Raw genomic sequence first — 70,503 nt, 5'->3', positions numbered from 1 at the left:
GGATCGGCTCGGTTTTTTAGTATGTTGTTTCCCTCCTCAAGGCGCTCATCCTAACCGTTTGGATTGTCCAAAGAAGACCCCGACCACCGGTAAGGCTCCGACCGAATGTAAATATTCTTCTTTCTTTTCGATTTCTTTTTTTTTTTTGCCTCTGTTTTGCTTAACTGTGAAACAAAAAAAATATAAAAAAAGGCTATGGTTTCATGTTAGTTTAGAAACCTAAAGAATATAACTGCTGGAAAAAATTTCTTTTATTGCTTTCAAATTTCAAAGACCCTTGTATATGGTTTGCTTTGAGGTTTTATACCCATTACAGAGAAAAATGAAATGATACAATTTTGTTGTCTTCTTGTTGTTTGCTGCTGCATGTTGTGTGGTGTGCTGGAGTTGCCTTTTTTCGGTATTGGGGTAGAGGGAGGTTGTTGTTGATTGGGGGGTTGGGCAACTACCCTAGAGCTTAGGGTTAGATCGAGTTGGGTTTTATTCTTTTGGGCTTCGAGTCGGGATTTAGATTTAGGTTAGGTTTTTGGGTCTGGTTGGGTTTTATTTTGGATTTTTAATGGGGTGTGGTTTTATTTTAGTTTGGGCTTGGGGATCGATAATGTAGGGCCGGTTGTGAATAGAAAAAACGGTGCTCACAGCTTCCCTTTTTTGCTATTGTTGTGAAACGAGAATGAAGCAAAGATAACAGAGTGTCATTTTTTACTCAATCTCTACTCTTCAAGCTGCAATTTCTTATTATCATGATCTTTCTACTGGAAACATTGGTCCCTCGAGTGAGGCGTTGCTGATTTGAAATGTTGTGAATCGAGCAAAGGTTGAACAAGTTATTCATTAAAATTTTCTACTGGAAATGTTGGTCCCTCATGTGAGGCGTTGCTGACTCAAAATGCCGTGAATCGAGCCAAGGTTGAAAAATTTATTCTCAAAAATTCTCTATTGGAAATGTTGGTCCCTCATGTGAGGCATCGGTGATTCAAAATGCCGTGAATCGAGCAAAGGAAATATTAATCCCTCGAGTGAGGCATCGCTGATTCGAAATATCGTGAATCGAGCAAAGGTTGAACAAGTTCTTCATTACGAACTTCTTTTCCATTGGAAATGTTGATTGGTTTATCTTCTCTTTGGGGAGTTTCATGCAGTCGTGAAATGAAATCTTCGCTAACTTTTTGAATTTCTGTCAAATATTCAACATTTGTGAATAAAAAGAAATATATTTGAAGATGAACTATCTCAGGTGTGAGAGAAAACTGTCTCAAGTGAGACGAAGTTTGTTTTAAGAAAAACAATCTCAAGTGAAATAAACTTCTTGTTTCAAGTGAAACAATTTCAAATTTTATATTTCAAGGGAAACTTTCTCAAGTGAGATGAATCTTGTTTTAAAAAACAATCTTGAGTGAAATGAAATTCCTTGTTTCGAGTAAAAACTGTCTCAAGCGAGACAAAGTTTGTTTTAAGAAAAACAATCTCAAGTGAGATAAAAATTTTATTTCGAGTGAAAAATATCTCAAGCGAGATGAATCTTGTTTTAAGAAAAATAATCTCAAGTGAGATAAAATTTCTGTTTCGAGTGAAATTATCTTAAGCGAGATGAATCTTGCTTTAAGAAAAACAATCTTAAGTAAGATAAAATTTCTGTTTCGAGTGAAACTACCTAAAGTGAGATGAATCTTGTTTTAAGAAAAACAATATCAAGTGAGATAAATTTTATGTTTTTAGTGAAACTATCTCAAGCGAGATAAAATTTGTTTTAAGAAAAATGATCTCAAGTGAGATAAATCTTATGTTTCGAGTGAAACTATCTCAAGCGAGATAAAATTTGTTTTAAGAAAAACAATCTCAAGTGAGATAAAATTTCTGTTTCGAGTGAAACTATCTCAAGTGAGATGAATCTTGTTTTAAAAAACAATCTCAAGTGAGATAAAATTTTCTGTTTCGAGTGAAACTATCTCACGCGAGATGAATATTGTTTTAAGAAAATCAATTTGAAGTGAGATAAATTTTTGTATTAAGTGAAACTGTCTCAAGCGAGACAATTTTTTGTTTGAACATGTTGAATTTGAAGATGATTGCTCCCTATTGCTGAGGACGTCTTGTTGTCTTTTAATCTCATTCTTTCCTGAAAGATATGTAAAAATGTATCTGAATGCAACTATGCTGAATGTACTCATGAGAAGATAAAATGTCCTTTGAAAAGACAAGATTTTAATAGAAATTTTAAGGGTACCCTCGTGAGAGGGGAAATTAAAGTTTTTATTGCATAAGATGATGGATGTTTGATGTAATGATGCAAAATCATGTATGTGTATGCCAATGCATGGTTTCTCGACTAAGGACATCAAAGAGGTGCTCAAGCAATCTTGGTTCTTTTCTTGATCTGTTTGCCTTCATTCTCCTCGCACACCAAGGTGTACCATTGCATTTCTTTGCAAAAATATGTTTTTCTCGCTCCCTAACATTCAAATTATTTGCCCCAATTTATGATTCTGAGCTTCTAGGTCTGAGGGACCTTTGCCAATTTCCAATCTAAACTATCCAGAGAGATTGGCCTGTTTGAAAATATTTTATTTCTTTTTATTTTCAAAATATGGAAAGTTCGTTTAAGAAAAATGTCCTTTTTTAGGCTCACAATTGGAGCAAATCACAGAACATGAGTTCACTAAATATAAAAAGAATCAACAACTCTTTTAATATTTTCAAAGTTATAGCTCTTTGATAAGTGTCAAAATTGATGGGTTGATTTCAAGTTAGCTCCTTTAAGTTTCTAAGGTTTCAGTCATCAAGATGTCATTTCTTTTTTGGTCCTTGTGAACCTTACAACATGCCCCTCTTCTTTGGCTTGACATTTTAATCAAATGCGGACAAAATGACGCAACCATCACAATCAATTACTAGACTTCTAGAACACTTCTATTTCGGTTCTTTGAAATCTTTCATTTGTCCAAGCTTCATATACTTCCTTTAGAAGAGGTAGTATAGGGACATTAGTCTAAATATAGAATTCTTGAGTGCTTGTGTAAAGTCGACTATAACAGGTGTTCCTCAACTCTTTTAGTCCATTTTCATTAAGACTCATTATTAGATCAAGCTTAGGCATTATAACCTTTATTTATTGGAATTTATTTAATTTGCCTTTGTTCAAGCATAGCTGAAGGATTCATCTCATCACAAATTCTTCGACACAATCGCAGTGAAGTAAACATTGAAGCGCCAGGTATCCGATCAATGTCATGGTTTGAGTGTAATCTATTCATAAAGACAGGGCTTTTGAGTTGCCTCTATAACCAAATGCTTTAGTGGAATAGCTCATATTTATTGTATAATAATAATTTATTAACCTTTTGAGTATTCAGATTTAGAATTTCTTAAACTCATCGAGAAGAACCTGTTATAGTCTAGGTATCTTTGATGGTCAGGAAATCTCACATTTAGAGTTCAGCTTCCAAACAACTGACCTAAACTAAATTCGTCTACTCCACTATTCCATTTGCGACGATTATGATCATCACTGAACGTCTTCAACAGAAGTGTACTCTAGACAGTTTTGTAATGTCAAACACAAGATATGCCACATGTTGTCTGCTCCTATTCATACCTGAATGTCAAGCCTCTTGATCATTTCCTCATGAGATGATAAGGCTATATTGGTCTCTGCAAGAGAAGAGTATGATGTTTGAATGTATCATCTGGGGTAAGGTCAAGGGTCCTTGTTTTATCAATTTTCAATCTTGCCATTTTGTCAAAGATCTGTAATTCTGATTTTTTGAAAGAGTTTTTAATCCAGTTGATACTTAAAGAATTCTAAGTTTGAAATTTACTCATTGATCATAACCTCAGAAAGTAGCATTTTATTTAATATATTCGATTGTCAAGTGACTTATAAACTTTTTAACGAAAAGAGAAAGAAAAGAAATTCAAACAACACAATATACGAGTGCATCAAAAGTTCCTAGTGGCTACAATGATTTTCTCAGTTTGCATCATAATGCCCCATTATTCATCAAATGTCCATGCCCCTAGATCGATTAAATTCTGAACCTTGTGCTTTAATGCCCCACAATTCTTAGTGATACACCTTGAACTTCAGACGATGATAACATCATATCCATAGCTCTCAATCCTTTTTTTTGTACGAATGGGGTGACTTCATATCACCTCAAAACTTTTATAATAAGATTCTCCACGAGTTATTCTCGGGATCTATGATTAATGCACGTTGAGATGCAATGTACCATGTAATGTACAATGTATATATACTAATGCAAAAAAGCAAAGATGCAAAAATATGAGTGTAAAATGTAAGATGCAACAAGGAATTAATCAAAAAAATAACTGTTCATTAAACAATTCTTGAAAAATCGACAATGTCTCGGTACACTGGGGAAATGAAAATCTGGTCCATCTGTAAGTTGTACAGCTTCTATGAGCATATGGGTACTGCATCGTCTTCAAAGCTTCTAGTTCATCTCCTACTTTCAGAAATCTTTCGAGCTGGTTCGTGATTTTCAACTGTTGGCTTCAGCATCAAATCTTATTGAGTCCACCCTGCTATCTTAGTAGGTAGATATCTGGCTTGTCTCCTTAGTAGGTAGACTCTATCTTGATGCTACTCGATCTACATAGAGCATCTTTGAAATTCTATTGATCCCAGTGAAAGGCATCGTTGTGGGCATTGTTTTTCAAGAACCTTTTAAAAGATCAGTTATTTCAGGGATCAATACCTTTGAAGGATATGTCATGTTCATGCAAAAATACAACAAGACCAGACAAAAGGAAATCAATGTTAATAGAAACAAAAAGAATCAATTCAATTAAAATGATTAGTCAGAGAAATGTAATCTTAGCAATAATAATTAAATTCAGATCAAAGTTGAGACTGAAAAATAAGCATACAAAGGAAATTAATAGTCCTAACCTCATGCGTTCTAGGTCTCTTAGGTTATCCACATGGCTCTAGCGGGGTAGGTTTACTAAATTCTCTATATGAGGTTGTGTTCTAACAAAGGGTTCCCTAGCCATCTTCACAACCTGCTAAGGTTGACTCCGATTCTGGCCCATTACAGACTTGTGAATCAGATTCTGCTTAGGGGGATCACAACACTAAAAGTGTACCTCAGATCTGATATCCGGATAGGCAACTTAGGATGCTTTCCAGAGATACCTTATTAGACCCACACAAGGAAGCCCAATGCTCTTCGTGAGGAGTGACATTTCTCCCTACTTAGGTAAATCGGGTTGGAGTTTGGGTTTAGAGCTATGATTTGCAACAATCTTAAATAAATTAACAGAAGTGTTGACATTAACCAGAGAGAATCTTTTTTATTTGAAATAACATAACAAGCTGTAAATTAAAAAAGATCAAACTCGTAATTTCCGTAATCATAAATAGAGGGTAACCAACTCGTGGTTGACTCTCAAGCTGTTTTAAAAACAAAAACATCCCCAGCAGAGTCTCTAAGTTGTCGACACCATTTTTCACCATGACAGGGAAAGACAGATACCGACACCATGAAAACTAGTGATTTTAATAAAACATTTCATTTTTATCAAAATACTAAGTTTTAAGGTCTGCGAAAATTCATAAATTAGGTTCGGGAGTCAGTTACGCGTGGGGATGAATTAGCACCCCCACAAGCGCCCACAAATTGGTACCTAGTTGATTACCCTATATTTAAAATTGAAAACTTTAAGTTCGATCTTTCTTAATTTAAAAACCATTACGGATGCGAAAAGTTGAAAAGATTATTCGTTTATTAATGCCAATAGCATTCGGCATAAATTTGGGAGATCAACTATTGTGCCTAATAACCGGGCATTGCCTTAATTTCAGAAAATATTATGTGGTTTGGAAAAGAATGTTGACATATTTCAAGAATCACCAGTAGTCACCCCTGAGCATACTCGTGGGAGATATACCATTAATTCCCTAATAAGTGAACATTGCCATAGGTTTAAAAATAAAATGCAATCAAACAAATTTTTATTGATCCTAATTAAGCTAAGGTAAATTAAAGGCTTTTTCTAGCTTAAGGTGACAAATTATGAAATTAAAGGACATAGAGGTATAAACCTAAAACTGTAGGCTCTAATATTATTCTTATCTTATTTTTAAACCAATTATTGAATTGAATAACCGAGATAGTCCCTTAAGCATTTAGGCGAGGGCCAACTCGAATTATTCCCTAAATTAAAAGATTAGATTGAAATTTAACTAAAATATGGGCTTTAATATTAATCTAAATTAATTTTAAAATTCAAATAATTAAATTGGAACCTCGAGCAAGAGCAAGGACCAAATTAAGAATTTTCCTAATTTAGGGACTAAACCTAAAATAAAATTGATATAGAGGAGACTAAAATATAAGAAAATAAAAAATAGTAGCTAAATCGAAAACATGCAGTGACCAAAATGCATAAAATAAAATAACAGTAGCTAAATCAGAAGTAAACAGTGACTAAATTAAAATAAAATAAAACCGAATTATAAAAGGTGAAATAAATTAAAAAAGGGAGGTCCAGTGAACAAAATACAAAAGCACGACTAACTTTAATTTTTCCTAAAAATATATAATATGCACAAAAAGGGGTAAATCACAAAAAAGTCTATACATGTGACTAACTTGCAAAAACATGCGTAAAGTAGGGGGCTAAACAGTAATTATACTAAAATTACAAAGCACAAATGGAAATGGGTAAATTATGAAACATGTCCTTGCACAATACCTTTTTGTAAAAAAAGCGAAATCTCGGGGACCTCTACGTGATTTCCCCCAATATTTTTCTTTAAATTACATTTTTTATTTATTTCATTTTTTTATTTAAAGTAGGGGCCGTCGAAGGTCGTTGGCCACCAAAATTTACATGGAGACTTGACTCGAGTTCGCACAAAACGATCTCTAATGCCGTGAAAATTACCGAGATCCCTTAGCTTTCCCGGGCTTCGATCTCCATTCTCCGTTGTTGGATCGGCCCGATTTTTTAGTATGTTTCTCCCCTCCTCAAGGCGCTCCTCCTCACCGTTCAAATTGGTCGAAGAAGACCCCGATCGTCAGTGAAGCTCCGACCGAATGTAAGTACTCTCATTTTTTGATTTCTTTTTTTGCTTTGTTTTGCTCAACTGTCGAACCGAAAAAAAATATAAAAGAAGTTATGGTTTCATGTTAGTTTAGAAACCTAAAGAATATGGCTACTGAATTTTTTTTTCTTTTATTGCTTTCAAATTTCGGGGACCCTTGTACATGGTTTGCTTTAGGGTTTTATACCCATTACAGAGAAAAATGAAATGATACTATTTTGTTGTCTTCTTGTTGTTTGCTGCTGCATGTTGCGTGGAGTGCTGGTGGAAGTGGCGTGTTAGAGCTGCCTTTTGGCTGTATTGGGGCAGAATGAGGTGGCTGTTGATTGGGGAGTTGGGCAGCTACTCTAGGGCCTAGGGTTAGACCGGGCCAGGTTCTGTTCTTTTGGGCTCCGGGTCGGGTTTTAGATTTAGGTTAGGTTTTATTTTGGGTTTTGTAATGAGGTGTGGTTTTATTTTGGTTTGGGCTTGGGGCTCGGTGATGTTGGGTCGGTTGTGAATAGAAAAAAATGATGCTCACACAAATATAATCCTAATAAATTAAAATTTTAATATATATATATATATATATATATATATATATATATAATAATCGAATCACTTATTATTATTTCTCAAGGTTCTGAATTCGACCATCACGTATACAAAAATATAAACATTTTTTGTTAAATAATCAAAAATATTTAAAAATATATTATCTTAAATTCATGTAAGATTTATCATATATATAATAGTTGTCATTATTTTAATTTCGTTTGTAAAAATTCTTTTTATATTTATACACATATAATAATCTTTAAAAGCTTTAAAAAAATATAAATGATTAATTTGTTGAATTGATCCAAATCATTATCAATATTAGAAAAAACTGGTAGCCAACTAATTTGGAAATGCCACGCGAAAATATTAACTATTAAATAATTAATACAATTTTGAAAATGCAAAGTGAAAGTATTTTCTTTACATGTGGTATTATTTACTCCAAAAAATTAATATATTTAACAATCAACATCGAAAATGTAATCTCTAGAAATTTAAATTAATAGAAACAGATAAAATTGGATAATTAGTTTAGTTTGGTCCTTAATTTTCAAGAAATTAAGGGTCCGTTTTGTTCTAGAAAATATTTTATATTTTATTTTTAAAAAATAATTTTCTTTTTAATTTTTTTAAAATTACAAAACTTGTTAGGTTAATAATATAAATGAAAACTTGAATTAAAGGCTAAAATACTAAAAATATATTTGGCATCTAAGTTAGATTATAATTATTAAAAAATCATTACATAAATTTAAGATATGAGTTATATAAATATAAAACAATAAAATTAATAAGAAATTTTCATAAAATAAAATTTATTTTAGTTTATAATAATAATTTAATGTTAACACGTATTCTACCTTAATTAAATTTTAAAGACATGCTATTTTAATTTTTATAAATTATACATTTAATTTTAATCTATGGTCCATCGAATAAGATATGAATGTAAAATAATTAAAATAGCAAATCTATTTATTAAAAAATAGACATTTACAATATTTTTTTAGAAAATATTAAAAATAATTCACTGAATTTAAAAATAATGTAATCACCGTTAAAAATGCGAAATATAAAGGAAAATGGGAAAAAAATCAAAGCCCAACATAACCGGGCCAATAAATTATTTTAAGCTCCAATTTTAGATAATCGGCCTTTTAAAAATTATTTGGATTCATAAGTTGGGTTGGAAACTTGAGTGTGCATTAGTATATATTATATATATTCGAGATTAGTGGTGAGCAAAACTTAACTCGACTCGATTTGAAAAATCATTTTTTATAATAAAATTATATTTTTATCTCAGGTTGGGTTAGATATTTTTGTAATAAATCGGAACCTAGCTCGACTCTGTTTTTTAAAAACTCGGTATTATAATACTAGATTGACTCGAAATTCAACAGAGTCAAATTAAATTATAAACTCTGCATACATCACTGATAACTAGGAATGGGCATGAGACCCGAACATACATCAGATTCAAAATAAGCAACTAAAGCATGGGTCGGGTTTTTTTAAAAAAAAATTTAGGTTCGGGTCGTGTCGAGTTTTTTAAAGGTGATGTTCGGCCCGGGTCAGATTTGGGTTTAGGGTAAAAAATACCCGACCCAGAAAAAATATATAATTTTACCTTATATTTAGGAATAATACAATAATACCCCTCTATATATTATTATTTTCAATTAAATCACAATTTTAATTGAATAAAATTAATTTTTTTTATTATTTTGGGTCAGTTTGGATTGGTTCGAACTTTATCTCAAAATATCGAGTCGAGTTCGAGTCGGGTGGAGGGTATATATTTTTCGGGTCGGGTTGGGTGAAGGATGTAAATTTTTCGATTCGATTCGGGTTGGCCGAAACCCGACGCATGCTCATCCCTACTGATAACTTATGTGAAATTTTAAAAACTCAACTAATAGATAGATGTGTATGATTAAAATATTTATTTAATTCGATTGATTTAATTTCAATAAAATTTAAATATTATTCTTGTCATCCACATGAAATTAATTCGAATAAAATGATTATTTAAATTATACATAAAAAAAGTCGTCTGCATGTATTTAGGGAATTAGGGCACATCTTCGTATTTTGCGTGAATTAGGGGGGGGGGGGACCCCTCAAATACTTCACCTAGGAACCCTAAACATCACAAAGACATTGAATAGTGTCTTAGAAACCCTAAATCAAACCTTTAAGGATGAAGATAAAAGATGAGAATTCCACAAATTTCCCACACGCAAAAAAGCTTCAATCAACATGGAAAACCCTAAAATTCTACAAGCCGATGAAGTGATCATCCATGGATTGGCACTCTATTGGCTGAAATTTGCACTCGGATACTTCACCGAGGATTTGAATCACTCTCCGATGACATCGTTCTTCATTATTCTTAATGCCATTTTAGAATATTTCACTCTTCGCTTCGTCGACGATGTTTCCCGAGATATTCTCAATGAGTTTCAGTATCTTTCTGGAAAAAAAAACACAATAAATGAACATAAATGAACGTAAACGAACATAAATGAAAATAGTTTTTTTTATTTCTTAAAAATTTAGGATTATATTTTATTTAATTGTTTTGAGTTTTTTTTATTTGTATTTAAAATTAATTGAATTTTAAAATATTTATGGGTATCGGATTAAAATTTATTGGGCTTTAATATTTTAAATGGGTGTAGACACTCATTTTCGCCCGGAGTTATTTTTCTTTTCTTTTTTATTTTATCATATATATATATATATAGTATATAGTTTGAAAATATTTTAAAAATATATATAATATATGGTTTTGAAAACATGTTTGAAAACATTTATATATTATATAGTTTTTAAAAACATTTTGAAAATAAATATAATATATAGTTTTTAAAATATTTTTGAAAATATATATTATATAGTTTTTAAAACATTTTGAAAATATATATAGTTTTTAAAAACATTTTGAAATCATATATATTATATAATTTTGAAATCATTTTGAAAAATTATATAGTATATAGTTTTTAAAACATTTTTGAAAACTATATAATTTTGAAAACATTTTTAAAAAAATATATAATATATAATTTTAAAACACTTTTGAAAATATATATTATATAGGTTTTTGAAAAATATTTTTTATATATAATAATAATATTATTATTATTATTAACTTTGTTATTTATTTTTAGTTTATTATTATTTTTCTTCTTTTATTAATTTTATTTTCGTTTTTTGCAGGGTCCAATGGGTCCAGTCAAATTTGGGCCTGACCCAACCCGGTATAGCATAGGGTTCCAAAGTATATTAGCGTTGTAATAGGGGATTAGGGTTTACAAACCATAAGATATCATTTGTCCAGCCAGATCTAAACCGTTGGATCTGACCCAATCCAACGGCCAGAAACAATCTCAAACATCATCGAGAGATCAACGCACCAACAACCAACAGAACCAGTCCTCCAAACGACCGGCCGAGATCCCGAGACTTAACCATCCCAGGATTTAGGGTAATGTACAATGTATATATACTAATGCAAAAAAGCAAAGATGCACATGCAAATGCAAAGATGCAAAAATATGAGTGCAAAATGCAAGATGCAACAAGGAATTAATCTAAAAAATAACTGTTCATTAAACAATTCTTGAAAAATCGACAATATCTCGATACACTGGGGAAATGAAAATCTGGTTCATCTGTAAGTTGTATAGCTTCTACGAGCATATGGGTACTGCATCGTCTTCAAAGCTTCTAGTTCATCTCCTACTTTCAGAAATCTTTCGAGCTGGTTCGTGATTTTTAACTGTTGGCTTCAGCGTCGAATCTTCTTGAGTCCAACCTGCTAAAATAGCAGGATAGATGTCTGGCTTGTCTCCTTAATAGGTAGACTCTATCTTGATGCTACTCGATCTACTTAGAGCATATTCGAAATTCTACTGATCCCAGTGAAAGGCATCGCTGTGGGCATTGTTTTTCAAGAACCTTTTAAAAGATCAGTTATTTCAGGGATCAATACCTTTGAAGGATATGTCATGTTCATGAAAAAATGCAACAAGACCAGAAAAAAGGAAATCAATGTTAGTAGAAACAAAAAGAATCAAGTCAATTAAAATGATTAGTCAGAGAAATGTAATCTTAGCAATAATAATTAAATTCATATCAAAGTTGAGACTGAAAAATAAGCATACAAAGGAAATTAATAGTCCTAACCTCATGCGTTCTAGTTCTCCTAGGTTATCCACATGGCTCTAGCGGGGTAGGTTTACTAAATTCTCTATATGAGGTTGTGTTCTAATAAAGGGTTCCCTAGCCATCTTCACAACCTGCTAAGGTTGACTCCGATTCTGGCCCATTACAGACTTGAGAATCAGATTCTGCTTAGGGGATCACAACACTAAAAGTGTACCTCATATCTGATATCCGGATAGGCAACTTAGGATGCTTTCCAGAGATACCTTATTAGACCCACACAAGGAAGCCCAATGATCCTCGTGAGGAGTGACATTTCTCCCTACTTAGGTAAATCGGGTTGGAGCTTGGGTTTAGAGCTATGATTTGCAACAATCTTAAATAAATTAACAGAAGTGTTGACATTAACCAAAGAGAATCTTTTTTATTTGAAATAACATAACAAACTGTAAATTAAATAAGATCAAACTCGTAATTTCCGTAATCATAAATAGAGGGTAACCAACTCGTGGCTGACTCACAAGCTATTTTAAAAACAAAAACGTCCCCAGCAGAGTCTCTAAGTTGTCGGCACCATTTTTCACCATGACAGGGAAAGACAGATACCGGCACCGTGAAAACTGGGTGATTTTAATAAAACATTTCATTTGTATCAAAATACTAAGTTTTAAGGTCTACGAAAATTTAGAAATTAGGTTCGGGAGTCAGTTACGCGTGGGGATAAATTAGCACCCCCACAAGCGCCCAAAAATTGGTACCTAGTTGATTACCCTATATTTAAAATTGAAAACTTTAAGTTCGATCTTTCTTAATTTAAAAACCATTACGGATGCGAAAAGTTGAAAAGATTATTCGTTTATTAATGCCAATAACATTCGACATAAATTCGGGAGATCAACTATTGTGCCTAATAACCGGGCATTGCCTTAATTTCAGAAAATATTATGTGGCTTGGAAAAGAATGTTGACATATTTCAAGAATCACCAGTAGTCACCCCCTGAGCATACTCGTAGGAGATATACCATTAATTTCCTAATAAGTGAACATTGCCTTAGGTTTAAAAATAAAATGCAATCAAACAAATTTTTATTGATCCTAATTAAGCTAAGGTAAATTGAAGGCTTTTTCTAGCTTAAGGTGACAAATTATGAAATTAAAGGACATAGAGGTATAAACCTAAAACTGTAGGCTCTAATATTATTCTTATCTTATTTTTAAACCAATTATTGAATTGAATAACCGAGATAGTCCCTTAAGCATTTAGGCGAGGGCCAACTCGAATTATTCCCTAAATTAAAAGACTAGATTGAAATTTAACTAAAATAGGGGCTTTAATATTAATCTAAATTATTTTTAAAATTCAAATAATTAAATTGGAACCTCGAGCAAGAGCGAGGACCAAATTAAGAATTTTCCTAATTTAAGGACTAAACCTAAAATAAAATTGATATATAGGAGACTAAAATATAACAAAATAAAAAATAGTAGCTAAATCGAAAACATGCAGTGACCAAAATGCATAAAATAAAATAACAGTAGCTAAATCAGAAGTAAACAGTGACTAAATTAAAATAAAATAAAACCGAATTATAAAAGGTGAAATAAATTAAAAAAGGGAGGTCCAATGACCAAAATGCGAAAGCACGACTAACTTTAATTTTTCCTAAAAATATATAATATGCACAAAAAAGGGTAAATCACAAAAAAGTCTATACATGTGACTAACTTGCAAAAACATGCGTAAAGTAGGGGGCTAAACAGTAATTATACTAAAATTATAAAGCACAAATGAAAATGGGTAAATTATGAAACATATCCCTGCACAAGACCTTTTTTGTAAAAAAAGCAAAAACTCGGGGACCTCTGCGTGATTTCCCCTAATTTTTTCTTTAAATTACATCTTTTTTTTATTTATTTCATTTTTTATTTTTTTAAATTTCTCTCTAGGATCCCGACCATAGCGCCGCCGGTCGCCGCTCTGCCGTCGAAGGCCGTTGGCCACCAAAATTTACATGGAGACTTGACTCGGGTTCGCACGAAACGATCTCTAATGCCGTGAAAATTACCGAGATCCCTTAGCTTTCCCGGGCTCCGATCTCCATTCTCCGCTGTTGGATCGACCCGATTTTTTAGTATGTTTCTCCCCTCCTCAAGACGCTCCTCCTCACCGTTCAAATTGGCCGAAGAAGACCCCGATTGTCAGTGAAGCTCCGACCGAATGTAAGTACTCTCATTTTTTGATTTCTTTTTTTGCTTTGTTTTGCTCAACTGTCGAACCGAAAAAAATATAAAATAAGTTATGGTTTCATGTTAGTTTAGAAACCTAAAGAATATGGCTACTGAAAAATTTTCTTTTATTGCTTTCAAATTTTGAGGACCCTTGTACATGGTTTGCTTTAGGGTTTTATACCCATTACAGAGAAAAATGAAATGATACTATTTTGTTGTCTTCTTGTTGTTTGCTGCTGCATGTTGCGTGGAGTGCTGGTGGAAGTGGCGTGTTAGAGCTGCCTTTTGCCTGTATTGGGGCAGAAGGAGGTGGCTGTTGATTGGGGGGTTGGGCAGCTACTCTAGGGCCTAGGGTTAGACCGGGCCATGTTATGTTCTTTTGGGTTCCGGGTCGGGTTTTAGATTTAGGTTGGGTTTTATTTTGGGTTTTGTAATGAGGTGTGGTTTTATTTTGGTTTGGGCTTGGGGCCCGGTGATGTTGGGTCGGTTGTGAATAGAAAAAAATGATGCTCACACAAATATAATCCTAATAAATTAAAATTTTAATATATATATATATATATATATATATATATATATAATAATAATAATAATCGAATCACTTATTATTATTTCTCAAGGTTCTGAATTCGACCATCATGTATACAAAAATATAAACATTTATTGTTAAATAATCAAAAATATTTAAATAGATATTATCTTAAATTCATGTAAGATTTATCATATATATAATAGTTGTCATTATTTTAATTTCGTTTGTAAAAATTCTTTTTATATTTATACACATATAATAATCTTTAAAAGCTTTAAACAAATATAAATGATTAATTTGTTGAATTGATCCAAATCATTATCAATATTAGAAAAAACTGGTAGCCAACTAATTTGGAAATTCCACGCGAAAATATTAACTATTAAATAATTAATACAATTTTGAAAATGCAAAGTGAAAGTATTTTCTTTACATGTGGTATTATTTAATCCAAAAAATTAATACATTTAACAATCAACATCGAAAATGTAATCTCTAGAAATTTAAATTAATAGAAACAGATAAAATTGGATAATTAGTTTAGTTTGGTCCTTAATTTTCAAGAAATTAAGGGTCCGTTTTGTTCTAGAAAATATTTTATATTTTATTTTTAAAAAATAATTTTCTTTTTAATTTTTTTAAAATTACAAAACTTGTTAGGTTAATAATATAAATGAAAACTTGAATTAAAGGCTAAAATACTAAAAATATATTTGGCATCTAAGTTAGATTATAATTATTAAAAAATCATTACATAAATTTAAGATATGAGTTATATAAATATAAAACAATAAAATTAATAAGAAATTTTCATAAAATAAAATTTATTTTAGTTTATAATAATAATAATTTAATGTTAACACGTATTCGACCTTAATTAAATTTTAAAGTCATGCTATTTTAATTTTTATAAATTATACATTTAATTTTAATCTATGGTCCATCGAATAAGATATGAATGTAAAATAATTAAAATAGCAAATCTATTTATTAAAAAATAGACATTTACAATATTTTTTTAGAAAATATTAAAAATAATTCACTGAATTTAAAAATAATGTAATCACCGTTAAAAATGCGAAATATAAAGGAAAATGGGAAAAAAAATCAAAGCCCAACATAACCGGGCCAATAAATTATTTTAAGCTCCAATTTTAGATAATCGGCCTTTTAAAAATTATTTGGATTCATAAGTTGGGTTGGAAACTTGAGTGTGCATTAGTATATATTATATATATTCGAGATTAGTGGTGAGCAAAACTTAACTCGACTCGATTTGAAAAATCATTTTTTATAATAAAATTATATTTTTATCTCAGGTTGGGTTAGATATTTTTGTAATAAATCGGAACCTAGCTCGACTCTGTTTTTTAAAAACTCGGTATTATAATACTAGATTGACTCGAAATTCAACAGATTCAAATTAAATTATAAACTCTGCATACATCACTGATAACTAGGAATGGGCATGAGACCCGAACACACATCAGATTCAAAATAAGCAACTAAAGCATGGGTCGGGTTTTTTTTAAAAAAAATTTAGGTTCGGGTCGTGTCGAGTTTTTTAAAGGTGATGTTCGGCCCGGGTCAGATTTGGGTTTAGGGTAAAAAATACCCGACCCAGAAAAAATATATAATTTTACCTTATATTTAGGAATAATACAATAATACCCCTCTATATATTATTATTTTCAATTAAATCACAATTTTAATTGAATAAAATTAATTTTTTTATTATTTTGGGTCAGTTTGGATCGGTTCGAACTTTATCTCAAAATATCGAGTCGAGTTCGAGTCGGGTGGAGGGTATATATTTTTCGGGTCGGGTTGGGTGAAGGATGTAAATTTTTCGATTCGATTCGGGTTGGCCGAAACCCGATGCATGCTCATCCCTACTGATAACTTATGTGAAATTTTAAAAACTCAACTAATAGATAGATGTGTAGGATTAAAATATTTATTTAATTCGATTGATATAATTTCAATAAAATTTAAATATTATTCTTGTCTTCCAAATGAAATTAATTCGAATAAAATGATTATTTAAATTATACATAAAAAAAAGTCGTCTGCATGTATTTAGGGAATTAGGGCACATCTTCGTATTATGCGTGAATTAGGGGGGGGGACCCCTCAAATACTTCACCTAGGAACCCTAAACAGCACAAAGACATTGAATAGTGTCTTAGAAACCCTAAATCAAACCTTTAAGGATGAAGATAAAAGATGAGAATTCCACAAATTTCCCACACGCAAAAAAGCTTCAATCAACATGGAAAACCCTAAAATTCTACAAGCCGATGAAGTGATCATCCATGGATTGGCACTCTATTGGCTGAAATTTGCACTTGGATACTTCACCGAGGATTTGAATCACTCTCCGATGACATCGTTCTTCATTATTCTTAATACCATTTTAGAATATTTCACTCTTCGCTTCGTCGACGATGTTTCCCGAGATATTCTCAATGAGTTTCAGTATCTTTCTGGAAAAAAACACAATAAATGAACATAAATGAACGTAAACGAACATAAATGAAAATAGGTTTTTTTTCTTTCTTAAAAAATTTAGGATTATATTTTATTTAATTGTTTTGAGCTTTTTTTATTTGTATTTAAAATTAATTGAATTTTAAAATATTTATGGGTATCGGATTAAAATTTATTGGGCTTTATTATTTTAAATGGATGTAGACACTAATTTTCGCCCGGAGTTATTTTTCTTTTCTTTTTCTTTTCTTTTCTTTTTTATTTTATCATATATATATATAGTATATAGTTTGAAAATATTTTTAAAAATATATATAATATATGGTTTTGAAAACATGTTTGAAAACATTTATATATTATATAGTTTTTAAAAACATTTTGAAAATAAATATAATATATAGTTTTTAAAATATTTTTGAAAATATATATTATATAGTTTTTAAAACATTTTGAAAATATATAGAGTTTTTAAAAACATTTTGAAAACATATATATTATATAATTTTGAAATCATTTTGAAAAATTATATAGTATATAGTTTTAAAAACATTTTTGAAAACTATATAATTTTGAAAACATTTAAAAAAAATATATATAATATATAATTTTAAAACACTTTTGAAAATATATATTATATAGGTTTTTGAAAAATATTTTTTATATATATAATAATAATATTATTATTATTAACTTTGTTATTTATTTTTATTTTATTATTATTTTTCTTCTTTTATTAATTTTATTTTCATTTTTTTGCAGGGTCCAATGGGTCCAGTCAATTTTGGGCCTGACCCAACCCGGTATAGCATAGGGTTCCAAAGTATATTAGCGTTGTAATAGGGGATTAGGATTTGCAAACCCTAAGATATCGTTTGTCCAGCCAGATCTAAACCGTTGGATCTGACCCAATCCAACGACCAGAAACAATCTCAAACATCATCGAGAGATCAACGCACCAACAACCAACAGAACCAGTCCTCCAAACGACCGGCCGAGATCCCGGGATTTAACCATCCCAGGATTTTCGGCCCAATAACAACCTCAACGAGAGCAAATCGGGGTAACCTTGATATCATCGGAGTCTAAAAACAGCCCCTTTGAAGGCTATATAAATACCACGGTACCACCGTCGATTAGGGAACCCAAACAGAATCATCAGCCAACAACAGTACTCACCAACAGAACATCATCGAACATCACAGTAAACCAAGAACGAAAACAACGGCCACAGAAAAACCAACAAGCCACAAAAACACGATATCAAACCGAGAGACACATAAGGGAAAATCACAAAACCACAAGCCAAGCGTAACATCGAGACCAAAAGAACACACACAACAGTGAACAAAACCTACATGCAACAACGCTAAAAAACAAAACGTCAACCACAAAGCCACAAAAAGCCATCGGGAGTCAGGAAGATCGGAGAAACGAGCGGTTTTTCGCGAACAAAGATAAAAGCCTGAGAACTTCGCCCTTAGATCTACGCCAGAAGAAGCAATTTTGGGCGATTTTGGGTTCGGGTAGTGCCTCGAGGTGACAAGGGGAGTGATTTGGTGAGTTTATTATTTTCCGCGGCGGCCAGAGTGGCGGTGGCTCCGCGGTCGGCGGCGCTCAGGTGAGGAGTGACTAGAGAGAGGCGAGAGCATTTTCTTGTAGAGAGAGAAGAGAAACTTGGAAAATGATGGAAATGGAGAGAAAAAGCTTCATTTTGGGGGTTAAATCACAAAACCAAAACTGCGTCGTTTTGACCCCTTATCCATCCGTGTTTTCAAAAAAAGGGGAAATGCCAGATTTAGTCCTCCTTATCTTGTAATCCTGCTATTTAATTATTAATGCAGCTTTCAGATATCCTAATTGAGGCCTTTATTTTTTTTTATTTTAATTATGGTCACTAATTTATATAATGTGTTTGATGGTTTTCAGATTCGACCCTATAATTTATGCATCTTCCGTTTTAGTCACTATTTGGCAGTGGGTTAAATTATATTCAGTCCCCAAACCTTTTTTACCATTCTATTTCATTTCTATTTTTTAAATTATTTTTTATGTTTTTATTTCTTATTTTTTTCCTTACTTTTAATATTTTTTATTCATTTTTCTCCTTAATTTATTTATCTTTTTTTAAATTCTATTTTTATGTTTTTATCCAACATTTTCCCTTTCTCTTTAATATTCATTTTTATTTTATTTTATTCTTATTTTATTTCATCTAACATATATTTTTTTTGTAGTAATTCCAATCGATCAAAGGTAATTATTCAAATTGATGTTTTAAATTTTAATTTTAATTTTCGCAACTAAGACAGCCGACAAATTAATTGGTACCGAAAAGGCGGTTCAAGGGTTCTAATCCTTCCTTGACCGTAACCGACTCCCGAACCCGACATATTTATGGTAAAACGCAGATAAGGTAAGATGGTGTCCGACCCACCTAAATTCATTTTAAAGTGGTCGGTGGCGACTTCTAATCTATTTTTCCTAAGTCGAAGCCCAATTCCGGGCCCAACCGAAAGACGACCGCGACAATGAGTATAGAGAGATTGTGCTAAACATAAATGAACACACATAAACGAACGAACATGAACTAACATAAATGAACGAATATAAACGAACATAAATGAACGAACATATTATCGAACACTCAAGTTATTTAATAATAAACACGTAATCACTCATGTTATTTAATAATATTTGTTCTAAATATTATCAGTTATTTAATAATAAACACGAAATCACTCATGTTGTAGTTGTTTATGCTTGACCCGAAACCTTTAGAAATAACAATTATATAAAAAAGTTGTTACTCTTCATCTATGGCATGTATTATTTGATCACCAAAAAATAATTAATCAATCTTATTCATCAGATTAATAATGTATACTACATTAAATAAATTTAATTATTAAAAATTTTTAATCACTAACATTACAATAAATTTGAATTAAATATTATTGATTGAAATTTGTTTCAATTTTTAAAATTAATTATTTTAACTGATTTTTTTTATCACGAGTACAAAAATAAAAAGAAAACATAAACGATTATTATTTTTGAATTAATATCTACAATTTGCTCTGGACAATAAGTCCATAAGCAATGAAATATTTGCAATATTAATGATGGGTATTTTTTTTCTTTGTTTTACAAGCAATATTAAATCTAAGGGTAAACTACACATTAGTAGTTAAACTATCAGTTTTGGTCCATTTTAGTATTTAAATTTTCAACTTTTTCAAAATTCATAACTAACATTTAATTTTAGTGTCCAGTCGTTAAAAACTTAACACGTTTGATACCTAAATTATTAGTTTTGGTCTATTTTAGTGCCTAAACTTCAATTTTTTTAAAACTTAACCTTAAATTTTGAACGAGGGTATTAAAACAAAACAAAAACTAAACTTTAGGTATGATTTAAAAAAAATAAAAGTTTAAGTACTAAAACAAATCAAAACTAATAGTTTAAGTACTAAACATGTAATTTATCCTAAATCTAAATCAAATATTCTCAATTAGTAATATGTCAAGAGAATTCTAATTAGTAATATATATATATTATAAATAAATAATCTAATTATTTAATATTTAACTTATAATTTATAGAAGAAAAATAATTTTCAGTAATATGTTACCATAACTATATTTAATATATTACATATTTATATAATATATGAATTTTTTGTAGACCAAATTAATTACTAATAAGACTCAAACTTCAGTAATTGTTAGATTATTAACGAGTACTGAACCATTTTAATCATTGATATTAATTAGGGGTAGGTACGGGTCGAGTCAAGTTAGATTTTTGGCCTATTCAAACATGATTTGAGTGACGTATTTTTTATTCGTCACTTATATGATTTGAATTTAAAGAGATTTTATCTGATTTAAAATCTGATATAATCTTTAGAGGAAAAATTCACACTCAACTCAAATAGATAAATATATAATGGATAATTACATCTTTAAATATATGAGAGATAATTACACTATTATTTAAATCAGATTAGGATTTTTCACTATAAATTTTAAATTTAATTGAATGTGAACTAAAAAATTAAATCAGATCAAAATTCGTTAAATCTGATTTTTGATGTTTAAAGAATTTTTCGTTAAAAATAAATATTTAAAGTTTTCTTCGTTACACTTTTATGTGCATAACGTTAAAAAATCCGTTAAGTGATATGTGTCACGTTAAATTTTTTTAAATAATATTTTATTTGAAAAGTAAAAAATATAAACATGAAACATGACATTTAACGGTAAACACCTAAAAGCATAACGGAAATAATATTATGCACTTATTTTTAACAATAAAATTCTTTAGGTTCCAAAAATCAATTTTAGAATAGTTTAGGTACTTATTTTTGTATTAAGCCTTTTGTTTTTTTATTTTGATTTTCCCCTCTATTTAAAGGTTCGAATTATCGTTCAACAAAGTCAGGAAAATTTTTACTTTCCCTGAAAATTTCCTTTTCCATTTTCTTCCAAAAGAAAAAAAAACCTGTGTTTTTTCAATCATTAGATCATCAATGGAGCCGATGGAGATGTTTTCAGACTGCAATGGCGGGAGTGGTTTCTGCACCTGTCGAGTCTGATCCCTTGAACTGGGCCGCGTCGGCTCGGTCGATGAGAGGCAGCCATCTCGATGAAGTGAAGCGGATGGTGGAAGAGTACAAGAAGCCGGTGGTCCGTCTCGGTGGCGAGACGCTAACGATAGCTCAAGTGACGGCCATTGCCAACCGAAACGCCGCCGTCCAGGTTGAGCTTTCAATATATTTCAATATATTTTAGTTAGAATGTACACAAAGGTGGCTAAACATGATTTTGGTGCGACCAGGTTCTTGAATGCCGGAGTTTTCGGTCAAGGGACCGAGTCATGCCACACTTTGCCCCACACCGCGACCAGGGCCGCCATGCTTGTCCGAATCAACACACTGCTGCAAGGCTATTCAAGCATTCGATTCGAGATCCTTGAAGCCATCACTAAGCTCCTTAACGTCAACATAACACCGTGCGTGCCACTCGGGCTCAATTTCAGCTTCTGGTGACCTCGTTCCACTTTCTTACATCGCCGGCCTTTTAGCCGGCAGGCCTAACTCTAGGGCTTTGGGACCTAATGGTGAGACATTGAGCCCCACTGAAGCCTTTAACAAAGCTGGGATAGATGGCGAATTCTTCGAGTTGCAACCGAAAGAGGGTCTGGCTATGGTTAACGGAACTGCAGTCAGGTTAGGGTTAGCTTCCTTGGTCCTTTACGAGGCTAATGTGTTAGCTGTTCCGTATGAAGTTTTTGTCTGCCGTTTTTGCTGAAGTTATGCAAGGGACACCTGAGTTTACAGATCATTTGACTCATAAGCTGAAGCATCACCCGGGACAAATTGAAGCAACTGCAATTATGGAACATATTTTGGATGGCAGCTCTTACATTAAAGCAGCACAAAAGTTGCATGAAATGGACCCTCTCCAGAAGCCGAAACAAGACCGATATACTCTACGAACGTCGCCTCAATGGCTTGGTCCTCAGATTGAAACAATCAGGTTTGCGACCAAAATGATCGAACGAGAGATCAATTCAGTCAACGACAATCCCTTGATTGACGTCTCGAGAGATAAGGCCTTACATGGAGGGAACTTCCAGGTTACCCCCAATCGGTGTATCGATGGACAACACTCGTTTAGCCATTGCTGCGATCGGTAAACTCTTGTTTTCTCAATTCTCCGAGCTAATAAATGATTACTACAACAACGGGTTGCCTTCGAAGCCTGGACTATGGTTTCAAGGGAGCTGAAATCGCGATGGCTTCGTACTGTTCGGAGCTTCAGTTCCTCGGGGGTTACCAACCATGTGCAAAGCGCCGAGCAACATAACCAAGATTAAACTCTTTAGGTTTAATCTCAGAAAGAAAGACAGCCGAAGCTATCGACATATTGAAGCTCATGTCATCGACATTCTTGGTCGCCCTCTGCCATGCCATTGACCTGAGGCATTTGGAAGAGAATTTGAAGAACACCGTGAAAGACACAGTTAGCCAAGTGGTTAAAAGAGTCCTAAAAAATGGGATCCAACGGTGAACTTCACCCGTCCAGATTCTGTGAAAAGGACCTTCAACGGGTCGTCAATCGCGAACATCTCTACGCATACGTCGACGATCCGTGCAGTCCAAACCCTAAACCCTACGCAATAACACAATAATAATGACAACGGCGACGATGATGCCAACTCTCATCTATATCAGGCTTACAGAGTTCTGAGGGGTTTCTCCTTGTCCGAAAGCAGATTTAATCGCCGAGGTGGCCAAATCTATCTTCTGTCTAAGCTGTACATGCGAACGGCGGTGAGAAATCATAGCATGAAAAGATGATACTATCAAATGGATACAGCAACAGTTCCGGATTCTTAAACTTCCGATTCAACTAATGCAGCTATTCACACGCATGTTTACAACATTTTTCCTCCAGGTTTTCAGTATTCGATTCAAGCTCATTTCCAGTAACGAAATCGCCAAATATGAATGGAAAATGTTGCGCAAATCATTCATTTTGTCACTTCATGGTTCATCCTTAGCTATAAATATCTATAACATGTCTTGAAAAAGGGGCAGAAAAATAAAAATTACGAAAGGGGAACGAATCGTCTACGGGTTTTTATAATTCAAGTTGGCATTTCAACCTTCAATATCTTGGCTATTGATGCATCCAAGAAGTCTGGCAACGACAAGTCGCAATGTATGTCCCTGAAAAGAACTCTCATCAATTAGAGTTTGTTAGGATGACTTCAAACATCATGTGCTGCAGAATCGAAAGAAGATAGCGTAACTCACCGTTGGTGCAGTGTCGAAAACCATTCGAGTAAACATACTGTACTGTGGTGATTCAAGAAATTGCATGACCTAGCAAAGAGCTTCAACAGTCGGTATAGAGCTCAAAGGTACGTAAGCGACATTAAAAACACAAAAATAAGCAGAACACATAACATACCTTTGAAATTGCTATCACTTCTTCCAAACCAGGAGGTGGCGTGTCGAGTAGTTCTCCCAATTTCAGCTCTCCTAATTACATAAGTCGAAAGAAACACCAGAAGCAGAAATCGTGATTTTAGAGTCACGAAAAAGCACCCGAGTCAACGTAAAGAATGCATAAACATATGACGTTCCGCATAATGAACGCATTCGAGAGAGGCATGAACCATACAAAGAATGCAGCTCCAACCGAATAAAAGTTTTGGGGTTCATATGGAAGAAACTTTGCTTAAAACAAAAATTAGCCGCCAAAAATGCGATGATTAAGCGACCTTCCATGGCATTTACGTGGTGCAAATTCGAGCAAAGTACTACATTAGTATCTTAAGTTACTATGTTCAAACATAGAAAATAAGCTTCACCTGTTCTGCAAGCATTCCGAGTCCCATGCCATCCATAAAATCTTTGACCCCAGTTCCGCCATTGTTCTTAGCTGCATCGCGAAATTCTTCCCTGGTCTTTTCCGGGTTTATCTGTGTTGAAGATATGAATTTAACTCACCAACTATGCGGGAAAAATAATCACGAAAACCATAACTAGCAGATAGTTATCTCTTATAGAATGTATGATCTTAACGAAGGTGTGCAGCAAAACCGAAACGAATCATTCAAGAAAAACTAACAAACCCGATTAGGGGCTTATTCCATATACCTCAAGAGCAAACAAGGGGAAGTCGGGTCCTTCAACTGGTACTAGCATCCCTCTAGTCAAATCCTAGATAAAATATGAACTCATAGACTGAGCCAAAGAAAAGATAAATGCAGGGAGAAAAGCATTGGTAAAAACATGAGAGAGTGGGTCGAAACCTGCGCAAAAGAATCCGGCAACGAATGAGCTGGATCGGTTGATACAACCAGAGTGGGGTGGCCATTGTTTGCGAATTTTACAGCCAATGAAGCGGCACAGCTCGTCTTTCCTACGCCTCCCTTGCCGCCTAGCATGTAGTACTTGCGTTCCGTCCCGGAAACCATTTCATCGAATCCCGCTACGTCTTCTGCAGGAGCAGCCACCGATCTCACTGCCAACCAAATACACAAATGAAACATCCAGCTAGAATATGCTTGTTCTTTTTTAAGGAAAGTACAACAATGGCATGAACTACTCATTATCACAAAACACAAAGCATCATGGCATAACAAAAACTTCAATCATCACAATTACACAACCTACAATTACTCCATTAATAATGAAAAATCTCAGTTCAGCTCCAATATACATCACTTTTCGGATTTTCGCCACAACATAACCTACTATACTCCATTTATAATGAAAAATCTCAGTTCAGCACCAATAAACCATTACTTTTCGCCACAATTGCATAACCTACTATTACTCCATTGAACAAAATTCTCTAAATTACAGCCAGATATTTAAATAGCGGCCATTATATAACAGTAAAGCTGCCTTCCGGAACCGTTATTGCCGCAATGACAGTAATAACACCCGCTATTGCCGCAATCACAGGCAACTGATAATGCGACGGCGACCGCCATTTAAATCCCTGGCTCACTTTACGAAAGAAACAAAGGGATACCCAAGAAAGATACAGTCACCAAAAGGAGTAAAACGGAGTAAAGGATAAAAGGAAGCACCTTGGAAAGAGTTGTTGGGTCGTTTTGGTTTGCTGGAAAGTGAAGGAAAAGCTGAGGAAGAAGAAGCAGAAAATCCAAGAGCTGCCATGGGATTTGTAGGAGACAAAAACTTGTTGAAAGACAAAGAATATGCTGTGAAAGAAGCATCCAAGCAGCTATTTTTGCCATTGTTTCTCTCCCTCACTGATTTTTCTTTTTCTAGCTGTTCTCAACAGTTGTTATTGTTTCGTAATAGGAAGAAGGATGAACACTTGGATAGAATATTGCTGTCATCAAGATGTGGCCCGGTTCACCAATCCTTTGCCTTTTTTCGGGTATGGGTCACTGATGAGGGCGGGTCGACCCAAGATATATTGAGAAAGATATATTTTTATTAGATATCGTGTTCGGATTTTATCTCGAAAAACTTGTGGTGTGACATGTTTGATGAAGAAGTAAATTGAGATAAGATGTGAATTTGTGTTCGATATAGACTTTCGGATGCGTTTAATGTTTGTTGTGCCTTTTTTTGTATGTTTTTTTTAAAGTTTTCGTTTTTAACCTAGATTTAATAATAAAGAGAAGATATGTACGAACGAAATATCCGACGACATGAAATAAAAAGGACTAAATAGAATAACAAATCGTTTTACAGTTATTATATTGCCCTGGAAATGGATTATCAAATATAACTAACCAAAGAAACCTCACTCCCTAATGTACAAATGAAATGGGAGATAAGGTAGTATAACTATAACCTAATTCATCCGAGATGTACAAGAAAATATACAGCACCATTTTCCGATAGGTTGCGATCATCTCCCCGGCGATGTCTGTGTTTCTGAGTGTTGATGGTCCCATGGACACGTATTTCACTTCTGGAATGTGATCATACCAAGATATGCAATTGCTCGGCTGATTACGCCGGTGAGAACGAGAATGGCTATACAAAGAGTCCAATCATGTAGGCTGTAACCACTTTTCAGAAGAGCTCCGCATCGAGTAATTAACCACACGCCGTAGTACCTGAGATGTAACAAAACTCTTTCGGTAAATGAGATTTTCACAGCAAAGAAAACCGATGGAACTTGCAACGAAAGCAACATCTAGCAGGATAAATGTACTATGGTTGTGCTCGATTTTATAAAAAATGGTAAACGTGTGCCTCAAGGAACCTATGGTCTCATTCAAGCTTTCTAAGTTCTCCTGAGCTCGAAACAACATGGATAGAGGTTTTCTTGTTAAATCCGAACCACGGATTCTGAATGAGCCATGGCCTTATCTGGAGAAACCTTGCATTCGTTCATTCATTATGGAAACCTATCTGTATGATTAGATTAAAGGGTCAATAGGACATACCTTTCGGCGTTCGATATCACGAAAGCTTCCAAAGCCCACTTGGGATAGCAAAAAATAGACATCTTTTTCAAAACTTCATTATCTTGTGTCCTAATGGCTACGAGAGTTGAAACAACCGGAACAAGAACCGACCACTACAAGAAACAGTACACATCGACGGAAAGATAATCGACGCTATAAATCGATAAAATACATTATTTTCCCACTCAATATGGTTTAAACTTTGCTTACCAGTTGGGCAGGACCAGGTTGAAAGAAGATGGCAAATGCATAGCCTATACCGGTTACACAGTAAACTAGGCACAACAAGACGGTATAATTTTCCGAAAACGAAGATCTTGGATTTGTGAAGAAAAAGAACATAGAGAGATACACCGCGGGCTTGATCACGGTATTAAAATGGTCGACTGTGTCTTTGGCCAAAAAGTAAGCCAAGCTGCTCATGCCAGATGCACTCTCTCTCCAGTACTGTAATTTATCGACCGAAAATGATCTCAAAGCGGCTATTTTGCATAGAAGGGCTGAAACCATAGAGGAGCTTTATGGTAAGAAATCTGATATGAAATTTATGTTTCATTTGCGACTTCCATGGGAACGAAGCAAAAAAGCATATTGTAGTTCAAAGAAATCCTTCTAGGATAAGTAACAATGGTCCGACTTACAGACTGCAATTATGGTATAAGTATAACCGATGGCCCCGAAGTTTTCTTCGCCCGATTTAGCTATTGTTCCTAAGCAGGCTCCAGCAAGCAGTAAGATCAGATAATCGGTTGCTTGTACTTTGGCTTCCCTCATTCGCTGCTTAGCAACCCTGAGATTTCCGGTTAACTCGAGAGATCATAGATATATTTTTGTTGCATAAATGTGGTTTTCGTCATTGAGCATTTAATTGAAGTAATCACAACGTAAATAGTACTTACCTCCCAAGAAAGTATCTGTATTGCCAGAGTACACTCGGAGTTCTCCGCCTCGATAAGTCCTTAAACTTTAAGAGATTGTGACGTATGCTATCCCGGTGTATCGTAACGTTACAACTGACATCTTGCCATAAGTCTCCAGCAAAAGATCTTTCATCTATTCCAGCATGAGGAGGACTTGTCCCATTTGCAGGAGCTGGACTCACTGATGGTGTAGCAATCCGAGCAGCAGTTTGCTGCAGCTCCGGGGGCACTGGGTAGCCATTGTGAAGCATCCACCTAACAGGAAGCTCTTTATAGTTCACACCCGAGCTTCGACTTGGTGTTACTATACCCTCTAAAATGTCGATAAAGTGGTCCGGAGGGTTAACGCGATCTGGGACATGGATCCCGAGGTCTGCAAAGTACTGTTCTGCTTTTTCCGCTGAACCATGGTAGACAGTGAATCCCCCTTTCGCCAACAGGACTAGATCATCAAACATTTGGAACAAGGAGTAGCTGAAACAGAATTTTCAGCAATTAATACATAAAAAAGGGATCAAACTCACAATCCTTAGGTTCGAAAATGAAATGTAGACTTCGGATAAGAATCCGTTACCTCGGTTGATGAAGCACCATGCAGATGTTTACTCCTTCTAGAGCTTCATGTCGAAGTGCTCGAAGAAGCTGCAGAGAGGATGCACTGTCCAAACCAGATGTCGGTTCATCCAAGATCAAAAGTGAAGGTTCCATGACCATTTCCAATCCGACGTTTACTCGCTTCCTCTGGCCTCCTGAGATGCCTCGCTTCTCTACAGTCCCCACTAAGGAATCACGCACCGACTGAAGCCCCAAAGACTCTATAACTCTTTCAACGACAAGAACTTTATCCGGTTTCGTTAAACACGCAGGCAGTCTTCAACAGGGTCCAGAAAGGAAACAAGAGTTTATTTTTAGTATGCACATGTTTTAAATGTATGTCGGTATCGTAAAAACTGGGTTTGAATCTAGCATACCTGCACTTTGCATTGAACCATAGATTCTCTTCCACTGTCAAGTTCCCATGCACAATGTCATCTTGTGGCACATAACCGATTATTTTCCTATACGAGCGGATTGATTCGTTCTTTCCATTTATAAGAACCAAACCAGTCACCTTGCAACCCATAGCCTTCCCAGCCAGTGCAGAAATAAATGTCGTTTTTCCAGCACCGGAAGGTCCCATGACAGCAGTGATGCGACCAGGCCTAATTTTTCCGGTAACATACCTCAAAAGATGCTTATCTTTTCCTTTCAAAGTGAGCGTAAGGTCTTTGAAAGATACCTCAATCAGAGGCCTTTTCCTCATTTCAGGGTCGTAAGCCACAGAAACCACTCCCGAGAACGTAAGATTCTCATCGTCTTGTTGCTGAGCTTTCTCTTTCTCGATTTGAGCATATGCATACTTAAAAATCTGGCTGTGCGTACGAGGCCGTTTTCCCTTCGTAGTTTGACCTTTAGATTTTCTATCATGGCTACTGACTTCAAATTCAACATAATTCTCAGGGGTGTCTTCAATTTCAAGCATCACCTGGATTGGATTGTTTGGTTCTATTGGTTGTACCTTGGATGGTGCAGACGACGATAGAGACTCGCTTGATGTACTCATATATACGGGAGTATACAAGTGTTCATCCGTTTCAAACGTTTGATCAAATATTTTAAGTTCCTCGTCGGGTTCCTTTGTGGCTTTTTTAAAAGAAATTCTCTGTGAAGTACGAGTTTGTAGTCCACTTGTACGCTTTGTAGCAGCATTCTTATCAGCTTTCCACCTCTCCGGTGCTTTCGCCGTCTCCCTTGCACTTCTTGCAGCTGCTTCTCGGGTTTTGGCTAGTCGTCTTTCCCTCGTATTCAGAACTTGGTCGGAACAGTTGTAGATAGTCAAGAGCAAAGTAAAAATAGCAGCCTGCATAAGGAAAGGAGATCTTGAGCTATTCGGCTTATTCGGCTCCCGGCATAAAGCGAACAACTTACTATAAGCATAACTCCATAGGCATGCAGATCTTGAATTGATGTGTGTGAATCACAAGAAGTCAACTTGAAGCAGCCTGTAAGATCAATATGGTTAAACTAATAATCCAGACAACGTTAAGCCTCGAGATGTATTCTGAGAGCAGTCGGAACTCGGACATAAAAAATTAATGTTCCAAGTATACGGCTTACGCTTCTCAGATGTTGAACCCGTCCTGCAGTAATGTCTGAAAAGGCACACACACACAAATACAATAGCATCAAGAAAGATTAATACTAAGGCATGACAAATGTATAAAGAACGAAATCGCAAAACGTCGGAAGCAAAGCAATACCCACTACTGCAAGGTTTTTCCTGTACCGTCGATGGACAATACGACCCCGCTGAACAGAACACCTCCCTACTGGTACCAATATCTGCCCATATATTGGCTCCTCCACACGTATGGTTCGGCTTTCCCGGAGGCAGCTGGTAATTATATCTGAAACCATATCAATAATTCCGTGTAATATGGAACTTTGTCACAACCAGAGGACATTCAACTTGTAACAAAATGTTCATAAATACTACGAACTTACGGTTCACATAGGCTTGTATTGGTATTCAGTGTTGCTTGCGGACAATGGGAACCCAACGGACAAGCTTTCGGATGACAGAATCCAATGAAGCATGCACAAAAAGTATGGAAAAAAGTGTTACGAGGACGTAAACTAACAAAAGATACACGATTTCTAGCGGTATTAATGTCGAACACAGTTTGTTTCGCGGAATTCTCGGTAATTAATAGAGACTAGCTATCCAAGATGAAAATGTTTACAAGATTATCAGACTTACGGATCATGCACGTAAGACTACGAGGGCAGAAAAACCCTGCACAACATGGTTGACAATCAGTAGTCCTAGAAGGAATGACCTTAGAATTCTCAATGTCGACCGTCTCATTCTGACCGACACTACAAGCCCATCCCGGCTCACAACCGGCAACCCATGAGGTTAAATTACAGTTCCTGTTAGGCCTCAAAGAACTGGCATTTCTGAAAAACATATCGATGTAGAATTTCGCCTCCGCTGCCGTGCAAACACGCCTCATAATACTCCCTGATCAACCAATAAACACAGCAGCGCCTTACCAAAACAGGATAAAACATAACTCATGCTGCAATTCAATTAGTCTAAGCTCCAAGTAAATCTCTGCCTAAGTCAATATTTAGCAAAATAGTATTCGATTCGATCCTCTAAGAACCCGAGATCGAGACCATACCTCGTGTTTGAAGAATACATGAAGCCAAGAAATCCAAATTTGATTCAAAATTAAAAGCTTTGTTCCACTCAGTTTTCCTGAAACATAAACTCAGCTTCAAAGCTCATACTCAAAAACAAGATCAAATTCCATTGCATGCACAAAATATTCATTTTTTGTTCTCATCAGATTCAAATCCAAGAACCCTAAAGTAACATCAAATATAGAAGCAATTAAAGCCCCAATGTTTCCCCTTTGATTTCCTCATCAAATTCAATTCAAGAACCAGAGAACCAACATGCAAGTATTTATATAGCGGTCTACTACAGGAATAGCAAACCGAAACTGTTATTGCATGACTGCAATACCCGCAATTACTGCAATAACACATGTTATGTCCGCAATCACGTACCTCCCAACAGGTATAACAATGGTGGGGAAAAAAAACTCACTGATCCTTTATGCAGAAACCTGCTCGTTCACTAATATCCTTGCTGAGAAGATTGGTGAGAGGAGAAAGCCTGTTATTAACAATGGATATAACAATGGGAAGAACATCAGGGTTTTCCACTTGATCATAATCGTTGACATCTTGACATTGTGCCGTGTTTAACAAGAAACTCAAAAGCACAAATACCCAGATTGAAAGTGAGCAAAAGGTGCAAACTTTTAGCTTCTTCAACCCCATTTTATGCATTTGGAACCCAAAACAGAGATTTTTTTGGGGGTTTTCAACAAGGATAAATATGAATGCATTCTAGCTAAATGAAACATTATAGGGACCAAGTGGTGGGATTCAAAGTCAAGCCTTTTTTTATATATATTTTATCAAAAGGGAAACTTCCATTGTTATCTCCAAATTGCTTCCTGGTTCAAGCATAAGGCGAAAGGTGAGAACTGGGAAAGGCAATAAGGAAGGTGATGAAAAGTGGGACCCTTGTAAGAAGAGACCTTGTCTTAGGACTCTCGTCTTGTTTGCCGGCTTGGTCATGGTGTTTGGTTATTGGGAGGAAAGACGTTTGTGTAATAAGAACTATATATTTCATAATTTATAGTAGGGTAAACTACACGGGAGACCACCAAACTATGATCATTAATCAATCTTGCCACTGAACTATTTTTTGTTTCAATTCGACTATCAAACTTTTTAATTGATTCAATCAGACCACCACTCCGTTAATTTTAACAGACTTGGTGACGTGTCCGTTAATAAAATTGACATAATTATATATTTGGTCCTTAATATTTACATATTCTATCAATTTATTCACTATTTTAATTCAATTAAATAAATTTAACTATCCAATTAAGCCATGACACGTGTCAATAAATGATTGAAATGTTTTATTTATGAATTTTAAATTATTTAATTAACTGATTTTTTAACTAATCATGTGGTGACACGTGTCACCACCCAATTGAAATGGAAAATAGAAGAACACAAGTATGCATCCAAGGAGAATTGAACCTGCATTAAGGGAAAGAGTAACCAGGCGCCCAAACCATTAGGCCAAAACTCCCCAATGGTTCTATCTTACAACAATTTGTATTTGACTTGTAAAAGTTTGTTAATGATAAAAAAAATAAACAAATTATTTGTTTAAATAAATTATTTTTTCTTTAACCGTTAATCAAACCGAAATTTATTTGAAAATTATTAACCGAACCAAATTATCCGTTAATCGGTTAATAATTTTTAAATACATTTCGGTTCGATTAACGGTCAAATAATTTTGGTTCGATTAATGTTAAAGAAAAAAATTCGGTTAATTTGGTTCGGTTAATAATTTTCAAATAAATTTTGGTTCGATTAACGGTCAAATAATTTCGGTTCGATTAATGGTTAAAGAAAAAAATTCAGGTAATTTGATTTGATTAATAATTTTCAAATAAATTTCAGTTCGATTAACGGTTAAGGAAAAATTATTTATTTTATTCGGTTAATAATTTTCAAATAAATTTCAATTCGATTAACTGTTAAATAATTTCGGTTCGATTAATGATTAAAGAAAAAAATCGGTTGATTCGGTTCGGTTAATAATTTTCAAATAAATTTTGGTTCGATTAACGGTTAAAGAAAAATATTTTATTTTATTCGGTTAATAATTTTCAAATAAATTTGGGTTCAATTAACGGTCAAATAATTATGGTTCTATTAATGGTTAAAGAAAAAAATCCGGTTAATAATTTTCAAATAAATTTCGGTTCAATTAACGGTCAAATAATTTCGGTTCGATTAATGTTAAAGAAAAAAATTCGGTTAATTTTGTTCAAATAAATTTCGGTTTGATTAACGGTCAAATAATTTCGGTTCGATTAATGTTAAAGAAAAAAAATTCAGTTAATAATTTTCATATAAATTTCGGTTCGATTAACTGTTACAGAAAAAATAATTTATTTAAACGAATAATTTGTTTAATTTTTTTATCATTAACAAACTTTTACAAGTCAAATACAAATTGTTGTAAATTAGAACAATTGGGGAGCTTTGGCCCAACGGTTTGGACGCCTGATTACTCTCCCCCTTAATGCAGATTTTTCACGCCGACATGACGAATTCCATCTACACTATAGCTTTTGCCGTAGATCCCAAAATAAAAATGAAGTTGGCCTGCCCGCTAACAATATTTCACTAATTCTGCCTCAAATTTGAACATTAAAGATTGTAAAATATTTGAACGTTTATTATTAAATAGTTGATAATTTTTAGAACAGATGTCATATTTTTAAGTACCCTAAACTAATCAAAATAAATTATATTTTGAATAATATTTAAGATTCAAATTATATTTGATTTGTTAACATTGATAAAATCTTAAAATCAATTGCATGCCATGAGATATAAGACGATGGAGGTAAACTACAAAAATTATCATTCTCGTTTGAATTTTATAATTTTTTTATTGAATTAAAAAAACATAATATTTAATTACTTTCATTTTATTTTAATTAAGATGTAATCACTGAATATTAACGACCGTTAAACCTTTAACGGTTTACTGAAATGGCAAGTTAATTATATAAAATTAAAATTATATCATTTTCACGTAGATAATATGTGGATTAAGTTTTGGTCATTTTCATTTCATATTTGTACATATTTGCTCACTAAATTTAAAAAACATAAGTTTTGGTCACTTATGTTATTGTTTTATTAAGTTTTCGTTTTATTAAGTTTCCGTCACTTATACGTTGAACGTCGTTAGTTTGATGACGCGACTGATAGAACTAAAATCATAAGAGATATGAAAAATAACCAGGATCTATCATGCTAAATCATCAAAAATAAAATACTAGATTTGCGAAAGTGTACCTTAACTAATTGATAGGTTGAAATCTTTAAGTCTTTCTTTAGTTTTAATCTTCCAAGAAGATAGGTTTACTCTTGCCGTAAAAACTCTCTGACGGGATAATAGTAATACAAGTTAACCTATTTCTTGGGGACCACTACCTCTATATATAGATTGAATATTAGGTTAATCTTTTAAGTATTTATAATTCTTCCCCTCATCAAATTGTGAATATAACTTATGGTATCTACACTTTGATTCCATGACACTTTAATACATATAACATAATTGGTCACTTAATTTTGTGTCATACTTTATAATAATATTGTACATTATACATATGTACCCATAAATATGGATTTTAATCTAACAGTGTCATGTTAGTGAAATGATTTAATTTTTATTTTAACCCCTAAACTTTAGACAAAATACTGATTATGAGTTTTTTTGTAAATTGAAATTAGTTTAGGGACAATAATTCAATTTATCCAATTTTTTTAATATTTTTCTCTCTAACCTCAAAATTTTGCTCCTCCTCCCTCTGCTTCTTCTTCAAACATATATGATCCATTGTAATAGTATTTTTGTTTCTAATTATTAGTTGTAATTATTTAAAGTCAAATGAGGTGAATTCTCAATTATAAGAAAATGTATAAAAAGAATTAATAAAGATTGTGAAAAATATAGAGAATTCGTCATTAGAACTCTGAAAAGATTCACCACCGCGACGACGCCACCGTCTCGAGCCAAAAAAACTAGGGCTTCTTCAATGATGGTGTTATTGACGACATAATATCAGGTTTCCACCTTCGAAGCGTTGTTGACGAACGAAATTCCTGTGATGTGAAAGATCGCCGAGATCTTTTTGTCGCAGTCGAACGTGATTGACCTCCACGACTTTTATGAAGATTAAAATGAGATACTCAGAGGCCGGCACGGTGGTGGTGGTGCTACAGATCGCACAGGCCGTAAGGATTAACAGTGATTCATTGGGATCTAGAATTAGAAAATTGTTTGTTGTTAAGAAAGAAACAAAGATTTGACGTTAAAGATAATGAACTTTGGATTGAGTTCAGTGGATGAATCCACGGATTCAGTTATCAAGTTGTTTTGGTCCATTGATTATGCGCATTCTCAAGGGAAAATCACCATGAAGAGTGATATCTGGTTATCGGATTATTTGGATCCATTGATTTGTCTTCTTTTTTCTTATTGGATTTGGCATTCTTCAATCTTAATATTTGGAAATTAAATTTTAATTTGTAAAACTGAGATTACCCAGCTTCATTTTATCCCTAACTGCCTCCCATTTCATTTTTCTCTAGACTTGTGGTGTTATTATTTGTTATCGGAAGTTAAAAATCTTTCATTATTCTTGAAATGAAACATGAGCCCATGAAAAAAGACAAATAGCATAGATGCATGAAGAAGAAGAAGAAGGGAGAAGATGAAAAAAACAAAGGAAAGACGTAAAGGTTTATGTTTTTCGAACATGGATGGTGACAATAGAGTAGACGTGACTACCAAGGTCGATATCACCAGTAATGCTCGGATCACAATAGAGTAGACGTGAGACTTACGATACCGTGATGGTGACAATTCCTCAAGACTCATTGCCACTGGAGACAAGGTTAATGCATATGTTTGGTCTAGTCAAGGCTTACATGCATAATATATATATCGGTATCTCATACTTACACTCGAGTTCGACTAACATATATATAAAACTCGAGTTCGAGTAACTTAAACTGCGATTCCGTTGCTTCTCCGAACATTTTATGCCCCACAACTGCAGTTCCAGCATACAACAGAGTACAGATTCTAAAACTTCAAGGAGAATTAGAACCAAAGATGACAATATAAGATACAATGCAACACATTGCGCGATCAATCTTTCGAGTGCGATTGTGAACCGACAAAAGAATGAGTAAGAGTAACACCATAAATAGATTTGATGAGCTTTAGTTTACCATGATAAGAGTACTGAGGAGAATTGAGCCGGTTCTGCCATTGAAGTGTATGTATTAGGGAAAACGGCATAGCCCGAATAGCAGAAACCGTAGAGTCCGACAGCGACCGGGAGTGTAGCAAAATTCAATGGTGTCCCTTTGTTGTGAAACCCAACTTGATCCACCAAGCCAAGCCAACCCAAAATAAGCAAAGTACCACCAACAATGATGCAACAACTCCACCAGTTATAAAAACACACAAAGATTGCACTTAGACAACCTCAAATTATGTCTCGAAAAGAGAGTGAAATGATGCGAGCTCAACTCGAATCCGCCCAAACATCTGATTTTACTACAGAACATCTTGTTTTATCACCAGAGATATAACTAAGGACACTGAGGTCTCTGAAACAAACGGTGCAAAGAACAGCGAGGGTCGTCATCAAACAAAAGAAACGATGCGAGCTCAACTCGAATCCGTCCAAACTAAGATGAGCATTCGGGAATAAGGATGATAAGATCACCCTCTAGAATTATATAGTCAACACAAGAAGCCTACATTGAAAATGAGAATCAATGTTCAAAACAACATCTATCAAATGCAAGCATCCATGTATGCATACATACATGCATACAATGCTTATTTTCTCATGTTAACAGTGTAACAAGGCAAATACATACATGCATGCATGCATGCATGCATGCATGCATACATACATACATACATACATACATACATACATACATACATACATACATACATACATACATACATACATACATACATACATACATACATACATACATACATACATACATACATACATACATACATACATACATACATACATACATACATACATACATACATACATACATACATACATACATACATACATACATACATACATACATACATACATACATACATACATACATACATACATACATACATACATACATACATACATACATACATACATACATACATACATACATACATACATACATACATACATACATACATACATACATACATACATACATACATACATACATACATACATACATATATACATGCATACATACATACATACATACATACATGCATGCATGCATACATGCACACAAACACACACATACATGCATGCATGCATACATGCACACGCACACACACACACACACATACATACATACATACATGCATACATGCATACATGCACGCACGCACGCACGCACGCACGCACGCATACATACATACATACATGCATACATGCATGCATATATGCATGCATACATACATACATACATACATACATACATACATACATACATACATACATACATACATACATACATACATACATACATACATACATACATACATACATACATACATACATACATACATACATACATACATACATGTATGCATACATACATATATACATACATACATACATACATACATACATATATACATACATACATACATACATACATACATACATACATACATACATACATACATACATACATACATACATACATACATACATACATACATACATACATACATACATACATACATACATACATACATACATACATACATACATACATACATACATACATACATACATACATACATACATACATACATACTTATTTTACGAAAAGGAAAGCTGCACTTACATATAACTCCACGTACAAAATTACAAAAAAAAGCAAGAGCAAATTTAAAATCAGTGGTCATATGCCAAGATATGTATGGGATACAGGTTCAAAACGAGTATTTCGATAAAAATGAAGAATTGGAACAATATAGAGATTATGGCTTACTGAAAGGGTGATTCTACCGGCAGTACCGAATGCAGCTTGACCGATATCCGGGTAAGTTTTGAGCTCGGGGGAGCTATCCAGACATTGGCACAAAAGCATGCTAGTGTAATAAGAAAGCAATGCAACAACAACAACAACAACAACAAAACCCTATTCCCATATACAATAGGGTAAGGGAGAGGTAGGGTAGTAGGCTGCCTCCAACGCCAGGTTGTGAGCAGTTTCCGTGGAAGACCTCCGAGAGTCAGAAAATTAAAAATAAAGATAAAATACAATGCATGTATAAATAAATAAATAAATAAATAAATACACAATTGAACAGTCTTCATATGCAGTCTTCATATGCGCGTCTGTAATGGAAAGTAATCATTGCAAATAAATCCATGCGTAAACATCTCTGCATATAGACAGAAACGTAAGACCCGACTAAATTTAAAAAGATGAAACATGAAGAGAAGGATACACAGAAGTCAGCGATAGCAAGCTATGAGAAGGAATAAAGTCAAATGGGTTAAAACCTGAACTAAGGCAACACTACTACGCTACCCTAGTTCTAAGCCTTCATAAATTCCAATGACAGAAACGTATAAAAAGTAGAAGTCATGGAAATTACTACAAAGGCATTAAAAAGAAGACAAATATGCTACACCCTATGGCTGTGACCCACACTACTCGGCTACCCTGGTCTTAAGTCTCCATACTTTCCTATCAGAGGTCATGTACTCGATAAGGGCTAAATCCTTTAAATCAGATCTCAAGCAGTCTACCCACTTCCTCCTTGGTCGTCGTCTCCTTCTGGCACCGTCGACTATAATCGACTCTACCCTCCTGACCGCATCAGAAGGTTGTCGCCTAAGGACATGCCCAAACCACCGTAGTCTTCCCTCCCTCAATTTTTCGGATACATGCACCACCCCCAAGGACATCCTAATTGCAGAGTTTGGTGTCATATCCCACAGAGTCCTACCATATGCCCATCGAAGCATTCTCATTTCTGCGGCCTCCATCCTCCTTACATGATCCTTCTTGATTGCCCAACATTCTGATCCATACAACAATACTGGTCTTAGTTCCATTCTATAAAATTTTTCCTTAAGTTTTAGAGGCACATTCTTGTCACACAAAACTCCAGTAGCAGCCCTCCACTTTAGTCATCCCACCTTTATATGGTGTGTAACGTCATCATCTACACCCCCATCTTTATATATCATAGACCCTAGGTACTTGAAATAATCCTTTGAGGGGAGAACGTGTCCTTCTATGCATACTTCTACATCTTCATCGTTTTGGTTACTACTGAAGTTTGAACATAAATACTCTGTCTTTTCAATATTGATCCTTAGACCTTTTTCTTCCAAAGCAGTCTTTCAGGTAGCCACTCTACTATTCAGCTCAGTTTTTGTTTCAACAACTAGGATAATGTCGTCAGCGAAAAGCATACACCATGGAACACCGTCTGGTGTCACACAATAGATGTCTTCCATAATCAAGGCAAAGATGTAAGGGCTAAGAGATGACCCTTGGTGGAGTCTGATTTCCATCGGGAATGTCTCAGTGTCGCCAACTGTAGTCCTGACGTATGTAGTAGATCTACAGTACATATCACAAATCGCCTAAATATAAGCAGTTGGGATCCGTCTTGTTTCCAAGGTCTTCCAGATCGTATCGCGGGGAACACTATCATACGCATTCTCAAGGTCAATGAATGCCATGTGAAGATCTCTATTTTCCCCCTATATTTCTCCATAAGCCGTCGAAGTAGATGAATCGCCTCCGTAGTAGACCTGCCTAGCATAAAGTCAAATTGGTTTTTCGAAATTCTAGTAACCTGTCTCAACCTAGCCTCTATCACCCTTTCTCATAGCTTCATGGTATGACTGAGTAGTTTAATACATCTATAGTTACCACAACTTTGGGGATCTCCTTTATTCTTATAGATTGGTATCACCGTAGACTCTCTCCACTCCTCTGGCATATTGGCAGTCTCTAAAATAATATTAAAGATGTTGGTCAGCCACTTAACTCCCTCTTCTCCTAGGGCCAACCACACAGTGATAGGAATTTGATCTGGACCGATAACTTTGTCCCTCCCCATCTTTCTAAGAGCCATTTTGACATACTCAATCCCAATCCTACTTGTAGGGCAGTCATTGGCCATAGTATGATGGTTGACTGACCCATTAACGATACTATCTCTACAGGGAGAGACACTGCTTGGCCATAGGTACTCTGGCGACCAAGGGGAAGTCCATGCGCATGGTCGACCTCGGGGAGGTCCATGCGCATGGTCGACCTCATACACTTTGTCATCGAATCTCATGGATGTTCTCCTTGATGGCGGCGCTGGAGTCACCAAAGAGTGCATACTACGTTTATCCAGTTGTATTTCATCATTTACCGATAGTGGTAGCAACGGTTTCCTCGCCAGCATGTGTTGTGTTTCTGGGGTAAATCTTCGGGTTAACGACGATGAAAGAAATGAACTCCCCAGTCTCAGCAGTGTAGGAGTGCCCACGAACCCGATGGTCGGAGATGTTACACTACTATACAAATCAATAGACTACCTAAAAAGAAGGAAAATCAACATAAAGCTATAAGCATTTCGAATTTTATGTGTCGGATGGTCATGCTCTAACATTAGTATTTAAAGTGTCGGATACGAATACATGTTCGAATATGCTTCAAACCATAGAGAAAAACATATCACCTGTAACTTTGAGGCCATTGAGTGGCCAGAGAACTTGGTTTCCTTTGTTGCAGGTTTTCAGCTGAAGAAAAATAGGTATAAATGTCATGTCCATCATCTTCTTCATGTCTGTTAAACTCGAATTTCTCCACTTCTTCTTCTTCGCTTTTGATGTAGAAACTCTGATCCGATACTGAGTTCTTCATTATCGTCTACGTATCCTTTAATCTCCTGAAAATCCTTATGATCTCAACACATTGGCAGTTTATGATTACGAATGTAACGGACGTTATTACGAGACAAAAATCAGAAAATATAAGGACTTCAACCATACCTTAAATGGCAGAATTTAATTCTTCTATGTGATATGGATTGGTATGGCAAGTATTTTCCACCTAAAAATGTCAATAAATTGGATAAGATAACGCGTAGGAATTCGTTTGAATGAATAAAATTTTGATGGGAAAACTGAATGTCCCAATGTAAAGGCAGGCCATATTTGTAGGGGATTGAATTTGAAGTTTTGAAAAAAGATTCCTTTGGTTTTCTCGGCAACCAAACAAACAAACCTTGAGTGCATTGAACAAGAGAACTCTAAAAACCAAACTTTTCCCAGAAAAGATTTCTGGGTTAAATTAAACAGAAACCATTGACCATATTGAAAAAACCGTGTCTTGACAATCACCCTGCAATGGCTTCTTCCTTGATTATAGAATACATTCATATATATATATATATATATGTATGTTGGGTTCTATCTGAAGATGAAGATCTGAATCAAGAAACAGAACAAATACGTAAAAAATCAACCACTCAGAAATAGAAAATGATAGAAATAGAGAGAAGTTGTCTAATAGGACTTAAACCAAGCGGTATATACATAGACATTTTTTTACATTAATTTATAGGTCCTATAAACGGTGTTTAAATTATAAATTGTTGTTTTGTTGAGTTCTCGACTATTAAAAGTTACATAATGATCTTTCAATTATAGGGTATTATTTTATTGAATTCTTCAATTACTAAAAGTATTTAAAAAATTGACAGCCGTTTGAATTTGACGTCAATATACTAATTGAGATATGATAAAATCATATTTTGTAGATATATACTAGCATCGTCGTTTCTTTCAAGTACTAACTAACCGACATAATATTTCAAGCATTGGTTGGACAATAGTGACGAATCCAAAAGTTTTTTATAGATTGGGCCAATATAAACATAATAATTTTTTTATCTAAAATAATTTATATACTAGTATTTTTTTAAGTTTTAAAATATAATAACAATTATATATATATGGATTAAATCTAGAAAAAATGTTAAATGGATCAATATAATTTTCTAACATAATTCATACATGTTTTTATTTAGGGTAAACTAACTATTTGGTCACCTATCTATTACTTAATTTATGTTTTGGTTACTCAACTATTGTTTTTTCAAAATCATAGCTAACCTTACATTTTGGTTCTATTTTGATCACTCTCTATTAAAAAGTTTAACGATGTTAACATGACATTTTTTAATTATTTTTCGATCATGATATTACATTATCTTATAATAACACATCAACATCATTACTAAATTTTTAAAGATGAGTGATCAAAACAGAACCGAAATATAAATTAAATGTAATTTAAAATAAATAATAGTTATATGACCAAAACAGAAAGTAAATAATTTATAAGTGTCTCAATAAGTAATTTACCTTTTTAGGCATGGGGGCCCATGGCCTAGGTAGGCCTAGGCTTAGATCTGTCAATATTAGATGAGATAATATAAACTGAGAGTTGATCCATAAAATACAACTCAAATGGTTCTAAGATTATATTTTACCGTATCTCAGTCAACAAGTTAACGTCCAGCTTAGACGACCGTCATTTTTTTTTTAAAAAAAGACAAATTTGGAATATATAAATAATCATGTGATCATTTATAACTTTTAATTGTCAGATAACTCAACAAAAATAATATCCTATAAATAAATTTTTAATTTATTTGATTTTAGCAATTAATTCGATTTATTTTTAATTTTTGAAATTTAAACTGAATAAATCAATTAAACTGATTATTTTTCAAAAAAGATATATATATATATATATATATATGAAATTAAATATTCAAATATAAAATAACATAATCGGATTCTTTAATTCATTGTGTAAACATTTAAATTTAAAATGATAATTTTTTTATTTATATATAAATTTGAAAATAGAAAATTATCAATTTGAATTAACATTTTAGACAATTATTTCGATTTCAATAATAAAGTCAATTCAATTTATTTAGTTTGTGTTTTAATCCATTTAGGTTTAACGGTATCTAGAAGCCCCCAAACTTTGAAGAAAAATCGATCTGGTACCTAAATTTATTTTACATTAAATTTGAACTTTAAATTGAAGAAAAAATTATTTGACTCTTGCACTAATAAGTATCGCTGTTGATCATTATGATATTGCCATGACAATTTATATTATTAATGTGATAGATTACGATGTATGATGACATAGTATAATACTTAATTGATTCTTTTAGAAAAGTTTGAGAACTCAATTGATTTTTTTAGAAAAATTAAAAGTTTCTTTCATTTTATAAGAAAAAAACATAAAATTATGGGTAAAGTATATAAATAGTCTCCGAAACTTTTAGCACGCTTGTATTTTGGTCACCCAACTTTTTGAAACTTGCAATACATTCATCGAACTTTTAGTTTGTTTTCAGTAAAGTTTCTGTCTTTACCTCTCATTAATTTTTGCTGACATGGCACTTAATTGTCGTTAACTCTCATTTCTTCTTCTTCTTCTTCTTCTTCTGTTCCTCACACTCTCTCTCAATGAAATCTTAGATCCAAAGCCTAGTCAGTTCTTGGATTCTTCTTATCTCTCTATTTTCCCAAGAAAATTCAACTTCTCTCTCTACTTTTTCAAGAAAAAAATTAACTTTGCAAGAAGATCTATCCTTACTTCCCATGGTTTCCTTCCCGGCAATAAATCAATCATTAATTAAAGACTATTATTACTCTTAGAGGTGGAAAAGCACCAATGGAAGTTAGTTTATACAAATTGTACGGAGATTCTGTTTCTTTCCCTTTATCAGGAGGAGGAGGAGGAGGAGGAGGAGGAGGAGGAGGAGGAGGAGGAGGGAGGGAGGGTTAATGACAGATAAGTGCCACGTTAGCAAAAATTAATGAGAGGTAACGATAGAGACCTTACTGAAAACGAACTAAAAGTTTGATGATTGTATTGCAAGTTTCAAAAGTTGGGTGACTAAAATTCAAATGCCCTAAAAGTGTGAGAACTATTTATATACTTTATCCTAAAATTATAAAAATTTTAAAATATAAAAAATATTAAAAATTTAAAAATAAAAATGCTAAAAATAAAAAATATTTAAAATAAAAAATATCACAATATATAATATAGAAAATGATACATTATTAAAAGTAAATATTTATAGAAGTGTTAAAAAATTTAAACACTTCCACTGAAAAGTCCTCGGTTCTACAATTATTTATTGAATATTTTTCAATTAAAAATTTAATAATATTTGTATATATATTTTTCTAAATAATCCTTAAACATGATACCATAAAAATACAAATTAAAAAAAAAAAATCAGAAGCATGATGTGCGTAAAAGATAAATTTATATCTAATATTTTAAAAATTATGGTTTTGATTATGATATTGATTTAAATTTTTAATGTTATTAATTTTAGAAGAATATTAAAGATAAATTTATTATTATGATTTAGTTTTACAAGAAGTTAAACGGATTTAGACTTAATAATAAAATCATTATGATAAATTTATTTTAGTTATGAATAATAAATTATACAAAATATTCAAATTTCTATTTCAAGTAAAATGAAAAATCCAAGTAAAAGAGGGGTAAATTACTCATCTGGTACCTAAATTATCAGATTTGATCAGTTTTAACACTTAAGTTTTCAATTTTTTTTAAAATCATTTTATTTTTTGTTTCATTTTAGTATCCGTTCAAAATTTAACTAAATTCTGAAAAATTGAAAGTTTAGGTACTAAAACGGATCAAAATTGATAGTTTAGATACTAACTACGTAATTTACCCATAAAAAGAGATTCTGAAATGCAATAAACTTAAATGAACCAATGGAGTTAAAACAAGCATATATTTGGTGTTTTTCTCCCAAGAATTTACATTCAGCTAATATTATGTGACAAAACTTGATGTATAAAATTCCTATAAAAATGAAGAAAAAAACTCTATCAAGTAAAAGAACAAAAATGGCAAAGCATACATCTATGGGTGACCATTTTACCTACTGCAATGACTCGGGTGGAAGCCGAAAACATCTACGAACTATCACGCAAAGTCGGGAAGCTAACTCCGTCCTTCAGATGGCTCGTCGATATCGGACAAAGCCATTTCAGTACGTTGGGACCCAATACCTGATTCAGAGGCCGATAAATAAGAGATGATCTGAAAATAAGGAGAAAGAGGGAGGGAGGAGTACCAAGGTAATGTTTTTGTAGACACTCAGATCGAATGGATGACGATAGCTGAGCCCAGATTTCTTCGCCAACCACACGGCTCGTATTCCTTTGTAATACTAGCAAAAGGATAATTTGTAGGTCGTTTAGACAATTATGGAGGGGGTAATTCAAGCTATGGAACCAGCCGCAGAAGGTCGGTCGACAGTGTACCTCTATGGTTGTCATATTGTGAGTTATAAGGTAGATATGCCAGCCTAATAGAGTCCCGAGTGTTACCGATAATGCAAGCGTCATTAAACCACAAGCAAGCTACAACACATTCTGAGAATTTCTTAAATAGCTTATAAACTCACATACAAATGAATCGAAGGGCAAGAAGAAAGAACACCCGGACGGATGATGACGTGGTGTGTGACATAAAAGCTACGTTACTAGGGTTGGGTGTGTATTGCATACATGTATGTCTAGGACACATTGACTCTTCAAATATATGTAAAAAGTTCTAAAATTGGGCTCATATTCGTATCCAACACTTACTCGCAAGACCAGATAACATAGAGTTTCTTCATACTCAGCGACGCATAAAACATGATCATTCTGCTAGTAAACAGCTTACAACACACATGATTCTCCTCACATACCAACATATTTATATACAGGAGACGGTAAATCGAGCATTCGAGCTTAACTTAATGCACTTGATAAACGATATTAACAGAAACAACAATAAATTGCAGATGCACATACTTAACGACAAGTCGACAACTTACATAAAATTTTTTGAGGGGAGTTCCACTGTTACTCCAGTCCTTCTGACGTGTACAACTTATTACAATAACCTATGAATGACATGTTCCATGTTATAACTCGAGGCAACATCAAAAAGTAAAAAAAAAAAAAAAAACGGAACAAGACAAGGAGCAATGATACATACTGTCGAGTGGATGCTACCAATGGTGGCATAAAGTATGAGATCGAAGAAAGCTTTATAGTTCCGATAACCAACACAATTATTTATCCACAGGCAATGATGATCCTGCGTTCGGTTTAGCATTAGAAACCATTATGGTCAAAGAAAAACTATATACTTATATAGAGATTGCTTAATGATAATATGTCCTACCATCCTTAGTATGCATCTTTTGCAAACCCGGCAATGATGCGTCCTCGGGGGTTTGTATGCAGCACAATTGTCACAGTATTTCGATTGTAGAACCTAGATCATCCATTACAGAAATCAGATCACACGATGAGTTTGTTTGTTAAGGTTAAAAACGATTCAACGAACCTCCATTGTTACAAAGCCTAGATTCACCTTCTCCTATGGATTCTAAAACGAAGAATGCATCAACAGCATTTCGATTCTAAAACCTAAATCATCCATTAAACGATCCTCCATCGATATGAAAAAAGAGTTGCCCTTTCGATATCGATGCTCTTTTTCTCGAAAAAGAGATATCTAGACATCTAGGGTTGTAAACGAACCATTCACTGGGAAGTTTGTTTATGTTCGATTATTTATTAAACGAACGAGCATGAATAAGATTTTCTGTTCGTTGAATTAAATGAACGAACACGAACAACGGAGTCATCCGTTCATTTATGTTCGTGAACTTTCAATAATCTGTTCGTTTATGTTTATTCATTTATGTTCGTTTATGTTTATTCGTTTATGTTCGTTTAAATTTATTCACATACGTATTTTTCACCTGGCAACTCACAATCCCTTTCATTTCATGATAGATTGAAAAAAAAACCTAATCGTTTGAAGTTATGTTTGTTTACGTTCGTTTGTGTTTGTTTATCATTTTAACGAACGAACATAAACGAACAAGAACAAGCTACATTACTTAACGAACGAACATAAACGAACAATAATAAGCTACATTCCTTAACGAACAAACATAAACAATAAATTTTATTCGTTTAGTTGTTTGTGTTCGTTGGTTTGTTTAGTTGAAGTTAAATGAATAAACATGATCATAACTTTGTTTGTGTTTCGGTCCTGTAAGGACAATACCTCGTAGGACACGACATTCTTTGCATCAACAAATGATCCACTACAAATTCTAGTACTACATAAAACATAAACCTTAAAATTTATGGGTGCAATACAGATTCAATCAACAAAAAGAACCCTTATTTTCCACAATCTAAACAGTCAAAAACCCCAGCAAAATCTACCATTAAGACCCAGAATTTCATTCCAATTTCCTCATCTTCCCATTCTATAAGGAAAGCCCAAATGACACCAAAACTCAATTATACCAAAAAATTCAAAACTCTCTTAAAAACTATTGATTTGATGCATAATTTCAAAGAGAAAAGGGGGAAAATCTTACATTTTTCTTTGGTTCTTGATCCGATGCAAAAGAAGAATCTTCAACATCAGGGATGTAAGACAAGGGAACACGGCCTGGGTCAGTAAGAACAGCAACGAGGAAAGACAAGAGACAGATAGAAGCTATGAAAGTGAAGATTGTGTTGTTTAAAGACGCAGCTGAGGCCTGCAAACCAACCCAATCTTCGATGAAGATGAACACCGTGATATAATAAACGAAACCCATCATTAAAAACGCGGAAAATACTGGAATCGAGAGGAATTTTTTGAGCTTCATTTTTGGAGATTTGCTGTTTGAAAACAGAGTTTGGAGGCATGTAAATTTTTTGTTAGTTTTAGGCCGTTGATAGAGAACATTAATTTCGTAAAGGGTAAACTACTTTTTTACTCACCCATCTATTATTTAGTTTCTTTTTTAGTTATTCAACTATTATTTTTTCATAATCATACATAGTGTTACGTTTTGGTCATCTATCGTTAAAAAACTAATTGATAACATTGATGTGTCAGCATTAGGGTTGTAAACTATACGAGATAGATCATTAGCTACTCAAAATCAACTCGGTCAAATCTTGCTCAACACTCAAATCTAATGGACTCAACTCGAGCTTGAACTCGACTCGAATTGTTGATAGGTCTAAACGAGCTACTTAATACCACACAAAAAGCTTGAGAGAAACTCGAAAAAATATATATTAAAATTTTAAATTAAATAATTAATAATATTAACATTATATTTAAAAAATACAATATAAGACTTTCATGTACTTAATGTTCATGTTTAAGCTCCAATTTGAGCATTAATCGAACTAAGTCTGAAAAATTTTCAACTTAAAGTTTTTTTAGCTCGATTCGAGCTTGAAAATTTTAAGCTTGTCGGCTATTGAGTTGAGTCAAGCTTTAATTTTTTATTTCGAGTTTGAATTGAGCTTTACAATTTTAAGCTCTCAAGTTTTCGAATCGAGTCAAGCTTTAATTTTTTTTTATCTTGAGTTCGATTCGAGTTTTACAATTTTAAACTTGCAAGTTTTTGAGTCAACCTTAGTTTTAAACTTTTCGAGTCGATTCGAGCTCAGCAATACTCGAGCTCGAGTTGAGCTTAGTTTTAAACCTTTTGAGTTAAGTCGAGCTCAACAATACTCGAGCTTGAGCCAATCTTACTTTTAAATTTTTCGAGTCGAGCTCAGTAATACTCGAGCTCAACTTAGCTTGCTTATAAATCCTATTAATCATAAGGTAGTGCTATATCAATATTGAAAAATAACTAAAAATGTCACATCAATATCTTAATTTTTTAAAGGTGATGACCAAAACATAATTAATATATAATATTAAGTATGATTTTGAAAAAGATAATAGTTGAGTGACCAAAACAAAACTAAGTAATAGATGGGTAGCCAAAAAGATAGCTTACTCTTTCGTAAAATACTTTTGTCAAGTCGGATCAAACACACTTAATCGAATTGTGGGCCTCTAGAAGTGTGTGGTCGATTTTTTTGGCCCAATACCCCAAGCGAATTAATTATTTAGGGTATTGGCCAACATAACATTTATTTTGGCAACTACGACATTCTCTACAGTGAACACCAAACTCGTCAAGGTGATGAGCTCCTGAAGATATTATTTTTAAATTGTCCCCGTGAAGTGGGTCTCACATGAGTCATTATTTCATTATCATTAAAATGACTAAAAATATTTTTTAAATTATAAAAATAAAATAAAATAAATAGTATAAATTAAAAAAATAAGTGAAACTCTTCATGTCGAGGTGACGAGTTCCTTCAAATTCAAAAAAGTAGTCATTGGTCAACAGCTATATGGGTAACGATCATAGCCAACGGTAACTTGGAACTCGTCATCTCGAGGTGACGAGTTCGACCAAATAAAATTTAAAAAATTAAAATAAAAAACAAAGTAATTAAATAATTGGAAAAAATAAATATTTAAAAAGAAAATTTATTTATATTTCCTAAGTTCTTGATGATGTTGCATGATTGTCGAATGATAATGTCGCGAGGCTCGTCGAGTACGCTGGGTCGTAGGCTTTGATCGTTGTCATCGTCTTGCCGAGGAGGTGTACTTAACACACTCTGCGATCCACCTTCGAAATGCGGTGATGGATTTATGACATTTGAATCCATCATTACCGTAACTGCTTCGACTTGGCTTCTACTTTGTTGATCATATAAGATATGGTCTCACTCACCCACAACCGCATATTTTGTCAAAGATGCTTGAGTGTATTCGATGCATCCCATAAACCTTTAACCCAATTTGGTCGAGTCTCGGCTGAAGTATGAAATGGAGGATAGAAACCGAAATTAGCCTGAGATGCATAATAGTACTCTTCAGTTGCAGATGTTGAAGCGGAAGAAGACAATGATGATGTTTTTTTCTTAGATTGGACTTGGACTTGGCGCATGTGGCTTGAGGATGTTCTCATTCACCTTTCTTTTCCGTTTTCGTGAGATATGGTTTCCCATTTGCTTTGTAATTTCGGAGATAGGGATAATAGTCGAAATCTAGGTCCAGCGGTGTAATTTCGAGACACGAAGGGAGCGATAGATTATGTTGATTCCATGCGTCGATGTATGTAGTGTGTTTCACCGGCCAATTTTCTGTATGTTTCCCACACTTATCAATTCTATGGATTGCACCCATATCAACCATCTACATAGGAATCGACTGATGCGACGTAAACTGTCGCATCACTCTATCAACAGTGTGCCACTCAACAATCGCATAATGCAATAATAGCGTCACGACACACCATAAATGAGACCCCTAAAAAAATCCCCTTGGCAATAACTGGTTGATCTCCTTCGTCAACATACGAAAGCTAAGAGAACCGTAAATATTAAATATCAAAATTAGTATATATATAAAGTTAAAAAGATTCAAAAAAATAATTGTATGTCATACCGCATATAGACCAATGATGTCAATCCTCATCCATATATCTCGTGTAGTGACAACCGCCAACTTCTTCTCGGATATTTTATGATGTCATCTAAATTTTTTTTAAATAAAGATATTATAAACAAATAAAAAATAATTAAATTTATGAAATTCAAAAAATATATAAAAAAATTACCTTGCAGCTAGAGGAAACTTAATAGGGGTTGTTGTAATTAGCGTCATAAACGGGAGTCGATTCTAAGCCCATGATTGTAGCAATATCAAAAAATCGGCAACATTGACTTTTTGATCTGGCTGAATTACAGTCTTGAAAAGCTCTCGGTACAAGAAGGAAAAAATTGCCGAGCCCCAACTGGTATTACGACACTCAACGAAGTCTTCCAAATATCGCAAATACTGAGTGTGTACCAAATTACCAGATTTATCCAATAATAATACCTCTTCGATCAGTTGGAGAAGATATGCCCGAGCTCGGTAGACTCGTCCGTCACTTGGAATTCTGATTCCAACCATGTTATCCGTACCTGAGAGGCGTCAATGAACTCGGATGGTGGCCATTTTCCCAAAACTTGGTAGACCAATGATACGTGGTCGTACATGTTCTGACTCACCACGGGGGCTCTATTCATAGGAACACCATGTTGCTAAGCAACGTCTTCCAAAGTAATCATCGTTTCACCACTCGGAAGTGGAACTTGTACATCTCGGGCAGCCAACGTTCGACCAGAGCCTCAATCAACGACGAGTACAGTTTGACGCCACGTACAAATATGACAGGAAATAGACTGAATTGCTACAGATATATCACGGTCCACTGATGCGGTTCTCCGTATGTCATTCCACGCTTACGTATATTCCATTCATCATCTGACTCGCGTAAGATCGACGAAACATGAACGTTATCCAGGCGCAACATATATTCTCTGGTTGCCATTATTTTTTGAGATTTTGACAGAAGGTATGTTTTTTTGTAATTTTTTGGATTTAGGGTTTGGTGAGAAATCAAAACCTTAAACCCCTATTTATAACCTTACATCCAACAGCTATAAACAACTAGTTGGGAAAAATACTCAGTCGAACTCGTCACCTCGAGGTGAGGAGTTCCAAGTGACCATTGGTCATGACTGTTGCCCATATAGTTGTTGACCAACGACTACTTTTTTGAATTTGAAAGAATTCGTCACATTGACGTGACGAGTTCCACTTAATTTTTTATTTTATTTTTTACTTTTTTAAAAATATTTTTAAAAGGATTTGTGTAACATCCTCAATATCGGGCTAGTGACTTGAAGGTGAATTTTGAAAGTATTGTGTTCAATTTTGAAATAAGTTAAAAAGTTCAGAATTTTAATTGGAGAATTTTGAGGTTGGATTTAATAGTAAAGTTTGAAAGTAATAAGGGTATTATGATCTTTTCTAAGAGAAGATTTTTATTTCTCTTTTAAGGGATATAAAAACGTGGGAATGAGGGGAAATGAGTTTCCAGAAATCTTAAGGAAGTCTAAAGATAAGTAAAAACTCAAAGATGAATATGTTAGAAGAGATTAAAGAATATGGGGTTTTAAGTGAAATTTTGAATAAGAAGGTTTAAACGAATTTGGAGGATGAATTTGACTTGTCATCTATAAGAATAAGAAGTTAAAAGTGTTATAATTAAGTTTGGATAACATGGAAACTTTGGTATGATTATTGATTTCCATAAGAAAGATGGAATTTTGAGGTTAAAGATGAGATAAATGAATATTAATGAGTTTAAGTATGTATATGTAAGTTAGGAATATGAAAGGGGATGAAAGATGAAGCGTTTGAATTGAATCAAGTGGATTTTCGAGCTCAAAAATGATTTCTAGGCTAGGGGGAATCGGTACCCATTCAAAGGGGTACCGATACCCTCTCAAACGAGCAGAATTCTAGAATGTCATGAGGGTATCGATACCCCCAGTAGGGTATCGATACCCCCTAAAGGAAAATGGAAATGTTGATTTCTTAAAGTCGTTTAAGCTATTAGTATCAAGTTATAAGGTTAGATTTTGATAGATTGCCTTAAATTGTATATTTGTGTAGATACCGAGTATAAATCAGTTCCGGAACATTTGGAAAATAAGATCGATCAAGAGAAATATGAGAGATCGGTATTAACTTAGTGAGGCCCATGTGAGTGCATCTTATTTTATAGGATTATAAGGAAATTGGACTTGTGATAAGTCTATTTCTGATAGTTGTTTTATTATGCATGAAGTGTTGATTATAAGTAGGCGAATGACATGAAATGTATGTATGATTGATTATATGAGCTGATATGTTCTTGTATGTGTTATAATTTATGTAAGTATAAAGAATAAGTCATATGATAAGATCTACGTAATATATAGAATGGAAAATATATGTTTATGAAGAGTTATAAGAGAACCTACATAAATCATATGATAAAGGGAGTATAGGATTATGAAATAAAATATGTAAAAATAAAAGAATATGATGAAAGTGAATCCACGAGAAACGATAAAAACTAGGTAATTATGTGGAAAAGTTATATGAATAATGGGATTATGAGTGTACATAGTGGTATAATTAATTATGAGAATTTAATATAATAGCGTTATATGATTTAATGTGAATTGAAAGAAACTAAATAAGATTGAGTTATAGAATGAAATGAGAATAATGTATCAATTAGGAAACTTGAATATGGAGTGATATGAGAAAATTATAGGAGTTATATGAAATTGAATTAAGTAAATTGATTAATTTGTATATAAAAGAAATAATAGAAGTAATATATATGTTTATCAGTATAATATAGGTTATGTAATATAAGTGCATACCAAGAAATAAAGAATAAGATAGATGATGCGATGTAAATTATATTATGAATTAGTGATATATGAATGTGATATAAATATGTAATAAAACTTATATGTTGTATGATAAATATAAACATATGAGAAGAAGAGATAAGATAAGTGACTTGTGATAGGAACTATATGACCATAAATTATGTAAATAGGAATAATTTAAGTGATATGTATCTATAAATATTTGGATATGTATATAAGTGATGTGATATATGAGGTCATATGAAATATTATATTATATGACTATGTGAGTATATGAAAAAGAATATAAGTACATGTGAATTATATAGAAATGATTTATGTAAACATGTTTGATATGTATTACATGTATGTGAATATAAGAGAATAGAACATAAACCATATGAAAAGATATAAGTCCTATGATATTATCTATGTGAATATATGAGAAAGTATAGGAGTTATATGTATTACATGATATGTGTGATTTCACAAGAAATGACATGAGCTATGTGATTACATGATTATAGGAGATCAGACATTCGATAAGAGATAAGTAATATGAATGTGTGAATATGAAATGAAATAAATGATAATGCCCATGTTATGTGTCATGAGAGCTAGGGGTATAGTTGGCATGCCAAGAGTCGAGGGTCTACGCGGTCCTTCGGGATATATATATGTATTCTTTGGAACATGTATGGGGTCTGTTGAGACACCTATGTGATCCTTGGCATATGTATATGGTTCTTAAGGAATGATATGTGGTCCTTATGGACATTATTATATGGCACTACGGTGCAATTCTACGTGGCACTACGGTGCAATTCTACGCGGCACTTCGGTGCATTTATACGAGCTGTGGTGACAACATTTGTGCACAACCTCAATGCACTCAAATATCTTTAGTTCTCACCAGTGTATCATGGGCTACTAAAGAAACCATAACAAATACATAATATATATATATATATATATGATGGATATGTTTTTGATTATACGAAATGCGTTATATGAATTGTATGATGTTATGGGTGTTCTAGGTGAAATGATATATGTTTTATATGATATGCATAAATGATAAATACAAGATCATGTGATAAATAATGATAATAATATATATGATAATGCTAAGAAAGTAGATGATGATATATGTACATGAGTGTATTTGTTATATAAAAAGATGTGTGATTTTGTATGAAATTGTTATATGATTTTGTATGATAAGTTAGTATTAAATGTTCATGTGTTTTGTTATATGGAATGTTTTATGATTTCTATTATATGTTTTATTTGCCTCACTAAGTCATCGACTTAGCGTGTGATTGTTTCACACGTAGGTTCGAAAAGAATATAGAGAGCAATGTGGAGCTAGACAGGTCAGTATCTCCTTTACAAAGTTCAGATAAGAAAATATATGTAATTGGTATATAGATGTAGTTGGCATGTAAATAAAGTTTTGGAATTTGATATGCTCTAATTGGTTTGTAAAATCATATGATACTAATTTATGTAAATTAGTCAATTGTATTTAGTAAAAGTTTTAAAATTATTTACTATTTTGTTCAAGTAAAGGTTTTGAAAAGTCAATGTGACATCTCGGACTCGTGGCCGGATCGGGTATGGGTTGGAGGTGTTACAATTTGTCCCGCCGAGGTGATGAGTCATTTTAATGATAATAAAATAACGGCCCATGTGGGGCCCACTCATAAGGACAATTTAAAAATAATATCATTAGGGTGTTCACTGTTGTGAATACCGTAGTTTCCAAAATAAAGTCCATGTTGAACCAATACCTAAATAATTAACCCTATTAGGGTATTGGGGCAAAAAAATCGTGTGTTCTCCGATGTCTGGCCTTGGTAATTAACCTTATTTTCATGGATTTAAAATCTTAATTAAAAGGAAACCTAGTACAAAATAAGGGTTAACTTAAACATAAGTATCTAAATTAAATTATATTTTTTATTAGGCAAAGTACACAAATGGTCCTCCGACTATAGGATACTATTTTGTTGAGTCTTTCGACTATTAAAAGATATAAAATGGTCCCAAGAAAATAGAGATTTATTTTGGTAAGTCCATCGATTATTAAAAGTAATAAAATGGTCACTCAACTATTCATTATATTACAAATTCGTCATTTTCCGTTAAAAATTAATGGTCATTTGAGTCAGACGTTAACATATTTACTGAGATATGATAGTCGTTTAAGAGTATTAGATCATATTTTATTATTTCACAGTCAACAGATTAACGTTAAACTCAAATTGTCATTAATTTTTAAAGGAAAAAGATGACTTTGTAATATAATAAATAGTCGAGTGACCATTTTATAACTTTTAATAGTCAAGTAGGCCCGTCCATTGGCAAGTGTAACTTGTGATACCTCACAAGGCCTCAAAATTTAGGTGCTTCATACTTTGAAAAAAATCTATTATTCTAAAAAAAATATTTTTTATACTATTCGCACGTGTGAAGAAAATTTAATGAAGAAAACTTAATTTCATATGTTTGAAAATTTTATAATTTTGACATGTTATAATTTCATCTTATTATAAAATATTACAATCGTAATATGATAAATTTTGATATTTTATAATTTTATCTTATTATAAAATATTTTAGGGGCCTTATTTTAAAAAGTAACACAATGTCTTCACTTCTTTTGGGTCGAGTCGAGAGACTTAACAAAACAACTCTATATAGTTAATAGATCATTTTATAACTTTTAATAGTCAAACAAATCTACAAAGAAATATCAAGCGACCATCAGTTTTCTTTATCCTTTTTAATTTATCTAAAATTTTCCTATTAAAATATATGTTTAACCACGCCGCCAAGACACAGACACCCCCCCCCCATGATGGTGATCCCCAGGCAACTGATTCCACAATGGCTATCGACTCTGAGCCGCCCAATCCTCAACGCTCCAATAAAGTCATGGGCGATAAACCGACTGCTTTTTTAGATGATGAAGAAATAGTTGGTGAGGAGGATTTGAAACTAATGGAAGATGATGTTGCATGAGGCTTTATTGATCTCTATTAACTTCTCTGAACGTGTGCAAACCATTGCGGAGAAGAGTTTTAACCTAACAGTAGTGGTTAAACTCATTGGTCGTCAGATTGGCTATACCACGCTCCAGAATATTCTCTATGATCTTTGGAAACCTTCGTAGCCAATAAAACTCATGGATATCGAGAACGACTACTTCCTCGTAATATTTCGAACCCATAACGACTATTTCCTCGTAACATCTAGGGGCAGGTTGATCCTACTCAATTACCCTCCAAGTCTCCTACAGCTAAAATGGTCTATTCCCCTCCGCAAAGCTGTTTTTGTTCCAAGTTTCCATCCCCCGACCAGCCGTGTGATGTAACCCACTTCGACCATAACTGCTTGCTCCTCAGGTGGATCCCTTTCAACCCCTCCTCTCAAATCCTCAATCTCTCTTGATCCTACAAACACTTCACCGTCATTAACTCGGAGAACATCTATCAACCTCACGCTTTCATTCCCTTGGGTGACCACCCTGATTCTTCCCGAGGTTCGATTCCTTTGTCAAACACCTTGAAAGCCACCGATTCTCAGACCATGAGCTCTAAACAACCATGTGATGTAAGTTTTATTGATAGTGAGCTAGACCACCACGATGCTATGCTTAAATAATACCGGTATGGTTGTTATTTTATATTGATCATTATGAATTTAATTTTTTTTTTGCATGGAATGTGCAAGGATGTGGCAACCCCAGATTTCTTCCTACTGCCAGACAGTTTTTACGTGAAAACAAACCTGGCCTTGTTGGTTTAGTTGAGTCGTGTGTAAGTGGTTTGAGAGCCGACTCTATTATTGCTTCCCTTGGCTTCCACAATTTTGTTAAACCATGTTTGAGATTTTAATATACAGAAAAGTAAATATTTATAAAGAAACTTTAATATTACTTTTAATTTGATTTTTAAACTTATATTCAATTCAACCGTTCGAATATAGAGATTCTTCTTAAGATCAAAAACTCCATTTTTACTCTTTACTCTTTTGAAAATTCAAGTCTTGTACTGGAATTAATTTTCAAACATGTTTACAAAGGTTTTTAGATTTTAATTAAGTAAAAAATTAATTTTTAACAATGTAGTATCGATATTGCAAGAACAATACTAATAAGGTTCATGTGGTATTGATACCAGTATTGATATTCCCTTTGTGATTTTGGTAAAAAAAAATTCCAGTAGTCAATTTCGTATCGATACTGCTTAAGTATCGATACAGTACCAATACTCATGTTGGAGTACCGATACTCCTCTCTCACTAACAATTAGATTTTTTTATTTAATACATGCAGTACCGATACTACAAGCCCAAGTATTGGTACTCAAGGCGTATGGACAACATTTATTGCGGGGAAATTCATCCTAACAACTCTATTAACTCCCATAATAACCCGAACAACTAAAATTGAATGAAGGCATATAAAAACAAGATTCCAAGTCATATGTGAAGACAAGAGATCATAGAGAAAGCCAAAGCAATCAAATTGAGCCAAAATCAAGTCAACATTCTTCAATATTTTTTTTGCTTTCAAATAACACTTTTCTACTCATTTGTTTTATTTGTTAAGTGTTCTTCGTTGTTCTTGAATTGTGCAAACACATTCCTAGTGAGATTTTTTAAGTTTTCTATTTGTAATTTCTTCTTAGGAAAGATTGTACACTTAAGACTTTGGGGTATAAGTCTAAGTGTGTTGTAAGGTTACACATTGTCCTAAAAGGTTTGAAAAAATTATTGAATGTATTGAAATCCTTAGTGTGGAAGCTAAGGTAGTGGATGTAGATTTCATTTAAGAATTCGAACCAATCTAAAATTGTTTGTGTCAAATTTTTCATTTTTTTTTTCAAAAAGCTTCCATAATTCTTTTAATTGCAAATTAACCCCATTTGGCTATTTCATTGGTTTGATTGACTCAACAATTGATATCAGAGCTAATCTCATTGGAAGGCTTAACATCATCTTGAGGAGATCCTTGGAAGAAGTCAATCTTTTCCTATTCAAAGGTCACTCCATCTACTTTCGGTATTTTTGGTGAGTCTCAATCTATTTCAAAGCCTTCATATTTTAATAATGCAAACTATTCTTATTAGAAGAATAAACGATGAAGACCGAAGACTTGTTCAACTCAATGCCAAGGTCATGCACATCATATTTTGTGCATTAGGCCCCGATGAATATAATAGGGCGTCTTCTTGCTCAAATGTAAAAGAGATTTGGTACAAGCTTGAAGTCACACGTGAGAGTACAACTCAAGTGAAGAAATCAAAGATTGGAATTCTCACACTCAATTATGAGAATTTCAAAATGAAGTCTGATGAAGACATTAAAACGATGTTAGACCGTTTTATCACTTTCATCAACGATTTGAGTAGCTTTGGGAAGGTCTATCCCAATGAAGAAGTTATAAGAAATATGATTTCCTCATTGCCTTTATCTTGGGAAGGCAAAGCAATCGCTATCGAAGAAGCCAAAGATTTGGAGTTGTACACCATTGATGAGCTCATCAGATCATTACTCACTCACGAGGTGAGACTTCAAAAGAAGAATGAAGAAGAAAAGAAGAAGGTGGATAAGAAGAAAGTTAGGATTGCTCTAAAGTCTACTAAGGAATAGAATGATTCTAGTGAGGAATAAGATGAAGAAATGACAATGTTTGCTAAAATATTTAGAAGATTCATGAAGTCCAACAAAGGAAGAAGATTTCAAAGAAAAGAAGGCTTTAAGAATGACTCTAAGGAGAATGACCCCATCATTTATTATGAGTGCAAGAAACCGGGACATAAAATTTAATTGTCCTCAATTGAAGAAAAAAGGGTCAACCAAGAAGGTACAAAAGACACATGTAGCTATATGGAGAGATGAAGAATGCTTTGCTGAAGAATGACAAGAAGTAGCCAACTTGTGTCTTATGGACATCGAGGGATAAACTAAGGTAACCTCTAGTTCATCTAATTTAAATGAATATTCTTTTGATGAACTACGAGAGACCTATGATAAATTGACCTTATAATTTGAGATCATGTTGTCAAAGAATAAGAAATATTTCAAAAATGAAAAATGAAAATGATCTCTTATCTAGGACCAATAATGAGCTTGAAAGTAAGATGAAAGATATGCAAGTCAAACTTGATTAGTTTTAAAAGAAAATTTGAGATTTGCATAACTTACTTTATAAAGTTCATGATGATCATCAAAATGAGCTTGATGATCTCAAAGCTTCTTTTAACAAAGTTGGATCAAACTGATTTCAAAAAGTTCAAACTTTTAAATCCAACTATGTTAAAAATAGTTTTAGACAATACAAACATAGAGGTCCCTAAATAACCTCTAATGGGAAATTTGTTAGGAGTATATGGGTTCCCAAAGGGCCCATTGCTACTAATGAAAAAGATATCCTAGAAAAATAGATATCTAATGGGACTAGATTATCAAAAATTAATGCCTATGGACCCAATAGAATTTGGGTACCAAAAATAAAAAATTAATCTATGTTTGTAGGCGGAGGAGCATTTATACAAGACCCAAAATGTAAGTGCAAATTCATGGTACCTTGATAGTGGATGCTCAAGACATATGACTGGTGACAAGAACCGTTTCAAAGAGCTTAAATCTAAAAGTGGAGGAGTAATAACTTTTGGTGACAACTCCAAAGGCCACATAGAAGGAACCATTAAAGCATAATCTACTTAGTATAAATCAATTGAGTGATAAAGTATACAATGCCATTTTTGAGTCTAATGGTTGTAAAATAGATGACATTGCATCAAACATGATTATGCTTGTTGGACATAGAATAGGAAACATTTACATGGTGCGTTTAGATGATATTGTTTCCTAAAATGTATGCCTAGTAACTAAATATGAAAATGATTCATGGTTATGGCATAGAAAACTTGGACATGCTAGCATGAGCATATTAGATAAACTTGTTAAAGGTGATCTAGTAAGAGGTTTTCCAAAGCTAAAATTTGATTTAGACAAAATTTGTGATGCATGTGTAAATGGTAAGAATAAAAAAAGTTTCCTTTAAATCCATTAATGATGTTTCCTCTAGTAGAGTATTGTAATTGATTCACATGGATTTATTTGGGCCTATCAGGACTACTAGCTTGGGTGGAAAACAATATGCTTTTTTACTGGTTGATGATTACTCTAGATTCACATAGGTTCTCTTTTTAAGTACTAAGGATGAAGCTTTAGATAAATTCATCACATTTTCAAAAATAAATCAAAATAAAAAATGTTACTCAATTTCTAGTGTTAGGAGTGACCATGGAACCAAATTTCAAAATCTTGGTTTTGATATTTTTGTAACTCTTTTGGTATTAGCCATAAATTTTCAACCCCTAGAACCCCTCAACAAATGGAGTTGTTGAGAGGAAAAATAGAACTTTAGAGTAAATGGAAGAACCATGCTTTGTAAAAATAATTTGTCAAAATATTTTTGGACGGAAGCTAGAAACACCACTTTCTATATTACAAACAGAGTAATGATTAGACGTATTTTAAAGAAAACTCCATATGAACTTTACAAAAATAAAAAGCCCAATATTAATTATTTTCACCCTTTCATGTGAAAGTGTTTTCTTTTAAATAATAGAAAAGACAATCTTGGCAAATTTGATACAAAAAGTGATGAATGAATATTCCTTGGATATTCCATGAATTCTAAAGGTTTTCGAGTCTTTAACAAAAGAACTCTAGTGGTAGAAGAGACTATTCATGTTATTTTCAATAATAACCATATAAAAAGTTTTTCCAAGTCATGTTTTTAAATTAAACAAAAGCTTTATATGGTTTAAAACAAGCTCCTATAGCTTGGTATGAAAGATTATCAAATTTTTTGTTGAAAAAGGTTTTTCAAAAGGGAATGTTGACATTAATTTATTTATTAAAAGTAAAGGTAAAAATTTGTTAGTAGTTCAAGTTTATGTTGATGACATTATTTTTGGATCTACTAATGATAATATTTGCCAAAAATTTGCTAAGTTAATGCAAGGTGAGTTTGAGAAGAGCATGATGGAAGAACTCTAATTTTTCTTGAGACTCCAAATCAAGAAAAGGATAGATGACATCTTCATTAATCAAGCAAAGTGCATCAAATATATACTCAAGAAGTTTGGATTGGAGGATGTGAAACCCCAAGCCACTTCTGTGAACTCATCTACAAAGCTTGACAAGGATAAGAAAGTTAGGTATATAGATGTTAAACTTTATAGGTCTATGATTGGGTCATTGCTCTATCTTACCGCAAGTAAATTGGACATTATGTTTAGTGTTTACTTATGTGCTAGATTTCAATCATGTCCTAAGGAATCACATTTGCAAGCCATTAAGAGAATCTTTAGATAACTTAAAGACACTCATAGTATATGACTTTATTATTCTAGAGATTCTAACTTTAGGTTGTATGCCTTCTCGGATGCAGATTATGGAGGTTGTAAATTAGATAGGAAAAGCATATCCGATACTTGTCAATTCCTATATAGTATGTTGATTTCATGGTTTAAAAAAACAAAAGCAAAATAGTTTTATTTGTCTCATCAAAAATCCTATCCAACATTCTAGAATTAAGCATATTGAAATTAGACATCATTTTATTAGAGATCATGTCTTAAAGGAAGATATAGTTCTAGAGTTGTAGACACTTTGCATCAAGTAGCACATATTTTTACAAAACCTTTAAATAAGGAAATATTTTGGGCACTTAAGAGAGAATTAAGTTTAACAAACCTACCTTGATTTTTTAAAATCATTTATGCATTTTTTTGATTTTATAAAAACAACATGCTAAATGACTTCTTTGATGCTTACTATGCAATTAGTTAGGGGGAGTTTAGGATTTCTCATTAAAATTGATAAAGTGTTCAAAGTATGCTTGAAAGTGTATTTATTTGTTTGAACATGTTTTTCCTTGTCAGTTTAGAGTTGTATATACCATTTTTGATGCCCCAAAGTATACATTATGACTTTTGACCTTTTGGTTTACTTTAACTAGAAATTCATGCAACTTTAGCATTCATAGATATTTTTGTTGTCAAACCTTGAATGAATGAATGCTTGTATCTTGGTCATAATTTTATGTCTCATATGGTCAAATATGTTGTATGTGCTTAATTTGTGATAAAAATGACATCTTAGGACTTATTTGCTACTTTTTTTGACCAATTCGTATATTTAGTATCGTTATTGTTCATACAGTACATGTATTGTTCTTCCACAGTATCAATACTATTAATCAAGTACCGACACTATTCTTATAGTATCGTTTGGAGTATCAATACTCTATATAAATACCAAATTCTTCAGCATAAGATTACCGATACTCACATTAATGAGTACCGATACTCGAGGTCTGATATGCGTTTTAAAGGTCAAAATTCCCAAAAAAAAAAAAATTCTTTCGAAAACCCTAACATAACCACCATCGAGAAACCTCCTTTCCCTCTCTAAACTCTCATCAATTTGCTCGGTTTTGGGGGTTAATTTTCATCATTTTCAACTATGTTTCCTGCAAATCATCAAGAATCATGCTACTCTTCTCCATTCCCATCTCAATACGCAGATTCAAGGTAATTTTTTTTTATAAAAAAACCTATTTTTCTCTTTCGAATTTAGGCTTGATTCTTATTAATTTAAGTTAAATTAGTAAATGGACAGTGCTTATAAGCCATTTTCGCACCAAAATATACCGATTTCAATATAATCTTTCATTATTTTCTTTAATTTCGAATTAAAAAATGAATTACACTTTGTGTGTGTGTATATATATATATATATATATTATACTTACTTCAAAATTTTTTTGTTCTCTTACAAATTATATATATAACTTTTATACATACATTTATATTGTAATACCCTCTGACCGATATGGGTGACTTGATCCGATCCGAGGTGTCACATTAGGACCACCTGAGCGACCCATAGTAAAAATCCAGAAAAAATTAAAATTTATATTAAAACGTGTAAAATCATAAAACAATTTATAATTAAAATAAAAGTTCAGAAAACCATTCATATATATATTAAAAGTAAAATTCAACATATCCAGTAATAAAACAAGTTTTGAACTCAGATATAAAAACAGAATACAAACTACATGCCCTCTAATCACATGCACCGTACTCCGTAAGCAATGCTGGCAGAACTCCTTTCCTGATGTCGATAGCTGCACTGGTTCGATTTTTTTAACCTGCAATGGTGAGTAAAAGAGTGAGCTTTGGGAAGCTCAGTAATACAAAACTACCAAGTGATGCTGAAGGACATGCAGATAATAGACAAACATAAAAAATTCCTTATCGATTCAAACGTCTAGAGGTTTTCGGGATGAGCTATGGTTCCACTGATATTTCTTTGAGTAAAAGACATGAAGATTTCAGTTCAGAGGAAACATTCAGAGGACCGAGTTTAGGATATCAGAATAAGATGTCTAGTGTGTTCAAACAAAACAAAGCAATGTATATAGATCCTTTAAAAACAGTAGTAGTTTAAAACATATTTTAAAACCACAGTAATACCCTCCAACCGAGCACCTTTATGCAGTTTTCCCAGAACTGCATCCATAAGGACTTACCCTAAGGAAACAACAAAGGACCACCCTAAGGGAGTACCTTAAGGCATATGGTCCTACCCAAGGATCTCCTTAAGTTCGTAAGGAATTACCAGCTCGATCGGTCTGAATCTATATAAGGAATTACTAGTTTGATCGAACTGAACCTGAATACTCCAGCCTACCCATACAGTCCCTAGTAGATATCAGATTTAGCAGTACCCTATAATATCAAAATCATGATCCAGTAGTATATTGTAAAAATGACCATGTAGTTATTTAAATCAGATGAATTCCCTTTCCCATACACCATATGTAGTCCCATGGTTTACCCAAGATAGTGTCTTGGGCCCTAAGAGTCTACCCAAGAAAGTTTCTTGGGGCCTCAGAGCCTACCCATATAATTTCCCAATAAAACAGTTCAAGTAGTAACCAGTAGATCCCATGATTCATAAATCAAGAATGATTATATTTTCCAATGAAAACAGGTAATCAGAGAAAACATATAATGTATTCATAATTCATTTAAAAATAAATCAAAACATCAGTAAATCTATAATTTCAAAAAATCACGCTTTAAAACAGATACAACATGTCACATAAGGAACACACTAGAGAATCCAATTATTCTTTGGAGGTACTTGGTAATCAGGAGGATATTCATAATCTTTTGCATCAAAGTTACTTAACATTTCAAGTATGAGACGAGTGATTCCATTATTCAAACAAATAGGGGTATTTCAGACATTTTAATTCTTGGAGAATTCTCAGTAATTTAGCTCAATAAAAGTAGAGTGATGATTTGTGATATTCAAGATTATATATTGAATTATCAGGAAATTCGAGTCCAATTGAACTACAGATCCCAACACTGCGATACTTATCAATCATCGAACCGTGATAATTCAATATTATTCACTTCTTAATACTAACTGCACTAGCTGAACTGATCAATATCAAGATCATCATTGATCAGTTCTTGAGGAGATGAATAGGTATTCTGCTGGTATTTTTATTTCATTTCTATATTGTAATAGTATCTAAAATGTCCAATGACTTGGGTCGTACTCTATAACCTTTAGGGGCAGTACATCATTTAGGTTCATCGGTGTTTTTATAGTCTATCCAAAGACATTCACTTAATTCAAGTCATAAAGGTATTTAACCCATCTCGGTATTCGAGATTATTTTAGTCATTTTGAGGTCCAGACACATTAATTATTTCAATCTTGAGGATAATCCATCATTTAAATACATCAGTGACGTGTCACGCTTCATTAACCTAGTTTTCAAATGATCATTAAAAATCAAGGAGATCATCGTATTAAAATTTTCAAATGTAGAAGTTTATTTTTGGGGTTTTTCAAATAGATTGGGAATTTAATTGGTGATTCCAAGGTTCAAGTGGATCAAAATATGAGTTCTCCGATCGTCTCTATTATCATAACCATTCAAAGTCCTTTTTTCACTTTAAAGGTATTATCGTCATTCCATTCAATTCTATCAGTGGCAATACTTCCGATAAATTAGGCTTCAAGTGTTTATTCAAGAATCATAATTTATAGGTCTTTTTCTTTTTCTGAAGTTTAAAATTGATTATAAGATATTTACCAAATAAATTAGGAATTAACAGGTGCATCATTATTTTTATCGGGTCAAAATACATATTCTCAGGGTAATTCCACTATCAGGGTCAATATATACCATTTTTTGCAACTTAAGGGTATTTTCATAATTTCTTATGCATGTATATCCGACATTTAACCTTTAACGAAAATAATCAAAGTTTAAGGATCTTGAATTCAGTTGATTTACTAATTAATCATTGAACTTGAATTTATTTCTTATATATCTTCTAATTCCTTACCTAATTCATTTGAGTCTTATAAGGTTTACTACCTTCGTATCGTAATTATATCGGGTTTACCCTCAATCAACGATATCAATAAGATTAATCAAACTCATTCATGCATTTACCAACTATCAATGTGTACCATACAACATATAAAATGTAGTAAAGTATAACCTCGATTTTCGTGCTCTACCAATCAAAGATTTAAACTCAATTCAATTCAATCACTCTCGATCTTGAATCCAACATCCAATAATATCTCGGATTCATATAAACAGAAATTACATCAGAAATAGTGCTTAATTACGGAAAATGGAACAAAATGAAAAGTAAAATGCTGAAAAACAACTTACCGGGTTAGAATTTGGCTAAATAGACTTCAGATTCGGACTCAGGATGTCAAAAATCATAAAAATGACTTTTAAAAAAATTTGACTTTTTTGGTCAAAGTGAACGGATTAACTTGAATGGGTTGACTCGATTCAGAACGATTTGAGTGGACTGGTTCCAAAAGCCTCCTGGACCAAAAAAATGATCCCCACGCGCACTGTCGGCGCGTAGAGGTGCCTGCACCGGCGACGAGGATCGGATCGGTCGACCGAAAACTCCTAGAGCATTCAAATAGCTAAAACAACCCAATATCGATCAAAATTCCAACAAAAACCAAGGAAATTAATCGAAAAATCAAATTCGAACTTACTTACGCCGACGGTCAGCGAAAACATCGACGATGGTGATGAACCCGATCGGGTTTTGAGCGCACGTATGTGGTCAGTCTAGCTACAACGACGGTGGAACGAATGGGGGCCGGTAGAGGTCAAAAAATGTAAAAAACTGAGGTAACAGTGGCATTTTTTGATGGCTCTTTGATCTTCGATTCTTGACGATTGGTGGCGAATCCCAACATGATAACGATCGGATCTTGGTCACCAGACGACGACGCTCCAAATGGCAGTGGTGATATGCTCCAATGATGGACGAACGATGAGAATTTGATAGAAATGAAGAGCGGTGGATGCCATCGGGCTAGGGATTGTGGAATTCAATTTGGGGATTTGTGGGTAATACTGAAACTTAAAATAAATAAAAGAATATTATATTAAAATATCAACAACAACTAGGGCACGAGCTGGCTACGAGGGGGAATAGGGGTTCGAAACCCCTCAGCTCCACTACACAAATTTTATTTTCCACAGACCAAATTAATGAGAAAATTCAGGGCTAAGCCCTGAACTTCCCAAAATTTGAAATCAACCTAAATACTTTCAAAATTCTTCTTTTTGGTCCCTAAATATAATTAATTAAATAAATTATATTTTATTTTTATTCTAAAATAGGGTTGTGACATATATGTTCATATATACTTTACATATCTTTATATATAAATTTTTATACATTTTATTTATTCATATACCTCTATATATTGTTTAACGTTCATATAAACTCATATACAATATTTTATTGACATATATATACACATTTATTTTTGTTTTGCTCGTTGTTTTTGTTTTTTATTTGAACCATGGTTATCAAAACTGGACCGGACCGGTCGGTTGAACCATGAATTGGTGACATGTCCGGTCCGGTTACCTCACAAAACCGGTCTGGCAATGAACCGGCTGAAAACTGATAAAACCGGGGTGAACCGGCTGAAAACCGGCAAAACTGGTTTGAACCGCCAGTTCAATTTTTTTCTTTTAAAAAAAATTAAACCAAACGACGTCGTTTGTTCAACGAGCCAAGTCAAATTCGAGTTCGATTGAAGCCTAAAATTTGAGCTCAATTAAAGCGAAAGAATAGTTCGCTTTGTGCTCACCAAAAGGCTCCATGATTTTGAATGTCAAATTACCTCTATTATTTATAGAAGTAAGTTGGGATGCTCTTCTATGTTTCTTAGCCATGTGGGATTGTTTTGTTCTCATATTTTTACTCTTTAAACTTTTGGGATGCTCTTCTATATTTCTTAGCCATGTGAGATTGTTTTTTTTTAAAAAATTAAACCAAATGACATCATTTGTTATATATTTTTAAGCCCCAATTTTATTTTTTTAATTATAGTTATATAATTATATTTATTATTTAATATGTTTTACCTTAAATATTATGTTGTAGTTGATTTGAATCATTTTGTTTCACTTGATTTTATGGTTTTTAATTTATATATGTTATGACTTGTGATATTTTTATACCTTTTAATATTGTAAACTTAAAAAAGTGTTACATAGATATTAATATTGCTTTTAATATTATGTAAAATTAAATTTTTTTTTACATAAAATATGGTTCAACTGCGGTTGAACCAGTGAACCAGTACCTTTACCGGTTCAATGTCCAGTTCGGTTTTAAAAACATTGATTTGAACTTAAATGCCTTGAATATTTTGGACTCACATTGAGTTTTAGGATTGAGGTTAGCATACATATATATTGTTTTATTTTGTAGGTTTCCCTATCCCGTTTTATCCCAAAAATGTCTAAATGAGCTCGTTCTTCCCAATCCCATCCCCTTTCCCGAGCACCTCCTCCTCAAAATCTACCTTCAAATTCTATTCCTAACCCCGTTCCAAATCAAAATGAGTTTACCATTCAAAATTTGTGGTTTAATGAACCTGATCGCCAAAACCTTTGGCATAGGTACATTGAATTTTTTGATACCTTACCTCTATGAGGTGAGCGAATGCCCTCCCTTTCCGTCATGACCAAGCTTAAATTCAAATACTTTTAGTAACTCCGATCTTGGAAACTAGACAACATTTTTAAAATCAAACTCTTTGTCTTTCAACAAATTGTTCGTATTTTCTACTCAAATTTTGTTTGTTTTGTTGATCAAGCTCTAAATGTCACCATTAGTATTCACTCCTATCTCATAGGTCAATACATTCATATAGATGTCGTTTTCACATCTCGAGTCTTAGGTCTAGAGGTTATGGGTATAAACAATGAGAAATATATTGTTAAATCCCCTTATAAGGTTGGTAATAGTTTCAATACCTTAGACATTCATGAGCGATTCTTGCATCTCATTATCACTTGGTGGTTTCGATCATCAGGGGTAAGTTCTCAACCTTTCTTATTTTATACATTTGGTGGATTCATTGCATTCAAAATAATAAACAAATCAATTTTCCCCAAATAGTCTTTGGTGAGTTTGTCGACGTTATTAATAACTTCCAATCCAAGAAATTTAATACTTTAGTTTACGGTTGTTTTCTTAGCCATGTCTTTATCAAAGTTGGTATCAATGTTGATCTAGATCCTGTTATTCCCTTATCCTCCTACATCAATCTTAAATCTCTTCGAAAATCGGGATGTGAACTGGTTGGGATGAAGTGGACAAAGAAAGGGAAGCAAGCTATGAGCTCTACTTCTGGTGTACCTCAGCCTCAGGATAATGATCCGATATGAGTTGATAATATGGTGAATCATGTTCCTATCGATCCTGATCGAATTGACAGTGAGGATGTGAGTACAACTCCTCCTTAATTGTAGACTTTCATGGAGATGATGAACATGAGGTTTAGTACCATAGAGTCTCACTTCACAACTTTCGAGACTTATATTTTTAAGATTATGGGTCGACAATTGTCTTTAAAGGCGATGTATGTGGACTCTCGAAGTGATTAGATGGATAGGATGGACGCTCTTTCTCGTGACTTTACTTCCTTCCGCGCTCCGTCTTCGGATCATGATCCTCCTCCATCAAACATATGATCACTTTTCCTTGATTAGTTGTCTATTATTTCTCATGTTTGGTCTTGCATTTAGATTTTGTTGGATATTTTGATCTTTTGGATTTGGATGCCAGTTTTCATATATTGGTTGTGGATTTGGATATTTTATGCACATGAATACTTTTATTTGTTATTTATGTTATTTGGATGCTTGTTATGATTTATAATATTTGATGTTTGAGACATGATTTTCTTTATGATAATGTTTATTACTTAAGAATATTATTTATGTTGACTAACCTCTTTTGGAAAAAAATTTCTTCACAACTTGTATTTATATATTGTTTAACTTTTTTGATTTAACGAAAAGGGGAATAAATGTTAGAGTAAGTGGGAGTATTTATTTTCAAGAAAATCTTAAAATCTTAAATTTTTTCAAAAGTTTTGTTATATCAAAAATGGAAAGATTGTTGAACCATGCTTTGTGATTTTGATATACCAAAAAGTAAATATTTTTCAAGATTTTAATATTACTTTTAATTCAGATTTCAAGCTTATATTCGATTCAACCGTTCGAATATAGAGATTCTTCTTAAGATAAAAAAACTTCATTTTTACTCCTTACTTTTTTGAAAATTCAAGTTATATACTATAATTAATTTTCAAACATGTTTACAAAGGGTTTCAGATTTTAATCGAGTCAAAACTCAATTTTTAACCCTGCAATATCAATACTGCAAGAACAATACTAATACTGTTTATGTAGTACCGATACCAGTATCGATACTCCCTTTGTGATTTTGGTCAAAACAAATTCTAGTAGCCAATTTCGTACTGATATTGCTCAAGTATCGATACTAGTATTGTTACTCATGTTAGAGTATCGATACTCTTCTCTCACCCATGGTTAAATTTTTGT

The 70,503-nt window shown here is 33.3% G+C and overlaps 3 protein-coding genes and 2 pseudogenes across 3 annotated transcripts; 1 reads left to right on the top strand and 4 right to left on the bottom strand.

Moving 5' to 3' along the window:
- Window positions 1-21,584: 21,584 nt before the first annotated feature.
- Window positions 21,585-23,236, top strand: LOC120156044 (annotated as a pseudogene).
- A 401-nt stretch (window positions 23,237-23,637) lies between these two features.
- Window positions 23,638-26,494, bottom strand: LOC120156043 (ATPase GET3B-like). The gene is made up of 8 exons (XM_039167459.1): window positions 26,429-26,494; window positions 25,655-25,856; window positions 24,869-25,080; window positions 24,714-24,776; window positions 24,425-24,535; window positions 24,022-24,096; window positions 23,865-23,933; window positions 23,638-23,777 (listed from the first exon to the last, which is right to left on the bottom strand). The coding sequence occupies exons 1-8, from the start codon at window positions 26,492-26,494 to the stop codon at window positions 23,709-23,711; spliced, it is 867 nt and encodes a 288-aa protein (XP_039023390.1). The 3' UTR covers window positions 23,638-23,708.
- On the bottom strand, window positions 26,222-31,853 carry LOC120156070 (ABC transporter G family member 24-like). Its single transcript, XM_039167482.1, has 14 exons — window positions 31,592-31,853; window positions 31,161-31,237; window positions 30,734-30,997; window positions 30,478-30,541; window positions 30,234-30,380; window positions 30,091-30,125; window positions 29,902-29,975; window positions 28,905-29,833; window positions 28,508-28,804; window positions 27,913-28,407; window positions 27,655-27,803; window positions 27,224-27,513; window positions 26,993-27,126; window positions 26,222-26,659 (listed from the first exon to the last, which is right to left on the bottom strand). The coding sequence occupies exons 1-14, from the start codon at window positions 31,834-31,836 to the stop codon at window positions 26,506-26,508; spliced, it is 3,354 nt and encodes a 1,117-aa protein (XP_039023413.1). The 5' UTR covers window positions 31,837-31,853; the 3' UTR covers window positions 26,222-26,505.
- Window positions 28,956-48,032, bottom strand: LOC120156069 (probable protein S-acyltransferase 15). Its single transcript, XM_039167480.1, has 8 exons — window positions 47,729-48,032; window positions 46,510-46,602; window positions 46,321-46,422; window positions 46,157-46,225; window positions 45,597-45,695; window positions 45,407-45,502; window positions 45,204-45,341; window positions 28,956-28,965 (listed from the first exon to the last, which is right to left on the bottom strand). The coding sequence occupies exons 1-7, from the start codon at window positions 48,002-48,004 to the stop codon at window positions 45,246-45,248; spliced, it is 831 nt and encodes a 276-aa protein (XP_039023411.1). The 5' UTR covers window positions 48,005-48,032; the 3' UTR covers window positions 28,956-28,965; window positions 45,204-45,245.
- On the bottom strand, window positions 35,208-41,112 carry LOC120156042 (annotated as a pseudogene).
- Window positions 48,033-70,503: the final 22,471 nt, after the last annotated feature.

The sequence above is a fragment of the Hibiscus syriacus genome, unplaced genomic scaffold (genome assembly GCF_006381635.1).
Source record: "Hibiscus syriacus cultivar Baekdansim isolate YM2019G1 unplaced genomic scaffold, ASM638163v2 tig00111213_pilon, whole genome shotgun sequence".
In the NCBI taxonomy this organism is placed as follows: Eukaryota; Viridiplantae; Streptophyta; class Magnoliopsida; order Malvales; family Malvaceae; genus Hibiscus; species Hibiscus syriacus.
The sequence above is the reverse complement of the archived record's forward strand: the minus strand, read 5'-3'. Positions and strand labels throughout refer to the sequence as shown.

Bases quoted from the DNA above. Each gene is read 5' to 3' on its own strand.
- LOC120156043 (XM_039167459.1), bottom strand. From the start codon at position 26,494: ATGGGACCATCAACACTCAGAAACACAGACATCGCCGGGGAGATGATC. The intron at 24,777-24,868 runs GTTTCGACCCAC...TATTTTATCTAG, and splicing joins TGCCGGATTCTTTTGCGCAG to GATTTGACTAGAGGGATGCT. The intron at 23,934-24,021 runs GTATGTTATGTG...GCTCTTTGCTAG, and splicing joins AAGTGATAGCAATTTCAAAG to GTCATGCAATTTCTTGAATC.
- LOC120156070 (XM_039167482.1), bottom strand. From the start codon at position 31,836: ATGCATAAAATGGGGTTGAAGAAGCTAAAAGTTTGCACCTTTTGCTCA. The intron at 30,126-30,233 runs GTATTGCTTTGC...GTGCCTTTTCAG, and splicing joins GAAAAACCTTGCAGTAGTGG to ACATTACTGCAGGACGGGTT. The intron at 26,660-26,992 runs GTATGTCCTATT...GTTACATCTCAG, and splicing joins GTGATATCGAACGCCGAAAG to GTACTACGGCGTGTGGTTAA.
- LOC120156069 (XM_039167480.1), bottom strand. From the start codon at position 48,004: ATGAAGCTCAAAAAATTCCTCTCGATTCCAGTATTTTCCGCGTTTTTA. The intron at 45,503-45,596 runs GTACACTGTCGA...TCCTTTTGCTAG, and splicing joins ACAATATGACAACCATAGAG to TATTACAAAGGAATACGAGC. The intron at 45,342-45,406 runs GTACTCCTCCCT...CCTCTGAATCAG, and splicing joins TCTACAAAAACATTACCTTG to GTATTGGGTCCCAACGTACT.